This window comes from Coffea arabica, chromosome 1e, assembly GCF_036785885.1.
Source record: "Coffea arabica cultivar ET-39 chromosome 1e, Coffea Arabica ET-39 HiFi, whole genome shotgun sequence".
Classification (NCBI taxonomy): domain Eukaryota; kingdom Viridiplantae; phylum Streptophyta; class Magnoliopsida; order Gentianales; family Rubiaceae; genus Coffea; species Coffea arabica.
In genome coordinates, this window is record NC_092311.1 from 7393031 (window position 1) to 7465119 (window position 72089).

The window sequence follows — 72089 nt, forward strand, 5'->3', positions numbered from 1 at the left end:
GAATTTAGCTACAAGTTCATTTCTTTTATGAAATTACATGAAACAAGTCATTAAAACTACATAGGTGCACTTCTACTTTCGTGAGTGTACTCCCTAGGTTTATCACTTCCTTGAACTAGTGCTAAATTCCAATTTTCATTACAAACTTAACACATTTAAGATTATTAATGGTCAGTTAATCATGATTAGAAAAGCAAAAGTGATAAATAACTTGTTCAAAATAATATCATCAAATAACCAAGTAAATATCACTAACAAGATATAGAAAGTTCATCCATATTCTAGGCATAAACTTTAACTAAACATAATAGAAACACAAAGCCAAACTTACATTACAACTAAACATGAAATCCAATACAAGAGAGAAAGTAGTAGAAGAGATATCACCCTTGTCACATTAGATCAACCTCTCCATCTTTGCTCCTCAATCTTCATCCAAATCTAGCTACAAATACAAGAAGGATAAACTACACTAACTATACTAATCTACTCTAACTAATGAACTAAGAAAAACTAGTGAAGACTACATTTTTGGCGATTTTCTTTAGCCTTCCAAAAGTTGCGAAAATGTCCCCCAAGGCTGCTATTTATAGAGAAATTCAAGATCAAAATGAGTTGTTAAAGTTGATGTAAATTGCTCCTTGGAATCACCAAAAGATGCTTCTTGAATTCTCTATACTTGCTTTCTCAATTCTAGCTGGATTTCTTGTAGATAAATTGGTCAAAAAGCTTGTGTGAACAGAGCACAAGTTGCAGAGCCGCAATTGGGGATCCTAGGTCGGATCGCTCAAAATACCTCTCAGATCTCATTTTTCTTCATTTTTATCTTTACTGCACATTAGGATCCAAGGCCTGTAGCATGGGGATCCGAGCTCGGACCCTCCTCTCGGATGTAGCCTCTCATTACAGAAATTTATCCGAGGTCAGGTTTAGTACAGATCCAAACTTGGATTTACTTGCTTTATTTTTTGTCCAACTTTAACTGATATTTTCTTAATATAGAGGCTGAACTAACTCTTGTGTAAAACATGAAAGTTGTAGCTCTTTGAGTTAGATTTCCAATGCATCAAGAATCATCCAATTTGGATCTCTGTGGACTGAGAAATTACCAAAATACCCTTGACTGGTCAAGCCTCTGTTTCAGCTTTTGACAATGAAAATGCACTTCTATATTTTGACATTTTGTCAATGAAAACGACTGAACTGGACTTCGATGTCTTCATACCAAATGTAGATCTATCTCTTGGCTTCAAAATAGTTCAAGAATAACCTCAATCCGATGCTTGTAACTCAAGATATAATAGAAATACCAGAAGATGTCAAAGCTGTGAAACTTGATTCCTTTTATTCTTGATTGCATTTCCTCTTTTGCACTTCATATTCTCTTTTTTATCACTTCAAACCATCATCAATCATACAATTATCTTCGCAAATCACTCCAATTGATGATTGAATCCTTAAACTTATAAAACATAAAGTTTTCACCATAAAAATCTATAGAAATGCAATTTTGCCACTTAAACCACAAAATGCATATTTTCAGTAGAAATCTAGCTAATTAATTATAAAATCAAATAAAAAACACCAAAAATAACTAACAAAACATACTTAAAACATGTAAACTATGCACTTATCAAAGTTACCACAATTATAATTAGTAAGTTTAATTCAAATAATAGTAAGTTTTTGTTAAAACATGGTAACTTTTACAAATAAAATGGTAATTTGGTAAGTTTTACAAATTTACTACTTCATTGCACAAACTTACCAATATATTTGTGAAACTTACTTAAAACTAGGTTAGTAAATTCTTTACAATTATAGCAAGTTTTGGAAGACAAATAGAAAGTTTGTGCATTAAAAAGGTAACTTATATGGATGACTAAAACTTACTGCTTTATTGTCCAAACTTACCATTTTACTTGAAAAGCTTACATACAACTACATTAGTAAGTTTAATGACGTCACTAGTAAGTTTTTGTGCGATAAATGGTAAATTTGGCTAATAAAAAGGTAATTTTTGAAATTTATTTTTTTATTGCACAAACTTACTATTTTACTTGAAAAACTTACATACAACTAAACTAGTAAGTTTAATCAAAATAATAGTAAGTTTTGTTAGATAAATAGTCAGTTTTACTAATAAAAATGAAACTTTTGAAATTTGCTACTTTGTTGGACAAACTTACTAATTTATCTCAGAAACTTACCTATTGCTAAAGTGAGTAAGTTTGACAAAAAAATATAGTAAAATTCATTACATAAATGGTAAGATTTAATATTAAAAAGTAAATTTGTTAAATACTTAAAATTTACTATTTTACAAGACAATTTTATCGATTTAGTTGGAAAGTTTCATGTACAACTGGATGCATTATTTAATTCACCAAAAAAGGGACGCAAAAAGCTATAAACTATCACAAAAGGGAAAGAAAATTGGATGTCCAGCTCAACTGCTATTATTTTATATTAACTCACCTAATGATATCGGTACCACAACACTATCCATTATTTCATATAATTGGGATTAACAATTCTTGAGGAGTGTGGCCCAACATGATTGTGCACTTAAAAAAATTTAGTTGGTTTTTGGAGTAAGACAACCAGTTATTTTTGTGATTGTCATGCCTACAAATTAAGTGAATAATATGCTAAATCAATTAGTTAGTTGGGAAGCTTGATTAATTACTTAGTAAGCAATTCAAAATAATGAGATAGTTGGCAAGAGAAATCTTCTCTATGTATCTAGAAGGTTGGAAATTAAGAAGGTTATTGGTAAGTGTGACTAGAAATCTTGTCTATATATTTAGAATGATCATTTACAACTGTAAATTGACCTTGTACACTCCAATGTAATATATGAGTGAAAGAAAGAAACAATTGAAACTAGTTTTGTCTCAAATATTCTTCTCAATTCTTGACCTAATATTCAACAAAATTAGTATTAGAGCTAGGTTTCACAGCCTTAGTTCAAGCCCTAAAACCAGAAAAATTTGAGAGATTTCCAATTATACAAGATGGCCGATCATACTAGTAATGGTCTTCCAATTCCCATATTCTCCGGTGAGCACTATGATCATTGGTACGTGAAAATGAGAATAATTTCCAGATCACAAGAGTTGTGAGAATATGTACAGAGAACCAGAAAATGAAGAAGGTCTCACCAATCAAGAATTAAGGGTACTCAATGAGCATAGGAAGAAGGATGCAAAAGTTCTTTCACACATCCAACAAAGTGTGAGTCTAGATTTCTTTTCAAGAATTATGGGAGCCAATGATGTCAAGAAAGTATGAAAGATTCTACAAAAGGAGTTTTAAGAGAATCTCAAGTTAAAGAATGTTACTCATTAGACTCTTAGAAAAGATCTTGAAAATTTGAAGATGAGAGATGATGAAAGTATTCAAAATTACTACACAAAAATCACAACAATTTTAAATGAAATGAAAATTTTTGGTGAAGAAATTAGTGATAGCAGAATTGTTGAAAAGATTCTTGTTAGTTTGCCTCCAAAATTTGATCCAATGGTGTCCATAATTCAGGAGACGAAAGATATTTCCTCAATGAGTGTTTAAGAGTTGATGGGATCTTTGAAAACTCATGAGAAAAGGTTGGCTAGACATGTTAAAAAATCTATTGAACATGCTTTCCAATCAAAATTGAATTTCAAGCCCTAGACCAATGAACGAGAGCCATCTCGCAACTCACAAAGAAGCAGTAGATATGGCCATGGAAGAGGAAGATGTAGAAATTCAACACGAAGAGAAAGAAACAACCTTCAAGAGGCCTTAATGCTGAAAATGCACAGCCTTGCAACTATTGTGTAAGATCATTCATCTTGAGAAAGATTGTTCGCACAAAAACAAGTTAAAGTATACTATTGCAAGAGATTTGGCCATATTGAGAAAGATTGCAGATTTAATACGGATCACCAAGCAAATTTTCAGAAGACAAGCAAGAAAAAAGAAACTTATTCTATACATGTCACATGGCCACCGAAGTAAAGAACAATGTGTCGTATCTTGACATCGTCTGTAGCAATCATATGACAAGAGATAAATCCATTTTTGTTGACTTGGGTGAATTCATAAAGACTGATGTGAAGATGGGAAATGGAGTCATAACCCAAGCACAAGAATTGGGTACATTTGGTGTCCAAACCAAACAAGGTACGAAGTTCATTCATGATTTTTATTTATTCCTGATTTAGATAAAAAATTATTGAGTCTTGGATAGTTTGATTTACATAAATATGCATTTAACTTTGATGATTATGAGTGCTGCATCTATGACAAAATGGATGGTAGACAACTTGTGACGAAAATTCAAATGCTAGCCAACCGAAGTTTTCCAATCAAATTCAATTATAGTGAAAATCAAGCCTTAAAAGCATATGTCAATGGAGATTCATGATTATGGCCCAAGAGACTTGGCCATTTGAATTTTCATGGTCTCAAAGTGCTTCAATAAAAGAGATGGCATATGACTTACCAAGAATTGAGGAGAAACATGAAATTTGTGAAGGTTGTGAATTTGGCAAACAACACCGGCAACCATTTCCTAAAGAAGTTGCATAGTGAGCCAAAAAGATTTTGGAGCTGGTTCATACGGATATTTGTGGACCTATGAAGACAACTTCTCATGGAGGTAACAAATATTTCGTCCTTTTCATTGATGATTTTTCAAGAATGACTTGGGTCTATTTCATGAAAAAAAGAATCTGAGGTGTTTACAACTTTTAAGAAGTTCAAAAGCATTGTTGAAAATAGAGTGGCTGTTACATCAAGAAGTTGAGGAGTGATCGTGAATAGAAGTACACCTCAAATGCATTTCAAGAATTTTGAGAAGATAAAGACTTAAAAAGGCAGCTGACTGTTGGCTACACACCATAACAAAATGGAGTCTTGGAAAGAAAGAACCAAGCCGTGATGGTGATGGCAAAATCTATGTTACATGACAAAGGCTTGGTAAAAGAATATTTGCTCAATCGAAATCCTACAGAGGCTGAATGGAATCAAACACTAATTGAAACATGGAGTGGAAGGAAACCATTGGTGAAACACTCAGAAAGTCTTTGGAAGTATTTGCTATGCTCAAATTCCAAAAGAAAAGGGGTTCAAGATTGAGGAAGTAAGTGAAAGTATTTTTGCTGGTTATAACTCCAAGTCTAAAGGCTATAGATTGTTTAATTTGAAAACTAACAAAAGCATCATTAGTCAAGATGTTGTATCTGATGAAAATGCTGCTTGGAATTGGAATGAGAAAAAGATTCTGAAGCATGCTATTTATCATCATGAAGAAGATGCAAATTCAACAAATGACGAGAAAATGGTGATGATTCAAAACCAACAAGTAATCCACTATCATCTCCAAGTTAAAGTTCGAGTTCTCCGATCTCAACTCTAAAGAAAATGAGGAGTTTGAGCGATGTTTATGCAAGATGCAATTTTTGCATCCTTGAGCCGGAAAATTCTGAAGAAGCATATGCAGAAAAGGATTGGAGAAAGGCAATGAAAGATGACATTTATGCAATTGAGAAGAACAAGACTTGGAAACTAGTTGAAAAATCTCAAGACAAGGAGATCATTGGTGTCAAGTGGAATTACAAAGTCAAACTAAATTTGGATGGTTCAATCCAAAAAAAGAAGGTAAGACTTGTTGCTAAGGGTTATTCACAGCAGCACTAGTTGCAAGATTTGGCACAATTATAGTTCTTATTGCCATGGCAACCTGAAAAGGTTGGAATCTCTACCAACTTGATATTAAATCTACCTTTTTGAATGCAGAATTGAAGGAAGAAGTGTATGTTCAACAACCTCAAGACTTTATCAAAGAAGGACAAGAAGACAAAGTATATAAGTTGAAGAAAGTGTTGTATGGAGTGAAACAAGTTCCAAGGGTTTGGTATTGCCAAATTGATCCTTATTTCAAGGAGCGAGGATTCAAGAAGAGTAAAAGTGAGCCAACCTTGTATGTGAAAACCCAAGGTAATTCAATCATTCTCATTGTTGTTTTATATGTTGATGATTTGCTTTACACCAGTAGCAATGAAAAGATGATTGCTGATTTTAAAAAAGACGTAATGAAAAGATATGAAATAAATGATATGGGATTGTTACATCATTTTCTTGGCATGGAGATTTGTCAATATGATGATGGAGCCTTTATTTGTCAAAAGAAATATGTTGAAAATATTCCTGTGAAATTTTGCATGGCATGGCTGATTGTAAACCTATGGCCACATCACTTGTCGTAAGCGAAAAATTTGTCAAAGAAGATGGTGAAAAAAAAATGATTTCACTTTGTATAGAAGTTTGGTGGGAAATTTGCTTTATCTCACAGCTACAAGGCCAGATATCATGTTTGCTTCAAGTTTATTGTCAAGGTTTATGCACAATCCTAGTCAATTACATTTTGGAGCAGCCAAAAGTGTGTTAAGATACATCAAAAGCACACTAAACTACAGCATTAAATTTAGCAAATGCGATACTTTAAATTTGCATGGTTATTATGATAGTGATTGGGGTGGATGCCTTGATGATATGAAGAGCACCTTAGGCTATTTTTTTCGTTTGGTTCTGGAGTATTTTCTTGGGCATTAAAGAAGCAACAAAGTATGGCACAATTATCCACTGAAGCTGAATGTGTGTCCACAAGTTTGGCAACAGCACAAGTCATTTGGCATAGGAGAATTTTGAAGACATTGGTGAGAAGCAAAAGGAAGCTACGGTAATATTCTATGACAACAAATCAACAACTGACATTGCCAGAAATCCAATTTATCATAGCAGAACTTGCCATATTGCTATCAAGTACCATTTTATTCGATATGCAATTGAAGATGGTGAAATTGAGTTGAAATTTTGCAAGAGTGAAAACTAAGTTGCAGACATCTTTACCAAGGCACTTCCAAAAAACAAGTTCAACTATTTTCGAGAGGTGCTTGGAGTTCGAGAACAGCACATTAAGAAGGGAATATGTTAAATAATTTGCTGAATGAATTCATTAGTTGGGAAGCTTGATTAATTACTTAGTAAGCAATTCAAATTAATGAGATAGTAGGCAAGAGAAATCTTCTCTATGTATCTAAAAGGTTGGAAATTAAGAAGGTTGTTGGTCAATGCGGTTGGAAATCTTCTCTATGCATTTGGAATGATTATTTACAACTATAAATTGATGTTGTATGGCCCCAATGCAATATACGAGTGAAAGAAATGAAAGAAAGAAACAATTGAAACTAGTCTTGTTTCCAAATATTCTTATCAATTCTTGGCCTAATATCCAACAAATCACCATTTGTTAGAGTGTTATTTTGGTGGACACAGATTAATCCATGAATTGATTATAGCAAAAAAAAATCATGGACAAAAGAAATCTGTGGAACTTCTGATCGTCTATATCAAAAAGTGATCTTATTTCTTGGAGAGTAGGTTTTGCAGGAGCGATCAACTCTGCTTCCTTGTGTCTCACTAAAAATTGCATTGCCAACTAGGAAGGGGGTTTTGGGTGTTGGGCGGATCACAAGGGCTGGGGGACGTTAGTATTGCAAAATAATTGAAACTTTTGTGGGTTTGGTACTACTAAGGTTCCGTTTGATAAAATTGAATCTGAATTCTGAAATCTGAATACTGAAACAATTAATTTACTGAATTTTAAGCACTGAAAAGAAATATATGAATGTCTGAATTTTAATGCTGAACCTATTTATACTGTTTGATAAACATTTATACTTTATGCTTAATAAGTTAAATTTAACAATTTCGCCCTTATATCTTTTCATCCAAAAAAGAAATAGAACCTATGATTTAATTAGCTTAAAATTTTTAGGCATGAAAATGACAATATTTATTTTTAAATCAAATTAATATAAAAGATGAAATATATTATATGATGAGTATGGAGAAGATATGAAAGTCATTAGAAAGGTAGAAAAGATAAATAGAAAATCATTAGATAGAGAATATTAAGTTGTTTAATTAGATAAGAATTTTGAATATAATTAATAAACAAGGGTAGATTTGGTAGATAAGATAAGGTGGTTGAAGTAATTTTATTGATTCTTATCAGAATTAAGCATTCAGTTAGGATTCTTGTGCTGAAAAAAATACACACAAGTTCAGCACTACTTAACAAATTCAGCAAATGTATTTTCATTTATTGAACACTCAAAACATCTGAATGTCTGAAAAAAATTCAGATTCAGCACTTTTTTATGTTATCAAACAGACCCTAAGTCTTGTCATGTCTTCTCATATTCGTACAAATTTCAAGTGACGGAAGGAAAATGTACTCTGAATCCTCTATCTCATTTCCGGTTTCAGTCTCTGTCTGACCTTTATTTTCTTGCCATTCCTGAGTATATTACCCGGTATATCCATTATATACTAGAATAGAGTTGCAAGAGAAAATTAAACATGATAAAAAAAATCAAGATAGAGATTAAAACAAAAAATCGAACAATAGAAAAGTGGGGTGACAACCGAAACCAAAAATGAGATAGAGCATTCAAAACTAGGAAATGGCGCCTGCCCTATTACTAGTTCTACATGAGGACTATGTGCCACGAATTTCAGCCTATAGCAAGGGACTAGACAAGAGAACCTAACAGTACTGATAATTCACGATCATGGCTGGCTGAAATATCTTACCATTAAACACGTTGTCTTGTAATCTTACGAATAGTATGTATGTTTTGGTGCGATGCAATGGTTTGGCAAACCAAATTTAGACGCAAAATGTCAGAATTAAACTCTTTATGTTTTCAACCATAATGGAAATTGTTGCCAAATCTTTTAAAACAACTACATCGAGGACGAAGTGCAGCACTAATGAAGCTTCTGAAGGCAGCTAAGCCATCAGTCTACTTATCCTAAAAGGGCTAAGTATATCTTTTTTCCATCTCATTGTTGATGTCACATTTTTACATTTTCTATTGCTTCAAAAAAAGAGTCATTTCTCCAAAGTCAAAAAAGGTTTTAGTTGATTCTTAAATTTTCCATTCAAAAAAGTAACTTTTCGGAATTTAAGAAGCAAGGAGGGGGAAGGGAGATCTACTTTGAATTAATTGATCACAATTTTCTATTTATTTAAATTCCCAAATACCACTATTATTTCGTGATGGTAAAAACAAATGTCCCATATGAAATTACTACTTTGGACGACCTATACCTAAAAGCCAATGAAGTTAAACATTCTCTTTGAAATAGTCAGTGTTTTCTTTTTCTTTTTTTTTTAAAAAAAAAATCCCATATGCAGGGAAAGGATGCCACCTCTTAACTTTATTAGTGACAATCATTAGAAAAAAAAAAAAGAGGGACATAGACCTTACATCCAGTACATCAAAGAGACGAGAATAGAAATAAGAGCACTATTCTTTTGCAATAAATGAATGAAGAGTTGGTAAACCAGTAATAGCTAGTTGAATGACCAATACTAAGCCATTGTTGACCTTTGATGTCACAAAAATATCGTAAATAAGTAACACGTTATTTTTATTATCAGATAGACCACTATTTATCCTATGAATCTATGCTTAGTTGATCAGTAGTGGTATTAAGCACTTTAGTTCATCATTAATAGAAATAATTTAGAAGTTTGGACAATAACATGAGTATATGTTAAACAAAATTATTTTACAACTACAACAAATGCAAAAGAAAATAAGAAAATTGCATTGTATTAAACATGAAAAATAAAGGAAGAAATGAAAAGAAACTAACTTCGACAAAAGCATGAACTTTTTTACCTCTCTCTCTTTTTCAAGTGTAAGTGGATGGTGTCAAATTCGATATCTCTCACTTACACTTCCTCTCTTGTACCACCCAACTCATCCTAACCCCGATAAGAGTATGACCTTGTAATAATGTAAAGGGCCAAAAACCTTAGCGACCATCAAACTATTGCTTGCATCGACTTTTGAACATAAAATAATTTTTCATCACAAATTAGCCGCTAAACTAAATAATTAGTACACTCGTGGCCATTTCATTGATTATTGCTCTTAATCTACAAAATACTTAGAACATGTGTTCAAATGCTAGGGCATATTGGTCCACTATGGATATTTTTGTTAAAACACGGTTTGATTATTTTGTAGATTAAGAGCAATAATCGACGAAATGATCACAAATGTGTGGGCTATTTAGTTTAATCATTAATTTGTGATGAAAAATTATTTGATGGTTAAAAGTTTATGCAGGTAATAGTTTAATGGCTGTTGAGATTTTTTGCTCTAATTTGAAGATAATCAGAACTTGTGAATTTATGAGTAAAAAAATTGAAAAGTCATATTAAAGTTAGTATACAATATAAATTGTTTAATTTTAACAATAACTTAATGGATAAAAATAATGAAATCTAGCAAGAGATATTTTAGAATTTCTGAGCAAATTAAAATTAAACTGTAAATTTTAAAAATTGAGATGACACAAAACTCATATTGCATAATATGGGAATTTTTTAATCCAAAAAGAGAGCACGAGGGTTAACTAGAAAGAGTGAAAAAATAGTTGTACAGCTTGCATCCGATAATGTTAGATGATGTCGACCCATTTTTTGACTTAAAAGCCAGACAGTTCAACCAGATGATCCAGTCTGAGTTTTAGAACATTGCAAATTAGTTACCGGTTGAAAATGATTCCATTCTGTAGAGGCTATCTCTCTTTCTTTCGAACACTCTCTATTCCCATTTAAGAATTAGAGTCACCGTTGAAGTGGAAAAATTTTCGCCATGGTCATCACCAGAAATTAGTAATTGGCCAAAATCTGCGACATAGTTACGCTGTTTATGATCAAGATTTAGTTAATGGTGCACTCAAAGTATAAATATGTTTGAAAGTTTCAGTTTTATGTTGAATGTTGAACTATTAAAAGGTATTATAATGTATCATTGTCAGTGTGCTAGATATCAACTAGTATTATAACGTATCACTTCTATCTGTTTAATCAGTTTCGGAGATTAAAACACTTATATTAGGAGGTTTATGCATTTCGTTAGGCTGTAATGAACCTTAGTGCATTTTTTAATTACATCCCAGTGTGTGAGCCTTACTAAGCTGTTAACCGTAATTATATCATGTGGATCAATGTTTATATAGCAATTCTCAAAAATATAGAAATAATAAGCATCTCACTTATGGAACCTATTAATGAATAGGCAATATAGTTGAGAGACTATTGGCATGTGAAATGGACTAGTTTTAATTTTTTTGGGAAAATCGTCAATTTAGTCTCTTAACTTTGTCACTAATACCGATTTGATCCTTCAAAGTTTTTTTATATGCAATTGCTCCTTATAGAAAAATGCCTGTGCCAATAAAGGACCTATTAGGCAGCACCACCCAAAACATCTTTTTTTATCGCCTAGACGGGAGGCCATTTAGGGGCATTTTAGGAAGAAGATATTGGGGCCTTTTTACTGACGAGATACCAGAAAAACAGCACCATTAAATCTATGTTTTTATATTCGGACCGGGTATCGACTCGATCAAGCTCAGGGGTTAGGAGTCAATGGGTTCGATCGGGGTCAATCAGGGTTGAACCGGATGACGTCATAAATAAAAATTATTTAAAAATTAAAATATTATATGTAAAATACCTAAGAACGTGTTAATATTAATAAAGATATATTCATATATATTGATGTTTCAAATCTATTTAACAAAAAAATATAAAGAAATTAAAACAATCAAGTAGCAATTTATATTATTTAATGAACTTTAACAAGTTTAGAATTAAAATTATGAATTTAATTGAAAAATAACACCAAACTTTAAGACAACATTTATAAAGTATGAAATATTTAGGTATATTAATAATTTTTAATAACCCAGGAGTCAAAACATAATATTAAAAATACTTTGACTTTTAAAAAAAAACCCGATTCTCTGATTTTTTTCTGATCAAACCCGGTTTTTGACCTGATTTGATTGAATTTTAATTTTTCGATTTTTAAGATTAACTCGGATCGAACAGTTGGCCGATTCCCTATTCGATCGGTCGAACCGGCAGCTCTAGCCCGAGTTTAAAAACAGAGCATTAAATGGAGAAAATGCCTAGTGGGCCATAAGAGAGTTGACGTTATGCTGGTTGCTATTGAAGATTTAGGCAATGCAAAAACCTTTCGGGCGGTTGCAGAAGACGGCGCCATTCTAGACGAAGGACGTATGGGCCAAGGAACTTCCAACGAATATTAAATGGCGAGACCCAATTCTGAAAGTGATGAGGGGATCATACTTGGCTTTCAAGTTTTGAAGGATGGATTCTAATTTTGAAAAGGACTTGCCGAGCTATGAGATGTTGCCGATGATTGGGATGGTGGAGGGTCTTGGAGGGAGCTTCTCTTTGGTGTTGTTAGAGGAGGAGGAGGAATAGGGGGATACCATATTAAAGAGGGATTTAAGAATTGCAGAGATGCAGAGGGAGATGACGATGATAAACAAATACTTCTCCATTGTTTTTCCGCCACCAGTACCAGTTCAAGATTTAAGATTAGAATTGGGACAACTTTCTAGTGGTCTGTTTTATTAGTCTTGTCGTTGAGCGGAGGACAAGACAAATGGAAATAGACACCAACGGAAAATTGTAGCATCCAGTCCAATGGCTCTAATCAATTCTCTGGCCTAGAGAACATGATTATGCCTAGAGAACATGACAGTAACTGGACTGAGATTCCTAACAGCAATGACGTGACCAACATAACAATGCAACAAGCTCAAAACAGAATTTCGCCTACTAAAACTACCATACCTCAGTCCTCATGTTAAATTTTACGATGAGTTTGGCCCTCTCTTCTCTCTAAAGCCAACAATGGTAGAGACAAAGCGGCAGTTGTATTGCATACGTTTGTAGGCACGGCGGTGGGGCTTCTTCTTATCTTGCTTTGCGACCTTGGGAGTTTGACCTCTCACCTTAACGACACAAGCTAATGAACCGCAAACCTTACTCATGATTAGCTATTGAGTTTGAGCTGTTGAGAGATCTACTTGGAACTGCTGATACTGCAATAAGCAAAAAGAGCAAGGACCGTTTAATGGTGCTTTTTTATTATTATTATTATTATTGGTATCTCATCACTGCAAGGGCCCCAATATCTTCTTCCGAAAATGCCCTAAATTGCTGCTGGTCTGGATGAGAAAAAAGATGTTTGGGGTGGCGCTGCCTATTAGGTCCTTTATTAGCATAGACATGTTACTTTAAGGACCAATTCCATATGCAAAAACTTTGAAAGATCAAATCCGCGTTAGTGAAAAGGTTTAGGAACTAAATTAGCGATTTTCTCATTCTTTTTCTACAGATGAACAAAAACCATATGACTTCCTTTATGACTTCCTAGAAACATAGGCTAGGAATTTATTAGCACATGGTAACTTTACTTTTACACTTCGACATACATTTCACCAAAGCAAAAGAAAACTACTTTCTTGGTTCCCCACAAATCCACTAAAGATACAGCTTCACTAAAAACAATACAGACTATACTCTCCTTAAAAGTTATTCTTGTACCAGAAAACGCCCTTGCCGCCTTCATCTGGCTCAACATAAAGACACTCTTTTGCCTCCCTCCACATTGCTTTGTAGACGGGAGTGCCATCAAATTGGTAATACTCTCCCAGAATTGGCTTCATTGCTTCAGTTGCCTCCACTGCATTATAATGTGGCATTGCTGAAAAGAGATGATGAGCCACATGTGTGTTTGTGATGTTATGGAAGACCTTGTTCAAGACACCATAATCTCTATCAATGGTTGCCAGCGCGCCCCTCAGCCAATCCCACTCTGACGAATCATAGTGCGGCAATGAAGGGTGAGTGTGGTGCAGATACGTGATGAAAACAATGATGCCATTTAGAATGAGCCACGGTAGCCCGTAGATGCATATAAGCCAGGCTAGCCCTTTTGCCAATGCTACCCGATAAAGCAGGTGAGTTGTTACAATGACACCAACATCGGAAATGTAGATTTGAAGCCTCTCACGAGCATTATAGATTGGACTATAAGGATCATAATGGCACGCAAAACGATCATATTGTCTGCCTGAAGCATTGACGGCCAGGTACAAGGGCCAACCCAGCACAAGGGTGATCGCCAGAGTGATGACTCTGCCTGGAGGGTTGTTTAGGTACTTGTAGTACCACTCTATTTCGGACTTTGGCTTCGGCACAAAGACTTCGTCATGTTCGATTGATCCAATGTTGGAGTGGTGGCGGCGGTGGCTGTGTTTCCACGAGAAGTAGGGGACCATAAGTGCAGAATGGAAGATAAAACCAACGGTGTCATCCACCCATTGGTAGTCGCTGAATGCATGGTGACCGCATTCGTGGGCAATGACCCAAACTCCAAGGAAAACACAGCCCTGAAGAATCCAGTAAATAGGCCAGGCAAGGTAGTTGTATGGAGAAGGAAGGAGATGGAAATAAGTTGTAGCAATGTAGTAGAACAGAAAGACCAAGGTAAGGTCACGAACAAGATAGGAGAATGAGCGAAGGAGCGATCTCTTAAAGCCGTGAGGTGGGATGGCTTTCATGATATCACGGATATTGAACGGAGGCTTCGAGAATGGGACTCGTTTGATTGGGTTCTTCTTGCGTCCGGTCTTGGTTGTTGAAGCAAACAACCGGCCTCCGGCTCCCATTTTTGGTACAATGCTCTATCTGTTTGACTCAAGCAGATCACATGGACATTGTGGATGAATTTATAGCAGAAAAGCCTAAAGATTAAATATTTCTTAAGGATATTCTTTCTTAATTATAATGGAAGTAATTCTGTTATAGTAGTGCAAAAAAAAAGGACACTTTTGATGGTTTTGTACCTGCTAAGAGTCTTGTTATGTTTTCTCATATTTATACTAATCTCGAATGAAACAAGGATGAAGTGCTCCAAATCCTCTATCCCATTTCTGATTTAAATCTCCATCTTACTCTCTATTTTCTTGCCATGTGTGGTAACATACCAAAATAGAGTTGCAAGAAAATTTGAACATGACGGGAAAAAAAAAAGCCGGATAAAGATTGAAACAAGAAATTGAAAAAGGAAAAAGTAGGATGACAACGGAAACCAAATATGTGAAAGAGGATTGAAAACTAGAAAATGACACCTATCCCGTTAGTAGTTAACTAGTTATACATGAGCACTATAAGCCGCGGGACAAGTACACCAGGCTAATGTAACAACTTTTGGCATTTCAAGTGTAGAATGTCAAGGCAAATTTGGCTTTGACTTCAGCCTATAGCACGGGATTAGAGAAGAGAACCTGACAGTGATAATTTTCGATCATTACTGGCTGAAATATTTTACCGTAGAACAGGTTTTCATATATTCCTACCAATAGTACACACGTTTTCATGCCATGTAATGGTTTGTCAAGCCATATTTAAGTACACAAGTTAGAACGTATCTTGTAAATGATATTATGGTCGTAGATATACTTGTTTCAATTTGCAGAGTACCCACGACTTCAAATTGGTTTTGCTGGTGTTATAGTAACTATTTTTTTTCTGCACACTAACTCAGCAATACCATAAAAATTGATAACATATTCCAATATGTGCAGACGGCCCTAGATTAGACAACTGTCATATTTTTTGTTTGCATATTAAATCAAGACTCAAAATAAAGAAATTATCATATTATTTTTTAGTAGTGTTTTAATCAAGTTAGGGTTTTAATAATTCTATTTGGTTCAAGTTATGGTAGTTTTATTATTTAGGAATTAGTTTGAGGGCCTCGTTATGGTGTGTGATTAATATATTATTATTGATATTTATTCCTCTTCTCCCACACATACTTATATCTATGTAAATTGCCTCTCATATACATTGATTTTATAAAATATATCTCCTATATAATGTACATTTTTGTGAATTTTTGGGTTCTACGTCTGGTATCAAAGTCCTGGATTCAAGAAATTAATCCTGAGGTACCTATAGACATTGAAGCATTGACTCAATTACAAGGGTTAATTGTGGGTGTTTTCTGTTGTCAGAGTTAGAGCATGAAAATTACTGCAAAGAAATTAGTTGATCGAGTTAGACCACAAGGTTAGTTATGAAGTGCCTAGTTTGTGAGGATCGGACCACAAGATTGGTTAGATAATTGTCAGATTGATTGCAAATGTTACGACAGAGATCAGAGAAGAATTCTGTCAGTTCAATTGTGATTATGAAAATCACAAAATGAATTGTTAACAAGTTGACATCAAATTGGACAATGAAAACAATCTATCCAAAAGTGTGGATTATTTTCGCAAGTGAAAAATAAGTTGAACAACGAGATAAATCTGTCCAAATGCATTGAATATTGTAGCAACAAAAATTTTTAAAGCTGAAAAATTCTAATAGGTTGCATTTTTGTCATTAAATTTATGATTATTTTTTCCTTGATTTTAGCCAAATATTGAATTGATAGATTCTACTTATATTTAGCAATTGTATTGATTGTAAGGATCTGGAGCAAAAAGGAGTTAAAAACGTGAGCTCCGTTTGGATTAGCTGTTTTTTCACGGTGTTTTTGAAATATTTTATTATATCAATGTAGTTGAAAATTTTTTACTATAGATAAGGTTATTTTTGGTTATTTTTTTGCAATTTTGGTATTTTTTTTAAGGTTTTTTTTTTGTTTTTGGTGTTTTTGAACTTTTTTTTTGTGTTTTTGGTATTTTGAAGTTGTTTTTGGTATTTTTGAGATTGTTTTTGTTTGTGTATTATTGTAATATTGTAGTTTAAAAACTTGTTTCAAAAAATGATCAATCCAAACAGACCAGTGATTTTTAACTGGATTTTTTTACAATTCAGCATGGGCGCATCAAAATTGAATTCTGCATGTACGAAGGTTCAGGATTTGGCACGTGATTTCCAAGCTTTAAATTGAAATTGCAAGAATCAAATGTTCCATCGAATGGAAGTGTTCTACTCCTACTAGGATATTAGTCAATTTATCTATTAGAACTATTAGCAATTTTCTTTTTTATGGAATAGGAGATATTGACTTGTTGTCAATTTTGATTTCGCTTAGTATTAGTAGTTTAGTAGGAGTAGGAAACATAATAGCAGGAGGCATTATCGTTCCTTTAATCTTTTCTTTTCTCCGAGCGAGAGAATTAGTAGTAGTACTAGTTTAGGAAAAGAAAAGAGCGTAAGGATGAGGGACTCTTGACTTTCGTGATTTTTGAGACTTTGTTCCGGTCCCAAGAAACTAATAGTTTAGTTGGAAGCAAAGAACCGAACGAAGAGTTTTTCTCTGGGTCTCTTCTTTTGCTTTTCTATTATGGGATGTTCATGCAGCTTTTGTCAATGAAATTGCTTGGATTATTTCCAACGCTGATCAGCTAGTTTTTCATTTTAGTCAAGAAGTTATGGAGAATTTAGTTCATCTAAAATTATGAGATGGAATTGATTATATTTATTTCCTTTATTTTACTGATATTCGTATGTTCTCTGATTTAATTTTTTTTAAGGTTATTATTTTATTTAAATATCAGGGGCACCTGATATTTAATTTAATCTAATAATGTAAAACCAGTTAAAGCAGTTAAATCCGTAATTGTTTAATTACTTTAAATTAGTGGCGGCTGACATGATTGAATTTGTATCAGGAGAACATATGGGCTAATTTAAAATAACCCTCGTAGCGTGTTATTTGGTTAGAATAGGTTTTCTCTAATTTTTAAGACAACTGGGGAATTGAACTCTAAGATCGTGCTTAAGATTATTTCTTGATTAGAGCGACTAATGGTCGTATTTTGATCACCGATACAGTAAGGAAAAGTTGATTGTCATCGCATGTTTGGCAGTTATAAATTATTTATCAGTGAGTAAATGAAATTATCATTGCATCGATGATTAATTGAGTGAACCATCTCCGAAATTATTTCTTGGCTAGAGATTATTCATTATTGATTTAATTTTTCTAAATTGTCATTTAATTTTAATTTTATTTTATTTATATGAGTTGTTTAATTATCCTCAATTATATAAAAATCCCCTCCATACTCTAAACTCTAGAAGAAATGAATTCTCCTAGTCCCTGTGGATTTGACCCTACTTATCACTATATACAAAATGCATATTTTATTTGTGCAGATATTTATTATTGCACAAGTTAGATACTTATCAATTTTTGGCGTCGTTGCCGGGGATTGGAGCCTGATAAATTTGTTTCTTTTTTTTGAGTTCATCTTATTTTCATTTATATTTTTTTCTTATTTCTGTTTTGCTAGTTTATGGCTACTAATATTCAATATTTTGGTAATAAACTGAATTTTATTCCTATGAGGGGTAATGAGACTCGTGTTTTTTCTAATGATCAATATTTAGATTAACTAACCTCATGTACAAAATTTGGTTGTTGCAACTTGTGAAATTTGTTATGTCTCAGATCATCCAATCGACATATGCCCCTTATTTTAAAATGACTTGAGTGCCCCAATCAATATTTTTGAAATTTTTCACCCTAATCTCGAACATGGTATGACCCTTATTCAAATGCGTATACTCAAGAATGGTGGGATAGCTCCAACTTTAATTATGCTATAGAACCAATCGATTTTTAATATCAGTATCAACAGTAAGAGTCTCAAGAACCATCATCCATATCAGGTATGTCTCTTGAAGAAATGATGAAATTACTAACTGCTAATATATATTGATTTCAACAGGAGACACAAATGAAAATTAGAGGGACGGAGGATGGAATATGTCAACAACTATTATCCACATCAAGTATGTCTCTTAAAGAAATAATTGATCATTTTCAACTGGAGATACAAATAAGAATTAGAAGGATGGAAGATCAAAGGCATCTATTTGTAGCTACAATGAGCTAATTGATTTCTCCAATTTGTGAAGAATTTCCCTCACAGACTATTATCGATCTTGAGAAAGATGAGAGTGCAATTACCCTGACATGTGACGAGAAGCTGCAAGAGTTCCAGGGAGAAGGATCTTCAAATGCAGTTGAAAAGGAAGTTGAGAATGAAAAAATAAAACTCCAACCTCTAATCATTGAAGTGAATGAATCTAGTGAGCAAATCTCAAATATAGTGACACCTCCTCCATTCATTAGCCAACATTACCCTAACTCTTATTCTATAATTTCTGCTAGTGCAATTGATGTTATTATACCAGAAATTTTTGAGTCTTATGACAGGAATAAGTTAGGAGTTGTTATGGCCAAATATCTTGAATCGCTACGTACTCGTGATGGAGGAGCGAGTGAAGAATTAAGTCACTATTTAACTATTTGACGTCATCTACTAGTCAATGGAAGAAAGCAATTCGTGTGCTTAAGGATCCCTCTATTTACGAGAGTTATCAGAGTTATATAAAGAATGAAACACTAAAATGAGTTACACGATTTTATCCTCTATGAATAAATATGGTAATGTCTAACAAAAGACATTAAAGAAAGACGCTGCTTGGGAGGCAACTCAAGAATTTTTAATTTTAGTCATTTCATGTGTCTTGCTTAATTCTTAGGTGCAATTTAAGTGATTGTGTTTCTTTGTATCAGCAAGCAATTAACTGGAAGACGTGCTCAATTCAGAATTGACTGTTGAATATTCCTATGTCTAACACAATTTTTCAGGAGACTCTTCATGATTTTGGTGTGGCTACGCTTTCTAGTCACGTGCTAAGAAAAAAATTTCACTATACAATGTCAAAAAACTCCCAATCTTTATGACGTGCCCGCGTCTTCTGGTAACGTATTAGGAAGAAATTTTCCAAATTCATGATCAGAAGACTCTTCCACTTTTTGACGTGCTTGTTTCATGTTTCAGTGAGAAGGGTAAAAAAAAAATAGAGAGAGAGAGAGAGAGAGAGGATTTTTCTTTTTCCTTTTCCTTTCCTTTTCTTTTCCCATTTTTTTCTCTCTTTTTTTATCTTTTTCTTTTTCTTTCTTTCTCCCTTCTTTCTTTCCTTTCTTTTTCTTTCTTTCTTCTTTCTTTCTTTCTTTACTCTTCTTCGTCGCACAAGCTCTATATTTTCAAGATGATGCAGAATCTGGCAGCATTCTTTCATCACGTAGGATTCAACCCACCTTTTGCTCCTAATTCGTCGCCATTTGTTATCTCCTTCACGTTTAGGGAAGTTTCGTTGTCCCTTTTACTTCATATTTTGTTCTTTATTTCTTATATTGGGGACAATGTAAAATTTAGGTGTGGGGGAGTAGTATATTAGAAGAGTACAAATATAGGTATTTTTGTTTTAAATTTTTTGTTCAATTTTTTTCAAATTTTATCCAATTTTTATCTATTGTGCATATTTGTGGTTATCCCTAATAAAAGATAGTTAGATGTATCAAAATTTTCTATTACTAAGATTTTATACTCTAAGGTGTCAAGTATGATGTGGTAAGGTCTAAGGGTTTCTCTTTAGTGAATAGTTGAGATTTTGTGATATTTGCAATTTTTGGTTAACTTTTCTATGTATTGTAAATATTTGTCTAGCATTTTTCGTGTAGATTGATTTAATTATTAATCTTAGTTCTCTATGTTTAGGAAATGAAGTGGGCTTGTGTGGTCTTTAATTTTAATTTGGTACTTATTTATGAATAGTATTTGGTTATACTCCACTGGTTATTGTTGCCCAGTAACCGGGAATTTTCATCAAAAGTGTCGACTTTTGTATCAAAAAGTGGCGATAGTTATGAGTATGTGATTTTTAAACAATGAAAGTTAAGTAACCAGACTCCTTTATTTAGTAAATATTGGACTTCGCGTCAAAAGATTTAAATGGCTAAGGACTAAGCATTTCTCCTAGAAAAAAATTAAGAAAAAAAAAAGAAGTTTAAGTATGGGAAACATCTTTAAACAAAAAAAAAAGTGTATATGAATATGAAAGTGTATGAATAAGTTGCTGGCCCGCTGATCCATGGATTGTAATGTTGAGATTTTGATTAATAATCGAACCATTTGCTGACGGATGCTAGTTGAATATTTTATATTCTTAAATTAATTAGTTGGGAATTGGGAGAGTCCATAGTTTTAAAAGCTAACTGGAGAGGTATTTCTTAGAAATTAGCCATTAATGCTTGACATGTTTTTCATTTTAATTATACCTTGACAATAAATGATTTGAGTAATAGCCATTGTTTGAATTCAATGACTTAGTAGTGCGTTATTAGTCGTTTTCATGCTTGAGAATAAGCATGGTTTAAGTGTCGGGGAAATTGATAAGTTGCATTTTTATCATTAAATTTATGATTATTTTTCCCTTCATTTTATTTATATATTGTATTAATTGATAGATTCTACTTATATTTGGTAATTATGTTGATTGTAGGGATCCCAAACGAAAAGGACTCAAGAACGTGAATTTTAATTAGATTTTTGTGCAATTCGGCGTGGGCGCATCAAAATATAATTCTACATGTACGAAGGTTCGGGATTTGGCACGTGATTTCTATGTTTTGAATTGAAATTACAAGAATCAGATGACACCAAATGGAAGTCTTCTACTTCTACTAGGATATTACTCAATTTATCTATTAGAACTATTAGGACTTTTCCTTTTTATGGAATAGGAGATATTGACTTGTTGTCAATTTTGATTTCGCTTAGTATTAGTAGTTTAGTAGGAGTAGGAAACACAATAGCAGGAGGCATTATCGTTCCTTTAATCTTTTCTTTTCTCCGAGCGAGAGAATTAGTAGTAGTACTTGTTTAGGAAAAGAAAAGAAACGTAAGGATGAGGGACTCTTGACTTTCGTGATTTTTAAGACTTTGTTCCGGTCCCAAGAAACTAGTAGTTTAGTTGGAAGCAAAGAACCGAACGAAGAGTTTTTCTCTTCGTCTCTTCTTTTGCTTTTCTATTATCGGATGTTCATGCAGCTTTTGTCAATGAAATTCCTTGGATTATTTCCAACGATGATCAGCTAGTTTTTCATTTTAGTCAAGAAGCATTAGAGAATTTGGTTCATCTAAAATTGTGAGATCGAATTAATTATATTTTTTTCCTTTATTTTACTAGTATTTATATGTTCTCTAATTTAATTTTTTAGGGTTATTATTTTATTAGTATATCAAGGGCGCCCGATATTTAATTTAATATAAGAACTTAAAATCAGTTAGAGCAGTTAAATCCGTAATTGTTTAATTGTTTTAAATTATTGGTGACTGGTATGATTGAATTTGTGTCAAAGGAACATATGGACTAATTAAAATAACCCTCGTAGCATGTTAGTTGGTTAGAACAGGGCTTCTCTAATTTTTAAGGCAATTGAGGAATTGAACTCTAAGATCGTACCTAGGGTTATTTCTTAATTAGGGAAGTGATTAATGGTCGTACCTTGATCAGCGATACAGTAAGGAGAAATTGATTATTATCGAATGTTTGCCAGTTATAAATTGTTAATCAGTAAGTAAATGAAATTATCATTGCATCGATCATCAATGGAGTGAACAATTTTCGAAGTTATTTCTTGGCTAGACATTATTCATTATTGAATTAATTTAGCTAAATTGTCATTTAATTTTTATTTTATTCTATTTATCCGAGTTGTTTAATTATCCTCAATTATATAAAAATCCCCTCCATACTCCGAACTCTAAAAGAAATGAATTTTTCTAGTCCCTGTGGATTCGACCTTACTTACTATTGTATACAAAATCTATATTTTCTTTGAGCATGTATTTATTATTACACAGGCTCGACACCTGTCAAATTCAAAGTGATTCTGGCAGAATTTTGCAAGGGAAATTATTGGTCATAATGGTGATGAACTTGGTTCAAGAAAGAGCATGATTTAAGGGAGGCAGTGTTCACATATTAAATCAAGACCCAAAATTAGAAATTTTCATATTATTATTTAGTAGTGTTTTAGTCAGGTTAGGATTTTAGCAACTCTATTTTGTTCAAGTTATGGTAGTTTTATTATTTAGGAATTAGTTTGTTATGAGGAAATTTCTTGTGGTGTAAGACTTATTTATCAAGTCATCTAGTCTATAAATAGGGAATAATATTATTATATAGTTGAGAGGAGTGAAATTTGAGAGATTTGTTATAGTGTGTGATTAATATAATATTGTTGATATTTATTCCTTTTCTCCCATACATACTTGTATATGTGTAAATTGCCTCGCCAAATAGATTGATTTTATGAAATGTATCTCCTATATAATGTTTTGGTCAATTTTTGGGTTCTACATTGTTGGGTGAAAGAGTGAAATTCAAAGCAGAAAGAATTTGTTGATTGTTATCTGAAAAGTATAGATCCAAAATCCAAAAATATCAAAATTAAGTTCTTTATGTCTTGAATTATAATGGAAAGTGGTCAAACCTTTGAAAACATCTATATCATGAACGAAGTGCAGCACTAATTGACAGGTTGTAGAAACTTGTGCAATAAAAAAATTAAATCTAATTGCCAAATAAAGTAACCACAACCCAATTTCAAGTACTGGAATAGGGACTCTAGATGTGCAATGGGTTACTTGATTCACCCTATTCCCGAAGAGTTTCCTTGATCCGATATACCTATATGGGATGACTTTTCGCAAATAATTATTAATTTGTAAACAGAGCAAGTAAGGTCATATCCTCAGGGATTGGGGATATTTGTCTCTTTCGAAATCCAAAGTAACACGGGGGTGTTTTTATGTATACGATGACAATCAAAGAAATTCAAATAAAAATAAATATCTAACTAGAAATTAAATGACAATACGCTGAAATTGGATTAATAATAATTAAAGGTCTAGCCAAGAAATAACTTCAGCAATGGTTCACCTAATTGATCATCGATGCACAAGTAATTCAAATTATTTATTAATAAATAGGTTATAACTGCCAAACAAGCGATAACAGTCAACCCCTCCTTACTGTGTCGGTGATTAAGGTACGCCGTTTAATCACTGCTCTAATTGAGAAATAATTCTAGGTACGCCCATAAGATTTAATTCCACAATTGCCTTACATATTAGAGTAGCTCTATTCTAACCAAATAACGCACTACCAAAATTATTTCAGATTAACCCACGTATCCCCCTGATACAAACCTAAGCTGTCACTAATTCAAGGCAATTAAATAATTACAGGTTTAATGCCCTAATTGACAATAGATTATCAAGTTAACTAATTATCTGGATCCAAGATAATCAATTAATTAAATAATCATAAGTACTGCAATCAAGAAATATGCGAATACCAATAAATAAAAGAAAAAGATAAAATTAAATCGATCTCACAATTTTTAGGCGAACCAAAGCATCCGTTGCTCCTTGACTAGACAAAGGAGATTTAGTTCATCCCGGATGCTAAAAACCCACGCGAAATTGAATCAATAGTGGCGACCATTGTGCTCGCTCGCGGCAATTCAATCCGATTGAATGAAGAAGGAAAAGTAAGCTACAATGAAAAGTTCATTTGTTTCTGATTGTCACCAGTGAAAAGTCAAACAGAGGAGCTAAAGAGAATGATTCAATGTTCTTCTCATAGCCTCTGGCCTACAATAATTAAAGCTAAGCAAAAGCTCACAAAAGGAAAGTCAAAGAGCAAAAGCTCTCCAAAAGATAGTGCTCATTCTCTGCCCCTAATTTCTGTCTAAGTCCTACTACCCTCTTCCTGTGCGGTGGCTCCCCAGCGAGAATAGAAGACCTCAGCCGTCCTCGCCTTTACAGCAATTACCAAAAATGGGCATAAGCTTTCCTTTTCCAAAAATGTCCCCTGGGATAATCTCTGTTGCTTGGGCTTCTTTCTTGTCAAATTGGCACTTGTTATCATATTTTCGTTCTACTCCCTGAAATAAATGCAAAATATTAAAAGTGAGTAGAATTTAATAATTAATCCACAGCAAATCAGGTAATAAGGAAAATTAATAATAAAATAAATGATTAAATTGCATCCTATCAATTCCCCCCACACCTAAACTATGCTTGTCCCCAAATATAAGAACAGTAAACAAACAACAATATTTGACAATGGCAGTTGCTCTATCTACCATATTGCCAAGATACCAAGAGAAACCCATATATCAAGTATCAGTGATCAAAATTCGAGAAACATCACTCCGGTTAGCTTCTAAACCACAAACTCATTCAATTCCAACTTAACTAATTTAAGAAAAAGGAATGGAGCACAACATTTATCAGCAAATGGTCCAAATATTAACCAAAATCTCCACATTAAATCCATAAATTGGCAAACTGACTTTTATCACATACTAACACAACCTACACTTTTTTTTTCCACGTTTTCTATATTTTTTTTCTTTTTTTTTAGATAGCACAAAAAACTTAGTCTCTAACCATTGGAGCCTTTTGATGCGAATTCTAACATTTTCAGATGAAGGAGCCTATTACTCAGTTCCTATCGCTATACGACTACATACTCATAGAAATTACTACTTTTTGATGCGAGAATCGATACTTTTGGTGAAGATCCCCGGTTACTCAGTAGTAACAACTAGCGGAGTACAATCAACTCTTATTTATAGCCACATGGAACAATAACGCAAAATAACACTGCTAAAAATAAAAATAGGAGCAGCTAGCCTCATTATTGCCAAACATGAAGAATTAGAGCCAATATTGGACCAATTCACATGAAAATGCCAACAGTCATTCCCTTTACCTAGAAAAGTTAACAAAGAAATCAAGAGAGTCAAGCAGTCATCGATATTCACCAAAGAGACATTTTGAACTCAACCGCATTAACTCGATACACTTTTATTATTAAAACTCGGCAAGAGTAGATTTAGAGTCAACAATCCAACATCAAACTTTGACATTCACATGAGAGCTCATAACTACAAAGAAAGAAAATGGCTGAATGAAAAAAAACAAATAACAAACTAAAAATAAAGGAAAAACGACTAAAAACTAAAAATTAGAAAAATTGGCACCCCAACTAAACCCCCCCACACCTAAACGGTACATTACCCTCAATATAGCAAATAAACATCAAAAGTATGAGAGAGGGTAACAAAACTTCCCTGAAGTAGGGTCAAAGTGGTGGGCGATACCCAAATTGCGATGTATGACCCGCATGCTGCATGAATGCTGCTAAATTCTGTGCCATGTAATGCACGTTGTGATCAATATTGATCATTCGAGCCTCCAGATTCTGAACTTGAATCCGAAGTTGATTCCATTCAGCAGCTCCTGGGGGTGGTGGGGGCAGAGCGGAGGTAGACGAGCCTGCATCATCGCCAGCAGGGGCCGAATTGGTAAAAGAAGAGTGAGGTGAGGCGCTGGGCGGTCCCGAGGGAGTAAATCGGTAGGCACCATTGACATGCTCCAGAACTCCCATCCTCTCTAAGCGTTCAACATTCACAAATTCCATGTCGCAGGCCAAATGAAGGTCGTGATCCTGTAGAATGAGAACTCCTAGCTGGACTGCCAGGCGGGTGATGTAGGACTCGAGGATCAGGGGTATGTTCTTCTTTGCCAAAACGGTCTTGAACTGTGCAGTCAACCAACACCCCAAATTGACTTTGAAACCGGTTTTCATGCACCAGAGAAAGAAGAGCTTCGGTCGAGAGATTATACTGGAGCTATCCTTTCTACCCGAGTAACTGTATGCTAAGAGTCGTTGAACATACCGAACACTCGGGTCCTCGAGAAAAGAGCTCCTAGATCTAGACGGGTCATACCGCTGCCTGTCGACGAATATGTCCCACCACACATCATGGTAGGGGGAAAGAAATGGCTCTACATAATCACAGGCACTCTCGGCATATTCCCTAGTCACCGCATACTCCCGAGTGATAAAACCGAATGCCAAATTAAACTGGGTAATAGAGAAATTGAATTCCTTACCCATGAGACGGAAACGAATGACATTGGGAGTCTCAACAGTATACCTCGTAGGTAATTCAAACTCAAAGATGGAATAAAACTCCCTAGTCAACTCAACAAAGGCGGGTTGGAAAACAGCGAGATAGGGGCGCCATCCAATGGCGGTGTACATGCGCTCAACCTCCTCCTGGATACCCAAAAAAAGCCATAGTCAACTCGTCCGAGCACTTGAACGGAATGATACGCCGCTCACAGGCTTTAGCATAGCGCCGCTCACAGGCCACGTGGGCACCCCTACCCCTGCCTAACCGGGTTCGGACACCGGAAACGGAAGGTTGGTTGATAAGGGTATTGACTGGAATGGAGGGTTGGGGTGGTAGCTGAGACTAAGAGGTTCTAGACCTAGAAGAGGATTTGGGTCGCACCATAGCTCCTAACTGTCAACTCAATCAACCAGAGATAGAAGCGCCAACAATAGTCTCAGTAAATGCAATTAGCAAAAGAAACTCAGCAAAAGCAAAGCAACAGTCTCCAAGTAGCAACCCAATCAATAGCCAATAGAAGAATTCCAGCAAGCGCCCCCAGTCCACTGGGGTCAATAACCAACACAAGAAACAAAGAAGTCCGAAAACGGGGCGACGACTTGCACAATGGATTAGACCAAAATCACATACAATGTCCCTCCGAATCAGCAATTTAAGTCGTCAGCTAGAATGTCCCCAACAATGCAATTAAATATGACAAACCTCACAAAGTAAATCAAGCGGCACAGGGTTCCTAAGTCAACAGGCAACAACAGCTCCCAAATTTAACAATAAAAAACAAACAAGGTTCAACCAGAATCCCAACAGATAGTCCCAATTGGACAGTTAATCGCACAATTTCAACCAACCCAAAAGAAGCATCAAATTTAAGTGAAAATACTCCAACCAGTACCACTGGAGGAAATCACACAATTGAGGAAATAACCTCTAATAGTCAACAACACCAACTATTGAGCAATCTAGGCAGCACCAATCAATATTAAGAAATTGAGGGACAACTTCCAAATACCTCCACTGTAGAGGGTAGCCAAACGAAATGGGACAGTAGCGGGTGTCAGTTAGGCCGGAGTCGCATGAGGGGTTGCGGTGGTGTCAATGAAGACAGCGGTGGTCAAAGGTGGAGTAGGAGCGAGCGACGCACAGCGAAGTGGTGGCACGCGAGCGCAAATCAGTGGCTAGCGTCGGCGTCGCTTGAAGGGTCGGACGATGGTGGGCTTAGTCGCGCGGTGAGATGGGGAGCTGAGAGGGCTCTTGGTGGCGTGCGATGAGGTTGGGGAACGGAGGGGGTTGGCGGCGTTGGTCGCTCGGCCGTGGCAGTCGCGAGAGCTGGTGAGAGAGGCGCGGCGCTGACGGCAGAGGAGATGGGTGACGCGCCGAGTGGGTCGAGCAGAGAGAGACCGGTACAGAGACTGCGATGGTGAGAGAGCTGGTGGCCTGCGGCTTGTGGCTTTGTGGCCGAGAGGGACGGCGGCAGTCCTCTGCTTGGGCGCGAGATGCGGCGTGTGGAGGCGCAAGGAGGGAGAAGAGGTGGCGCCCGCAGATCGGAGCTCTGGCGTGCGGCTATGCTGGTGCGGGCAAGCTAGCGGCACGCTGGCTGGAGTGGAAACTTTCGGAGATGGAGGGAGATAGCGGCGTTGTGAGGTCTTCGGGTGACACAGAGGAGAATAGGGGAAAAGAAAGAAAGAAGAAAGCGAGGAAAAGAGAGAAAAGAAAGAAAGAGAAGGAAAGAAAGAAAAAAAAAAGAGAAAAAAAAAATAGTTTGTTTTTTCAAATTTTTTGTGTGTTTGGGTTTTTTATTTATTAAATAAAAATTTGTACCTTGGAAATCTAAGCTACGGTGAATAAAAAATTTAAAAAAAATTTTAAATTAATTTTTATTTTATTTTATTTTTAAATTTTTTTTTTTGCAAATTTTATTTCCAAAATTCAAAATTAGAGATTAACAGAAAATCAATAACCGTTCTTGAGTTTTTTGAATACTTACCTTTCCCGCAAACGTGACGTGCGCACGTGACGAAGGCACGGAATGAGGAGCTCTCCATACGATATGACGCGGGCGCGTCATAAAGGCAACAACCTTTCTGACCGTGAACTCTCCATATAACTTGACACGGGCGCGTCATATTAGAAAGACACCTATGAATCACCAAAAACGAAAATTGAAACCTGAAATCAATCAAACTGAAGGAAAATATATTTAAACTATCACACAAAACCAAACAAACAATTAAAAGAAATTGGGTTGCCTCCCAATGAGCGCCTCTCTTTAATATCTTTTGGCTGGACATAGCAAGGTGCCATTAATTGGGACACGGCGGTGCATCTAGACTTATCGTCTCCACTTCTTCGCTTGGAAAACCTTCGTAATAATGTTTGAGATGATGTCCATTCACCACGAACTTATTGTCTGTTTTAGCACTCTGAATTTCAACTGCACCATAGGGAAAGACGTCAGTAACAATAAAAGGTCCAATCCAACGGGAACGTAGCTTACTTGGGAAGAGTTTAAGCCCGAATTGGTACAGGAGGACCTTCTGACCAACTTCAAAGGTTTTTCTAGAAATTTGTTAATCATGAAATGCCCGGCTTCTCTCGTAAATTAGTGCATTCTCATAGCTTTCGTTCCGAATCTCCTCCAATTCTTGCAAATCCAATTTCCGTTGGGCACTGGCCTCTTCGAGGTTCATGTTACACTGTTTGATCACCCAAAAAGCCTTGTGCTCGAACTCCATTGGAAGGTGACATGACTTCCCAAATACCAATCTGTACGGTGACATCCCTATAGGGGTCTTGTACGCCGTTCGATAGGCCCAAAACGCATCTTCCAACCTTTGACTCCAGTCCTTCCTATCGGGTTACACCATTTTCTCCAAAATAGACTTAATTTTTTGATTCGATACCTCCGCTTGACCATTGGTCTGAGAGTGGTACGACGTTGAGACCCTGTGGAGTACATCGTACTTGCGACACAACGCGGCTATGGTTTTGTTGCAGAAATACATCCCCCTGTCACTAACAATAGCCCTTGGCATCCCAAAACGCACAAAAAATATTAGACCTGATAAAATCTGCAACCACTTTCGATGAAGTAGGAAAAGGCCCCATAAAATCTATACCCCACACATCAAAAATTTCGACAAAAATCAACGGGACTTGGGGCGTATGATCTCTACGGGTTATATTACCTACCCTTTGACAACAATCACAAGACTTACAAAACACATACGCATCTTTAAACAAAGAAAGGCAATAAAATCCACTTTTTAATACCTTATGAGCAGTTCTCTTGGGTCCAAAACGATCTCCACAGGCAAAAGTATGACAAAAACTCAAAATTGACTGAAAAATTCAGTTTCACTTACACATCGTCTCATCACTTGGTCAGCACATCTCTTCCACAAGTACGGGTCATTCCAGGTGAAATACTTGGCATCGCTCTTCAATTTGTCCCTCTTCGATTTTGGCCAACCTGCAGGAAAATTACCAGTTACCAAGTAGTTAACTACATCAGCATACCAAGGCAATTGAGAATTTAGAGAAAATAAATGCTCTTCAGGGAATGCATCCTTTAATGGTTCGTTCTCCTCTCCAACTGGTATGTGACTCAAATGGTCGGATACTAGATTCTCTGAGTCTCTTTTATCCCTTATCTCCAGGTTAAATTCCTATAGGAGCAATATCCACCCGATGAGTCTCGATTTTGCATCTTTCTTGGTCATTAGGTGCCTTAATGCTGCATGATCAGAAAATACAATTAGTTTAGCACCTAACAAATATGACCTAAATTTTTTAAAGCAAAAATAACAGCAAAAAGCTCCTTCTCAGTAGTAAAGTAGTTTAATTGAGCTCCGTTCAAGACTCGGGATACATAGTAGATGACATGAACTGCCTTTCCCACTCTTTGCTCCAATACAACCCCTACAGCATGGTCACTGGTATCGCACATGATCTCAAATAGCAAATTCCAGTCAGGGGGTTGGATGATCGGGGGTGAGATTAACAGCTTCTTTAACATGTCAAAAACTCTCTCACACTTCTTATCGAACTCGAAAGTCACATCTTTTGTAAGAGTTGGAACAACGGGCCTCCAATTTTCGAAAAGTCCTTGATGAACCTTCAGTAAAATCCTGCATGTCCAAGAAAAAAGCGCACTTCCCGCACACTCACGGGGTAAGGTAAAGCAGATATAATATCTATTTTCATCTTGTCAACTTCAATACCTTTAGAATACACAACATGACCTAAGACTATCCCATGTTCAACCATAAAATGGCATTTTTTTTCAATTAAGCATAAGATTAGTCTCTATACACTTCAACAGAATCAGTTTCAAGTTATCTAGACAGGTATCGAAACTATTACTGTATACACTGAAATCGTCCATAAAAACTCAATGATTTTCTCAACATATTCAGAAAAAATGCTTATCATACATCTTTGGAACGTTGTAGGTGCATTGCACAACTCGAAAGGCATCCGTCTGTAAACAAAGGTCCAAAACGGGCACGTGAAGGTCATCTTCTCTTGATCCTCTGGTGCAATTGCTATCTGAAAGTACCCTAAAAATCCATCTAAAAAATAATAGTAAGCCCTACAACCTAGACGTTCAACCATTTGGTCAATAAAAGGAAGAGAAAAATGGTCCTTTTTTGTGACGGCGTTCAGCCTATGGTAGTCAATACACTGCCTCCATCTGGTGGGTTTGCGCACTGGCACGACCTCACCCGTTTGATTGGCCTCTACCATCACTCCCGCCTTTTTTGGGACTACCTGGATTGGGCTCACCCAAGGTGATACGTTCCTCGATCAACACTTTTCGAGACACGTAGCACGTTTGCCCAAGAATCTAGCGAGGATGTCCAACGCTTGGAATTGCGGGATCTAGAACCAAACGGACGACACGACTTGATTCAAGACGGTAGGACGACGACTCCAATGAAGGTGATTACTCCACGGGATAGGTCGGTAGAACGATCTAGGACAAGACACAAGATTGCTCAAAAACCCTTGCCAAAGCAAGTAAAGTGCTCGAACTCTCTTCTTAGAAGAAGGGACGAATTAAACTAATTTATTGATAAAACGACTACCCTAAAACCTTACAAAGCAAGCCTATTTATAGGCTAAAGTGACTAAAAAAACCTAAGGAAACAATGGCAAAGAGTTCGGCCATCTTGGTGTCCAAGATGGGCCGGCCCGATGAGCTATGAAGACAAATTAATCCAATCTATCAAATACTAAGGCTAAGGCCCTATAGGGCCGGTCCTCTTGAAGGCCCACTTGAGTCTTCGTGGGCTTGGATCATGGTGCAAATGGCTTGATTGTCTCTCTCTAAACTCTCAATATCTTTGTGAACTCCATGTTGGTCTTGGACGACTCGAACCAGGGCTTGGAGTGATTCTTTGAAGAGCTTGGCCCGTGCACGTGTGACTGGGCCCAATGGAACTCGGACGGGGTCATTGCATGGGCCGAGACTCGTGCACACATCAGTCCCCTCCTCTTGAGAAGGATTTGCCCTCAAATCTGGATCCTCCTCATCAAGAAATGGGTTTAGGTCCGCGACGTTGAAGGTCGCACTAACATTGTACTCCCCAAGTAGCTCCAACTTGTATGCGTTGTCATTGACTCTTTGGAGTACCCGAAATGGTCCGTCACCTCTTGGGGACAATTTGATTTGGCGTTGCTTGGGAAATCGCTCTTTCCTCAAGTGTAGCCAAACCCAATCTCCAGGCTCAAAAATCATCTTGCGACGGTGCTTGTTGGCTTGCTAGATGTATTGCTGCGTACGCTTCTCAATGTTTGCTCGCACGGCCTCATGTAACCTGCGCACAGAATCAGCTTTCTTTTTTCCATCTAAGCTTGTGTGCTCAGAGGAAGGTAAAGGCACCAAATCAAGGGGGGTTACGGGGTTGAAGCCATAAACAATCTCAAAGGGGGAGTATTGTGTGGCACTATGCACAGTTCGATTGTAGGCGAATTCAACATGAGGGAGGCACTCTTCCCAAGTCTTAAGATTCTTTTTAATCAAGACCCGAAGTAGAGTGTCAAGTGTGCGATTGACAACTCCAGTTTGTCCATCGCTTTGTGGATGACTAGTGGTGGAGAATAATAACCTAGTGCCCAGTTTGGACCACAAAGTCTTCCAAAAGTAACTCAAGAATTTCACATCTCTATCACTGACAATAGTTTTAGGCAGGCCATGCAGAGGGACAATTTCTTTGAAGAACAGGCATCGTCAGTTTTGTGGCAAGGAATAAAATGAGCCATCTTAGAGAATCTATCAACCACAACAAAGATGGAGTCATTACCCCTTGTTGATCTAGGCAATCCTAATACAAAGTCCATAGACAAATCAACCCAAGGATGGTGAGGGATAGGTAATGGGGTATACAAGCCATATGGACTTGTCTTAGACTTTGCCTTGTGACAAGTAGCGCATCTACCAACCATGCGTTCAACATCTCTACGCATATGAGGCCAGTAAAAGTGCTCTTGCAACATGGCCAGAGTCTTGGTGATGCCAAAGTGGCCCATGAGACCACCACTATGTGCCTCTCGAATCAAAAGATCATGAATGGACGAATTAGGTACACACAGTTTATCTACATGGAATAGAAATCCATCATGCAAGAAGTATTTTCCATGCGGCTTCTTAACACAAGCAACATAGATATCACCAAAGTCATGATCATTTGTGTACAGTTCCTTAACCATTTCGAACCCTAGTAACTTGGCATCCAGGAGGGCAAGCAACGAATGTCTACGTGATAATGCATCAGCCACTACATTCGTTTTGCCAGTCTTATACTTAATGACATACGAAAAGGTGTCAATGAAGCTTACCCATTTGGCATGTCGCTTGCTTAACTTGGGTTGTCCCTTGAGGTACTTCAATGACTCGTGATCAGTATGTATCACGAACTCCCGAGGGCGAAGATAGTGTTGCCAAGTCTCCAAGGCCCTCACTAATGCGTACAACTCCTTGTCGTACGTGGGGTAGTTTAATGCAGCTCCTCCCAGTTTCTCACTAAAAAAGGCACAAAGCCTCGTGTCTTGCATGAGGACTGCTCCAATACCTACACCAGAAGCATCGCATTCAATTTCAAAAGTCTTGTGAAAATTTGGTAATGCTAACACAGGTGTACGTGTGAGTGTGTTCTTGAGGGCGAGAAATGCTTGTTCTTGTGGTTCTCCCCAGTGGAACTTGTCATTCTTCTTTGTCACGGCGGTCAACGGGGCGGCAATGGTGCTAAAATCTTTGACAAAGCGCCGGTAAAAGCCAGCCAATCCAAGAAAGCTGCGCACGTCAGGGACGGATGTGGGAGTTGGCCATTGCTCGATGGCCTCAATCTTGGATTTGTCCACCTTGATGCCCTGCGAACTTACCACATAAGTTAAAAACACAAGCTCGTTAGTACAAAAGGTGCACTTCTTGAGGTTGGCGTAAAGACGCGCCTGTCGAAGTGTCTCAAGAACTAATCTCACACGCTCTAGGTACTCATGCTCACTACGACTATAGATCAGGATGTCATCAAAGTAAACAATGACAAACTTGCCAATAAAGTGTCTCAACACATGGTTCATTAGTCGCATGAAGGTGCTAGGAGCATTAGTCAAGCCAAAAGGCATGACTAGCAACTCATAGAGACCATGTTTGGTTTTGAAGGCTGTTTTTCACTCATCACCTTCTTTCATCCTAATTTGATGATAGCTACTCCTTAAGTCAATTTTGGTGAAAATAATGGCACCATCGAGTTCATCCAGCATATCATCAAGTCTAGGAATGGGATGACGATATTTGACAGTGATAGCATTCACAACCCCACAGTCAGTGCACATGCGCCAAGTACCGTCCTTTTTGGGAACAAGTATCACAGGCACAGCGCAAGGACTTAGACTTTCCTTTACCCAACCCTTACCTAAGAGGCCATCAACTTGCCTTTGAAGCTCCTTGGTCTCCTCAGGGCCCATGCGGTAAGCAGGTTTGTTGGGCAATGGTGCTCCAGGAATGAGGTCGATTTGGTGTTCAATTCCCCGAATGGGTGGTAAGCCATTAGGGACCTCGTCAGGGAAAACATCCTCAAATTCTTGCAAAAGAGCAACTATGCTCGCAGGCAACGCCTTGTCGAGCTCAGCAACATCCAAGAGCACATGCTTGCAAATCATGAGAAGTATAGGCTGATTAGAGTTCACCACTTTTCTAACATCTTTAGCCTTAATAATCATGTTGTGCTTCCTAGTGGTAGGTGCGGTAGGTGATTTGTCATGTATACCCCTAGGTGTGCTCCCTTGACCCTTGGTTGATGGCTCACTCGTAGACGTGGAGCCTTTACCAGGGTCGACCGCCTTTAGTTTCCTCCTTTGACGGTCTTGTTCACACTCCCTTTGCAATAGTAGTTGGTCCTCATAAACTTGTGCAGGTGTGAGAGGTGTAAGGACCTTACGTTTGCCATCATGCAAAAGTGTGTACTTATTTGCTCTTCCATCGAATGTGACGTGTTTGTCAAATTGCCAGGGCCTTCCCAAAATGATATGCGTAGCATGCATTGGTACTACGTCGCACACGATTTCATCAGTGTAAGTACCAATTGAAAAGGGAATGCGTACCTGTTTGAAGACTCGTACCTCACCATCCTCACTTAGCCATTGGAGACGGTAAGGATTTGGATGCCTGGTAGTGGGGAGTCCTAGACTCTCAACCATGAGCAAACTGGCCACGTTCGTGCAACTCCCACCGTCGATGATGAGACTACACACCTTGTCGCCTATCTTACAGCGGGTGTAGAAAAGGTTTTCGCGTTGTAGCTGTTCGTCCTCCTTAACGCGGGCGGTTAGCACTCGCCGTGCCACCAAGAAACCTACTTCTCCTCGTGTAGGCGAGCAAGCCTCCCTAGCTGACTCTTCTTCCAGGCAGTCGTCTTCGACCAGTTCGGGCATCTCCTCACATTCGTCATCATCAGACACGATTTCGCCATTGTGAGTGATGAGCATGACCCGTTGGTTTGGGCACTGAGATTGAATATGTCCAAACCCTTGGCACTTGAAGCACTTGATGTCCCTACTCCTAGTCTTAGGAGTCTCATGCGCTGCCTTTGAAATGGACCTGGATGCATCGGAAATCTTGTTAGGGGTAGAATAGGAATGGCGGTTAGAGGTGTTACCTTGGATTCGGTTAGAAGAGGTTGGTGCTGCCGCATTTCCAACTTCGTGGGTCGCCCTTCGTGGTTGGTTGCCCCTCCATGAAGTGGTGTTAGAAGTTTGGAACGTACGTACTCCGCATCTTAGTTTCTTCCCCCGCTCGGCCTTAATAGCGAGTTCTAGAAGGTCGTGCTTGTCCAAGTAATGTTGGAGCTCCAAGGCTTCTTGAAGGTCAGGATTGAGACCTCTAAGAAACCGAGCCATCGTGGCCTCCTTGTCTTCTTGAATGTTGGCCCTCATCATGGCCATCTCAATTTCTTTGTAGTAGTCCTCCACACTCATGTTGCCTTGCGTGAGAGTTTGAAGCTTAGAGTGGAGATCGCGATTGTAATAGTTAGGAACAAATCGCTTGCGCAGCAGTACCTTGAGTTCGCGCCAAGTCCGGACACGTGGCTCTCCCATCTTCCTCCTATTGGTCCTTACTTGGTCCCACCAGACTAGTGCGTAGTCGGTAAACTCCACGGTGGCAACATTAACCTTTTGTTCCTCACTGTAGTCGTAGCAGTCGAAGACCATCTCGATACGGCCTTCCCACTCCAAGTAAGCTTCAGGGTCACTTTTGCCTTTGAATGCGGGGACTTGAATCTTAAGCCCCTTGAGTTCGTTCTTGGGCGTGTCCCTTATAGACCTCTCGGGTCGCCCCTCATCCTCACTAGCGGAGTAGTCTTCGCCATTTGCCTCTTTGGTGCTGTGGTTACTCCGATAGTGGGATCTAGAACGAGAGCCTCGTGTAAGACTCCTGGACAACTCGTCAAAACGAGTGTGTAACGTCTCCATTTGTTGTTCACTGATTCGCCTTAGCTCATTCTTCATTGCGGCAAACAACAAAGAGTGATCGGTGGTTGCTTGTTGCTCCATGTCTCGCTTGATGCCCCTGCAAAGGTTAGTAACAAGCAAAGAAAGTGCAAATATAATCCTCACTTTACTCCCTGAGTGTATCTTTCTCTCTCGTGTATAGTGCTCAAGTCGCTCTATAAAACTTGCCAAGTACCTTACCTGTTGGTTTAGGTAGTTGAGAAATGTTGCTCGAGTCCAACAATTTGTCACCAACTTTTTCCCACAAGAGTAAACAAGAGTGAAGGATGCAAGTGGATGAAATTTTGTGAAGGAAATGACGGTTTTGGAAGGCTTGGGGACGGTGGACAGATTTGGAATTAATGTCAAGAAAGGAAACTCCAAGAATCCTAAGATGCAGGAGTGGTTTCCTAAAGTGGATGAGAGAATATAAGAGAATATCCTAAAATGGAGGAGAAAATATAGAGAAGTGTCCAAGAGTTATCCAAGTTTGTTTGCTTAGTCTCCTAAACCAAAATGGAAAACAAGTTAGAGTTGGAAACTCCCCTGAAGATCTTTCTTAAGCAACTTCCTAATCCTTCTCCACAACAGATTCGGTTCCTCCTCTCTCTTACCTGCAAACTTCCAGAAATTCACCTCTTAAACCCAACCCAAGGTCGGTTAGTCTTGCCCTAAAATCCCCCTCTCACAGCCGCACACTTCACAACTACACAAGCCGGATTTGGTAGCTCGGGTTTCAACCGAATTGGCCTTCAAAAATTTCCAGATTTCTGCCTTCTCAAATCCTTCCCTAAGTTGGCTAACCTTCCTATAAAACTCCCTCTCTCACAGCCACAACTGGCCCAAGCAATTCGGCCCTCTTTCCTACAAGACAGGTTTGGTTCTTGTTGCTCAAGCAATTCGGCTCCAATGGACTCCCAAGGTAAAGCAAGTATTGTTACTCAAGAATCTCCCAAGAAATTCACTCCTAAACCAAGGAAACCTCGTATGGATGCAAGATCTTACAAAAAACTCTTTATACGAAGGGAAGTGCAAGTCTTCAAACCCCAAGATAATCAAGACCCTCAAGAAACCCAAAAGGTGACACAAGTGATCAAGATCCAAGGTGATCAAGATTTCCAAGAAGAGGTTGGTCAAAACTTTTGAATTCTTTTCTTTTCTCTTGCTGTAATTTTCTGGTTTGGGTTGGAACAAGAAGTAACAAGACAGGTTTGACAATAATGATACGGCTTCCTTCTTTGTTTCTTGTTGTCCGAATTATTTTTTTTTCGCTTTTCTCTTGCGTTTCTGTTTTTTTTTTTTTTTTTTTTTTTACTTAAAGACAACACAAGTTCTTGTCCGAATGAGTAAAAATCCCAGAAATAAGGTCAGCCCTCAACACGCAAGAACGCACCACCCAACTTCCTCAAACTAAAAAGGTTTCTCCAAGACTTTCAAGAATTTCAAGATAGCGGTCAAGAACTTTAAGAACCTTAGAAACCTTGTAGATTTTCTTCAAGATTCGCCAACCCAACAAGTTTTTGTATCCCAAATCAGTTTAGGCCAGCTAAGCATACAACTTGGATAACAATAACTACTTGGACAGATTTGACAACAAAGAAAAACCCTAGCCGCGAAATTGAGGAAACCCTAGCCGTTTTTTTTTTTTGGCAGATTCGGCTATGACCCAAGGCTGGCAGAATTAATGCAATTAAAAGCACAAAACCTAGTCAAATTAGGCTAGCAACAATAACGACCACTTTGGATAGAATTGGACATCAAATCATGACAACACAACCGCGGCAGAATTGAAGGAACAAACGACTCAAACAACAAGTGTCGAACAGATTTGGTGAACACAATACCGACCAGAATTGATGCAACCAAACGCAACTACACGACCAGAATTTTTGACAACAAAAGAAAGAAAACGGCACAACACAGCAACAAAGCTAACGAACAGAATTTTTTTTTTTTTTGTTAATACGGCACAAACGGACAGATTTGGACTCGACTTCAACAACAAACAATGACTAGAAAATTTTTTTTTGAGACAAGTGCAGCGGAAATAAGGAAAACTAAGACAAAACTACGGATATAACGGAAGATACCTCCACCAAAGCTCTGAAACCAACTGATACGTTCCTGTTTCGAGACACGTAGCACGTTTGCCCAAGAATCTAGCGAGAATGTCCAACGCTTGGAATTGCGGGATCTAGAACCAAATGGACAACACGACTTGATTCAAGACGGTAGGACGACGACTCCAATGAAGGTGATTACTCCATGGGATAGGTCGGTAGAACGATTTAGGACAAGATACAAGATTGCTCAAAAACCCTTGCCAAAGCAAGTAAAGTGCTCGAACTCTCTTCTTAGAAGAAGGAACGAATTAAACTAATTTATTGATAAAACGACTACCCTAAAACCTTACAAAGCAAGCCTATTTATAGGCTAAAATGACTAAGAAAACCTAAGGAAACAATGGCAAAGAGTTCGGCCATCTTGGTGTCCAAGATGGGCCGGCCCGATGAGCTATGAAGACAAATTAATTCAATCTATCAAATACTAAGGCTAAGGCCCTATAGGGCCGGTCCTCTTGAAGGCCCACTTGAGTCTTCGTGGGCTTGGATCATGGTGCAAATGGCTTGATTGTCTCTCTCTAAGCCCTCAATATCTTTGTGAACTCCATGTTGGTCTTGGACGACTCGAACCAGGGCTTGGAGTGATTCTTTGAAGAGCTTGGCCCGTGCACGTGTGACTGGGCCCAATGGAACTCGGACGGGGTCATTGCGTGGGCCGAGACTCGTGCACACATCACAAGGGCTATCCGATATCCTAAATATGATCCCCACATCCAGTAATTTCAATATTTCTTTCTTCACCACTTCCATTATGAGGGGGTTGAGCCTCCTTTGAACTTGCCGTACGGGTTTGGCATTCTCTTCCAACTTAATCTGGTGCATACAGATAAAGGGACTGATTCCCTTAATGTTGGCGATGGTCCACCCTATCGACTCTTTATGTTCTCTCAAAACCCGGATTAACTTCTCCTCCTAGGTATCTGATAGTGCAGCTGAGATAATCACCGGGAGTGTTTTGTTGTCGGCCAAATACGCATATTTCAAGTGCTTCAGCAAGGGCTCCAACTCTAACACAGGTGCCTGTACCACAGATGGTAGTACCCTCTGGTGAGGTTCGAGGATGAAAATGGGTGAAATTTCATACATTTTCGTGGTGGTAGGCAGCGAGTGTAACTCGCCTACTGTACATTTTAGATCCTCACTCCATTCCACCTCAGGCGTTGTCTCCAACTCGAAGTGCTTGGTCAGAGCAACCTCCAACTCATCCCTGCCAACAGTTTCAAATACTTCCTACACCATAGGGTCATTAGCACTCACAGAGAAAATAGAGCTAAAATTAGAGTTTGAGGGATATTTCATAGTGTCAAAAATATTGAAATGAACAATCTCCCCATCAAACTCCATGGACAAGGTACCCTTATTAACATCAATTTTGGTCTGTGCTGTTCTCAAGAAGGGTCTACCTAATAGCAGAAGTGAGGGGTTAGAGGAATGATCATCATCCATGTCAAGTACATAAAAGTCAGTTGGGAATAACAAATCATTAATTTTGACCAACACATCTTCAACCAACCCATCAGAATATGCATTAATTCGGTCTACTAATTGAATAATTACCTTAGTTTCTTTTAATGGACCTAAGTTCAGAGAAGCATAAATAGATTTTGGCGTCACATTAATTGACGCCTCTAAGTCCAACATGGCCTTTCTAATCAAAATATTTCCTATTCTACAGGGGATAGTAAATATACCTGGGTCCCTATACTTCGGTGAGAGCTTCTTTTGCAGGACCGCGGACACGTTCTCTCCCACAATGACCTTTTCATCTCCCCTCAACCGCCTTCGGTTGACACACAAGTCCCTTAGAAACTTGGCATACTTCAGCACTTGTTTGATTGCGTCTAAGAGGGGGATATTAATCTCTACCTTGCGGAACACCTTTAAGATCTCCTTTTCCTTATCTTGTTTTCTTGGTTTTTCTAACCTGCTAGAAAAGGGAAGCGGATTAGTTTCAACTGTAATGACTGGATCTGGGAGTACCTTTGGAATTGTGCCATTGTTGCCCTCCTTCTCCAACTCATTCTCAATTTTTTCCTCATCCTTGTCCTTTGAAATCATGAGTTCTGGTCCCTGAATTTCCTTCCCGCTCCTCAAAGTCATCGCACTTACGTTCTTCGAGTTCACTTCAGGTTGAGACGGCAATTTGCCTGGACTTGGGATTCTAGACGGTTAATTGCTATCACCATTTGACTCATCTGAGTCTGCATGGCTTGCACCTGCCCCTATTGATTCCTCATGTTTTGCAGGTCAGAATCCGTCTTTTGTTGATTAGCAATCAATTGCTTCATCAACTCCTCTATAGACGGACTTGAGTTTGAAGAGGGTGGTGGCGAACGAGGTTGATACTGCTGGTGATGCCCCTACAGTCTATTAGGTGCAAAATTGGGCTACCTATTTCCCTCATAACTCAAATTTGGGTGATCTTTCCAACCGGGATTATACATATTCGAGTACATGTCATAGGGTCCTCTTGGCGCGGGCGCGTGACCAGCTATATTCACTTGCTCTGCACTTTCTTCCTGAATCATTGGGCTTAGGTCTGTAGAATGATCCATATCAGTGCAAATCCCACACACCTTGACCTATGATGCATTTTCTACAGCCAATTGCCTAACAAACGAGGTTAACTCCGTGAACTGCTACTGGATAGAAGATGTATCCACCTTATTTACCTTGCGTAATGGGATATCCTCCCTCGTACCGAGCTGTTGTGAATTCTCGGCCATTCCCTCAATTAGCTCCCACGTTGCCCGAGGGGTCTTGTTCACCAGTGTCCCTCCACTCGCAGCATCAATGATATTCCTGTCTCTGAAGAGTAGCCCCTCATAAAAATATTGTATGAGCAACTGCTCACTTATTTGGTGTTGGGGGCACTTGATGCATAACTTCTTGAATCGCTCCCAGTAATCATAAAGCAACTCCCCTGGGTGCTGCTTGATATAAATCTTCTTTCTTAGACTTGCAGCTCGAGACGTGAGAAAATACTTGTCGAAGAACTTTTTCTTCAGTTGATCCCACGTGGTGATACTACCTGGTGGTAGGTAGTACAGCCAGTCCTTTGCAGAGTCCTTCAAGGAAAAGGGGAATGCTATCATTTTTATTTGCTCTTCTGTAATGCCCGGGGTTTCATACTGTTGCATACGACATCAAACTCCTGCAAATATTTATAGGGCTCCTCACCTGGTAACCCATGAAAAGATGGCAAAAAATGAATTAGTCCAAATTTTAACTCAAATGGCTTGGTATAATTTAAATTTGGGAAAGTAATGCATAAAGGCTGCTGAGTTAAATCGGGAGCAGCCAACTCTCTTAATGTTCGTACATTAGCCATAGCGACTTCCTCTTGATCAGAGTCACTCGAAGTGTCACCAAACGAATCTGTTGGGTCAACTTCTGACTCGGGTCTCTGAGATGCAGCACTGGAGTGCTCCTCTCGGAGCTGTATGATCTCTTTTCGTGTTCTCAGCGCGGTCTTCTCTACCTCAGGGTCAAAAATTAATTCACTTATACGAGAAGAACAAGGCATACACTAGAAGAATACCAGAAAATTAGAGCAAAAATGAACTTAAAAAGAAACAAATAATAACGCCAGTCCCCGGCAACGGCGCCAAAAATTGACAGGTTGTCGAAACCTGTGTAATAATAAAATTAAACCTAATTGCCAAATAAAGTAACCACAACCCGATTCCAAGTACTGGAGCAGGGACTCTAGGTATGCAATAGGTTACTTGATTCACCCTATTCCCGAAGAGTTTGCTTGATCCAATATACCTGAATGAGATGGCTTTTCGCAAATAATTATTAATTTGTAAACAGGGCAAGTAGAGTCGTATCCTTAGGGACTAGGAATATCTATCTCTTTCGAAATTCAAAATAACACGGGGGGTATTTTTGTGTATATGATGACAATCAAAGAATTCAAATAAAAATAAATAGCTAACTAGAAATTAAATGACAATTCGTTGAAATTAGATTAATAATAATTAAAGGTCTAGCCAAGAAATAATTTTAGCAATGGTTCACCTAATTGATCATTGATGCACAAGCAATTCTAATTATTTATTAATAAATAGGTTATAACTGCCAAACAAGCGATGACAATCAACCCCTCCTTACTGTGTCGGTGATTAAGGTACGTCCGTTAATCACTGCTCTAATTGAGAAATAATCCTTGGTACGCCCATAAGATTTAATTTCTCAATTGCCTTACATATTAGAGGATCTCTATTCTAATCAAATAACGCACTACCAGGATTATTTCAGGTTAACTCACGTATCCCCCTGACACAAATCTAATCATGCCAGTTGTCACTAATTCAAGGCAATTAAACAATTACAGATTTAATACCCTAATTGACAATAGATTATCAAGTTAACTAATTATCTGGATCCAAGATAATCAATTAATTAAATAATCATAAGTACTGCAATCAAGGAATATGCGAATACCAATAAATAAAAGAAAAAGATAAAATTAAATCGATCTCAAAATTTTTAAGCGAATCAAAGCATCCGTTGCTCCTTGACTAGACAAAGGAGATTTAGTTCATCCCGGATGCTAAAAACCCACGCGAAATTGAATCAACAGTGGCGACCATTGTGCTCGCTCGCGGCAATTCAATCCGATTGAATGAAGAAGGAAAAGTAAGCTACAATGAAAAGTTCATTTGTTTCTGATTGTCACTAGCGAAAAGTCAAACAGAGGAACTAAAGAGAATGATTCAATGTTTTTCTCATAGCCTCTGGCCTACAATAATTAAAGCTAAGCAAAAGCTCACAAAAGGAAAGTCAAAGAGCAAAAGCTCTCCAAAAGATAGTGCTCATTCTCTGCCCCTAATTTCTGTCTAAGTCCTACTACCCTCTTCCTGTGCGGCGGCTCCCCAGCGAGAATAGAAGACCTCAGCCGTCCTCGCCTTTGCAGCAATTACCAAAAATGGGCATAAGCTTTCCTTTTCCAAAAATGCCCCCGAGATCATCTCTGTTGCTTGGGCTCATTTCTTGTCAAATTGGCATTTATTATCATATTTTCGTTCTACTCCCTGAAATAAATGCAAAATACCAAAAATGAGTAGAAATTAATAATTAATCCACATCAGATCAGATAATAGGGCAAATTAATAATAAAAGGGTAAAAAATAAAAAAGCCCCCTGTGGTAAGTCTAATACACAGAAAAACCCCCTATGGTTTCAAAATATACAACACGATACCTCATGCTTTGAACTATATTGTAAAGGTGACGGAATCCGTTAAATTTAACGGAAATGACTTATTGGAACCTAAAAAAAAATTTTATACTTAATTTTTATCAAATATACCTATTCTACCCCTTAACCCTCAATTCTCTCTATTTAGAGAATAAAACAAATGATTTTTTTGAGCTGTCTTTTGCTTAATTATATCAGGGTATTTTGGTCATTTTGTCCATTTCCGTTAATTTTAACGGATTCCGTCACCTTTACAATTTAGTTCAAAGCATGAGGGGTCGTGTTGTATATTTTGAAATCATGGAGGACTTTTCTGTGTATTAGGTTTATCACAGGGGGATTTTTTGTTTTTTACCCATAATAAAATAAATGATTAAATTGCACCCTATCAATAATGAAGCTTCTCAAGGGAGCTAAATCTTTAGGCTTGTCATCCTAGATGTGCTAAGTACATTTACTTTGCCGGTGTCATTGTAAATGTCTTTTTTTTATTTTTTTATTTTTTCAAAATAAATAAGAGTCATTTTTTTTCAAAGTTAACAAATGATTTTAGTTGCTTTCAAATTTGCCTTGTGAAAAAGTAACCTTTCATGCATGTTTATCCGCTTAATGAGTAAATTAGTTTGAATTAATTGGTCACGTTTGTCAAACGTATGATTATATATCTCCTTAGAAGTTAGAATCCATTAGTAAGACGCTATTCTTTTAGGAACTGGGAACAAAAGAGTACAATACAAATATCCCATATACAATTGTAACACTAAATGGCCAATTTTAAAAGATATGTTTTTTAATAAAATATCATAATTTCATTAAAATCTGTACTAATGACAGAAATTACATCATCAAACATATATAGATATCAAAGAATAGATTTGAAAAAATGATACTTCATACCTGAAAAATAATAAAAATTATATTATAAAACTCCAAATTCAAAAAATGAGATAAAATAATTGTAACTCCACTGACATCTATGCATGTTTTCAATCGTCAGATTTGACAATTAACTATTTCAAGTCCAGATATTATGATGAGATTTGTCGAATATATCCAAGAGAATTTCGGATATGATAACTCTCACTAGGAATCCCTAGGAGAGAATAAAACTCTCATTAAAAAATTTAGAAGAGAAAAAAACTCTCACTAGATAACCCTACGGAGAGAATAAACTCTCACTAGAAAATCTTGGAAGAGTTTTTATTTGCACAAATATAAAGATAAACTATAGACAGAACTTCTCCCATAGGGAAAGATTAGCAAAATCTGATCTCTCTCCCATGAGAGGGTTGAAAGGAGTTTTAATTAGAGAGTTTTTTCTAAAGAGAAGGAGGAGAGAAGGGTTTATCAAAGTAATTTTGTATTTTATGAGGGATAATTATCACTTTAATTGCCTAAAAAAATTTTCATTTCATCTCGTACCAATTAATTGTCGGCCAATAACGTTCATTTTCACAGAACTGTTATGAAACAACTAAAATGTGGATGTCCCTTTGTATTCTCAAGAGGGTTAATTCATGATTTATGACTATATTATGTATAGAAGTTACAATCCATAAATCTATTCATGTAGTGGAGAAACCGTTTCATAGGTTTCTTCATATTCTTATAGTAGTGGGTATTTAATAGAATTGATGTACTTTTAATCTTGTAATACCTATATATAGAGGTACATTGACACCCTTTGGGATGACCTTTTGTATTAGTTGGAATCATAAGAATATCACTCTCCATTTCTCTATATCTTTCTCTAATATCTCCATTTATACTATAGTAGTTTATTAATTTTACAACACGTTATCAGCACGAGTTTTTACTTTTGAGCAAAAGGTGAAAACGGAGCCTCTACCGTGAACAAAAGTGAAACACAAGATTTTGCCAAAATTCTGCCCGTATTTCTTCAAGTAACTTCTGAGGCAAATCTCTGACTTTCAATTTCTTATGGCTAACATTTGAATGATCGAAAAATACAAGTGCCTATTGCTGAGCAACCATTAAATACAAATATATACTGTTTGACATCTTTGAGGTAATATTTCTCTTTTTAATTCTACTTATTTATCTTTAGAATTATTTGTTATAAATACTTATATTCTGATGCATTGAATTTTGGAGATGCTATTATAGAAAATCAATTATATTTGAGGATCTACTTGTCATTTATATTTAAAGAAAAAGATTCGATCACCTGAAGATGGTTATTCTTTAACGAAAATATTTGACCACTAGAAGATGGTCATTATTTCAAAAGTTTGGTATGATAAATTTACCTATGGCTACAAGAACATAATTATGCAATTTTCAGAATTACTTCTCAGTTGAAATTGTGTCGAGAAAATTTTACTCATAAGATATATTAAAAATGATATTCTCCACAATTAATTTCTCGAATATGCTCCTGTAGTAGCAATATTAAGAGAAATTTTGAGAAGTATTTTGTACTTATTGCATGCTAATTCTAGTCCATTCCCAGAAGTGAATACGACTAAATTTCAATTTATTAGTTATGATTGTTGTCATGACTATGATTTTGGTAAATATATATTTTACCATGACAAGAGAAAAAGTTACCACTTAAAGTGGAATAATAATGATAAGGACAAGAAAATAAAAATTCTGAAGATAAATGTCCCGAAGTACATTTGACGAATCAAAATTATAATAGCATCTTCACACGACCAATTTCTTTAAACACCCTGAAGGTGTATGATGCTTGATTTAATTTATGATAGTAATTGATTTTTCTTCCTGAAGAAGAAATTGATGTTAAATATTTGGGATCAAAGGATTATGGTGATGATATTTGTCCCATAAGAATTATGGTGACAATAATATATGTCTCATTAATAAGTGCTACTATATACACTATATTCCAATAAGAGAGACAAACACAATCAGTTGTAGTGTTTAAGTGATTGAAAGCTCCAGAAGAGCCACTACTATATTTCTCCCTGTAGGAGAAATGTTTATCATAAATAAAACACTACTTTTTACCATGTCTCGAAAAATTTGAATACCCATTGAAATGGATATCAAATTGAGACACTAAATGAGACAATAATAGAGATAATGTTTAGAAATCAAGTGAAATAAAGGTTAATTATATCATAATAACCATTCGAGAGAGAAATGGTTATCGATATAGTTGTCTTCATTCTCATTTGATTTATAACTATCACTTGCAGTAAACCAAAAGTTTACTGATCCCAATGGATATATGATTTAACAAAAGTGAAAATATTTAAGAGTCGACAAGTATTTATACATATCCCCTTTATATTATATATAGGTCTAAAAGAAATTTAAATTTATATTGGGTATGAATCACCTTTTACGATTAAATATCGTAAAATATTGATGGGTGATCTATTGAATGATTTATTTATTCTGATGAACTACGATTCCTGAAATTAGGGGGAGGAAAAGATCAACCGAAAGGAAATCATTTAAAAAAATTGGATTTCCTCGATCCTCATACAAAATAACGTGAACTGGAAGATCAAGAAATTATTCATTTGCAGAAAACTGCAAACTAGTTGTCAGATATATTATCGACTCCAGAAGAGTCATTACTATTCCTGCAGGAAATACCTTGATTAAAATTGATGTCCCTGAAGGACATGCACAAGTGCTACAAATAAATTTAAGGCCGACCTACCTAAATAAGGTATAAATTGATTTCAAATATCTCTGGAGATTAAATGTCATGACAAAATTCAATCTCTTGAAGAGATTCCTCCTGGAGAGCCAACTCCTGAAGAGAACGAATCATAGAAAATTTAATTGGAGCCAAATAAAATGTAGCACTTGATATTATAAAAGTTGATGAGGATTATGAATCTAAATCGATTGATGAATGTCGGTATAGAAATGATTGGCCAAAATGAAAAGATGCGACCCAATCTGAATTGGATTAACTGGTTAAAAGAAAAGTTTTTGGACTTATAGTCCAAACACCTGAAGGTGTAAAGCCAGTAGGATATAAATGGGTATTTGTGAGAAAAGAAATGAGAAAAATAAAATTATGAGGTATAAAGCAACGCTTGTAACCCAAGGATTTTCACAAAGGTCTGGATTTGATTATGATGAAACGTATTCACCTGTAGTGGATGCTATCACATTTAGATATCTTATGAGTTTTGCAGTACATGAAAAATTATATATACGTCTAATAGACGTCGTTACTGCATATTTATATGGAAATCTTGAAAATGATATTTATATGAGAATCCCCGAAGGATTCAACATGCCTGAAGCATGCAAATCAAATCCTAAAGATATTTATTCTATTAAATTACAAAGGTCTTTGTATGGTCTCAAACAATCTGGACGTATGTGGTATAACCGCTTCAACGAATGTCTAACTAAAGAAGATTATACCAATGATCTAATATGTCCATGTGTTTTTATCAAGAAAAATGGATCAAATTTTGTGATAATTGCTGTATATGTTGATGATCTAAATTTGATTGGAACTCCTGAAGAGATTCAAAATAATGTTGAATATTTGAAGAAGGATTTTGAGATCAAGAATTTTGGAAAAACAAAATTCTATCTTGGTTTACAAATTGAGCATTTGAAAAGTGAAATTTTTGTCCACCAAACTGCTTATACCGGGAAGGTATTAAAGCGATTTTATATGGATAAGGCACATACATTAAGTACTCCAATTGTTGTCAGATCATTAGATCCTAATAAGGATCCTTTTAGACCGCGAGAGGAAGATGAAGAGATACTTGGTCCTGAAGTACCATATCTCAGTGTAATTGGTGAAGCATATTGGAATGCGACGATTAAAAGATCTCAAATGATATTTGCATCAGGAGGAGAAATTAATACACAGGAATAGTGTAGTCTTTTTCCTTCACTAGGGTTTTTGTCCCGATGGGTTTTTCCCTAGTAAGGTTTTAACGAGGCATATTTTTTGTGTAATGGACATTCAAGGGGGAGTGTTATGAAACAACTAAAATGTGGATATCCCTTTGTATTCCCAAGATGATTAATTCATGATTTATGGCTATATTATGTATAGAAGTTACAATCCATAAATCTATTCATGTAGTGGAGAAACCATTTCATAGGTTTCTTCATATTCTTGTAGTAGTGGATATTTAATAGAATTGATGTACTTTTAATCTTGTAATACCTATATATAGAGGTACATTGACATCCTTTGGGATGACCTTTTGTATTAGTTGGAATCATAAGAATATCACTCTCCATTTCTCTATATCTTTCTCTAATATCTCCATTTATACTATAGTAGTTTATTAGTTTTACAATAAGAACCTATTTATTTACTAATTTTTACCATTATGAGAACAAGGTTAGCACAGTGGGCAAATCACAAATCTAGTCACTGATGTTTGACTCTATACTTTTTTGTCCCTCAATTTTAAAATAATACATTTTGGTCCCTTAAATTTGAGGTTTTTTGACTTTATAGTCCCTCAATTCTAGCGATGGCAATGGGGGTGGACACCCACGAGAGGAGTAATGGGACAGGGGATAGGGCGGGGACAAGGACGGGGGAATTTTTCTCTCCCTGTTTCAAATAACCCCCGCCCCCCGCCCCGTCCCCCGTTTCAATTTATTAATATAAATAAATATAATATATTATATAATCTAATAATAATAAATTTAGAATATTTGGCAACTAAATATAACTTTTACTCCATTTCTATCCAAAATCCTAGTTGATTTTTGGCACAAACATGTTACATGTTCTATACGTATTTCCAAATGTTATCTATACAATCCAATTGAGTTTCTTAATTTTCTTGGTATTTTATTTCGTCACTTTTCTTTTTTCATTTTTTCAGCTTCGTATTTTATTTTTTTCTTTGAATTTAACTTTGATCTATTGAATAAAAGTTTCTAGAAAAAAAAATTCAAATTATCACCCGCGGGCACCCGCGGAGGAAGTGGGGCGGGGGCAAGGGGAGTTTTTTGGCAATAGGACGAGAGAGGGTGGAGGATCCCCCGCCCCAAATCTGCTTCATTGCCATCCCTACTCAATTCTAAAATAGTAATGAGTTTGTCACTCAATAACCAAAACATTCCAATATATCATATATTGAGTAATTGCTCATCATATATCATATGGCCCTCATGAATAGACTTTACAAATGATTTCTTTTGTCTATTATAGTTGTATATTTTTGAGCCTACAAATAACCACAATTCAACAACAATTTCTTGAGCAAAGAAGCTTAAAGATTATATATTTCTGGAGCTAGAGGCAGGTAGTGTCGAGACTGTGATGCGGTTATAATTTATTGCATATCATACATGATTTGACATGTACTAATGTTACTTTGTTATACACATGGATTTTGTTCATGTAAACCAATGCAATATTAAATCCATACCAACCAATTCAATATATGAATACAGCCACATTCTTCAGCGTATACCTACTTTTAAAATGAAATACAATCACCATATCAATTGTACTAAAAGTCAGTTATACCTGTACCAAACCCGTATTTCTCAATTTTTTTTTTGTGTTGAAAATGGAATTAGTTTTGTTAAAGTAAATAATCAGTTCAAAGTCCATCTGATCATAAGCAAGTCGCTCAACCATTTCTGTTCTAATTCGGGTAAATTATCAGACAGATTAGTGGAGATCTGGTCACGGCATACTAGTTACAGCAGATTGCTTCGGATGACTAGAAAAATTGCTTTACGAGCTCAGAATGGAGGTTGGGCAGGTGCAATGCTGCAATGTATGGCCGGCGAATCCAAGAAAAAAGACAAATCCAGTAAATAGCATGAACACCAATCAAGTTTTGTCACACAGCATCAGGGACTGGCGAGTAAAGCCACTTTTGTCCATAAATCCTCTCCTGGTGTACCAAATGGGGTAACAAATGCCATTTGAGCTGAGGCGACTGTTAGCAAACTCCAAACATTTCTTTCTCAAGTCGAAGCATGTACGTAATTAAAGGCAGATAGGTCTTATCAAACTTCCCAAATCAAGAGAGGGAGTTAAAGACAAACTATACTTCATGAATCCAAGGGTGTTTCACCTGTGAAAAAACCATTTTTACTGTCATATGGAATTACTACTAGAGTTAGGTACGCAACATTGAAAAATCCGTGCAGCCTGTCTGCAATTAGCAATTAACCACGATGATTACAAATATATAACTCAGTCAAATTTAATCCATAACAACTCAGTTAGCTTGAATGAATTGAATGCAAAGATTTAAGTATATAAGCGTTGACCACTTATATATGTACTAAGTAAATATAGTGCTGCTTTACTATGCAAACTACTTGAGCATAACATCTGCTTGCGCAAAAAGACCTGATCCCTTCAAGTAAGAAAAATCAACTACAAATTAAGATGGACAGGATTTAGTCTTTTCATCACACAGCCAATGAATTAACTTGCAAAGAATTTCCTGGTGAATCAACAATTGCAGTTTCTGGCATGACAGGATAGCAGGGAATGGCGCCCAGTTACTAACAGGATCCGAATTCAATCGGATTATTGTTAAGTCAAAGTATTAACTATACAAATTTAAATTGTCTAAATCCGGTTACCCACAGGTTGAGACACTAACCTAATAAAATTAGCTGTTTCGTGATTACAAATGAAATTGTTTTCCCACTTGCGCTGCTTAGGTAGATTAAAAAGGTTAATAAAAATAAACGCATGTAAATTTGGATTAAAGATTTTAGTTATAAGCTTTGAAGGCTCATAAGTTTTATGCCTTATTGTGTAAGCAATAGAATTTGTTTCTCTCAAAAACTTAAAGTAACGAAACTTGTTTCATGGTTTCAAAAATTATTCTGTATTATGGATTAGAAAATTTTGAAAACTCTGAAATAAAAGTTTGAAAACTCTATGTTCTTGATTTTTATTATTTATTACAATATGGCTTCTTGTTTTTGTTGAAAACTCAACCCCTTGGATTTTTGGACTCTGTTTTATGCATTCAAGACTTTATTATGTGTTTTGTCTTTCAAAACTCTTAAACAATTATATTGAATATGTCACATGAATAAATAGGTTCAAGTATGTGCATAACGGGTTTGGGGATCTTTGAGTTCATTTTAGGTTAACAAGTTAATTAATCTTGTAAAAAAAATAATTCATGTTACAGTGGTCATTCTCATGCAAAATGCTCCTTTGATTAAGATGGTCGTCTCATATTAATCTATTAATAACACTTAGACCATGACACAACACGATATGAAAGTCTTAACTGGTGGGTAAGTTCCATTTGCAGGGTTGGGTACATGCTGAATTCAGAGTTGAATTGTGTGTCTGTCAACGTTGAAAGAGATGCAAGAAAGCCAGGTTTCCGTTGTTTACTTTTGTGATGCTGTAGCAGCAATTTTGACACTTGTGTTTGTTAAAGTTGTGTTAGAAAATCTAGGAAATAAGAAGGAATAAAATCCGAATTCGGACACGAGTTAGAAATTGAATTAGCTTCATTAATAGAAATTGCGAAATCTGCAGGAAAACAAGCACAGTTGGACTTTATGATAATTTTCACTTTGCACCCAGATTTTTAACTGGGACAACTTTAATTTAAGAGACTTAACATCTTAAAATTTTAGCTATCTCACTTTGGTTCACTGATCGAAGTGAGTTTAGAGTCCAAGCAAGGGGATGGGGGCAGTTGCCTGCACAAAATTTTCTGAATACTATATTGGTATTATAATCCCTTAGGCACCACATTGAAGGAAAAGGAAGGAGACGATTTTAGCAGAAAAGAAAAGAAATGAGAGTCGAGGAAAGCGGATTCCATCCAATCTTGTTTGGATTAAATACGAAAGGAAAAGGAAAGAAATGTAAAAAATGTTGTTTGGATAATGGAAGAAAAAGAAAAGGAAACTATCATATGTTAGTTACGTTTTTATTCATAATAATTTAAAATCTTAACTTAAAAATATAGGTTTTTAAGGAAATTTTAAAACTTTCATTTATCTTAGTTTGCTTTCCTCTGTTTTCATCCATTTTTGGATGGAAAGCAGATTGATGAAAAAATAACTAGACTGTTTCCCTCCTTTTTCGTCCCTATGCTTTCTTTTCTCTTCTCAAAAACCAATCCAAACATGACAGGTGCCGAACCTGTACAATAATAAATACCTACTCGAGAAAAATACAGATTTTGTATATAGCGGTGAGTAGGGTCGAATCCACAGGGACTGGGGATAATTTGTTTCTTCTAAAGTCCAAAGTATGGGGGGTTTTGGATTAAATGCTAACTAAATAAATTAACTGCAGAAAATAATTAATTAAAAGAAATGATTGGGGAAACTCTAGCCAAGGGTACACATCAGAAATGGTTCATGCACTGATCATTGATGCAGAAATAATTCCAACATTTAGCAATAGATTAGTTATAGTTGTCATGCACGCGATAAACAACCAACCCTTCCTTAATTTCTCGATAGCTAAGGTACGACCGTTAGCTATTTCTCTAATCCAAAAATAACCCTAGGTACGACCGTAGGATTCAATTTCTAGATTGCATTAAGAATTAGAAAGGCCCAAACCTAACTAACAAACACGCTAAGAGGGTTTGTTTAAGTTAGATCGTATGTTTCCCTGACATAAACCCAATTACGCCAGTTGCTACTGGGATAGAGGTAACGAACAATTACGGATTCAATTACCCCTATTTAGCAAAATAGCCTATATGAATAATTAATTATTGCGCACTAATCAATCATACACAAGAGCTATAACAATTGAAAGCAGGAATCATATAAATACCAATAAATGAGAAAGCGATTAAAATAAATTCGATCTCACAGTAATTGCAGAACCAAATCTTCAATTGTCCCTTGACTTGAATTAAGAGGTTAGTTCTCCATTAATGGAGAACAACCATGCGAAAAAACTATCTGAACCTTACAAAATTGCTCCTGGCCAAATCGGCCAAGGAAGAAAAGTAAAAGTCGGCCACGGAGGAAAAGTCCCTGACCTCCGTACCTTCCCTCCAGCTTTCCAAGTCAAAACCAATTTAAAGACAAGCCTTCACTAAGTCTCCTAATCCTCTACGTTTTTGGGCCACTCAATGGGATGAAGGAAATTCCTTTTCTTTTAGGCTAGGCCCACTAGAGAGAATAAACAAATCCCCATCCGGATTCCTCTCCTTCAAAATTGGTACCCCAGTACCAATTTTCCTAAACAAAGGAGTCCTATTATAGATAGCTTTCTTTAGCTCTTGAAATGGCCCCACTGCCTTTCAGCATTGAAGTCCGCTGCTTCATACAGCTTTGGAAACTTCACGTGTGCAAATTATCCCGAGAATCCGTCCTTGAAAGCTGGAATTAGGCGTGGGCACGCCAACCTATCAGGGAGTCTGCTGGAATGACGATTTTCAGTACTTTTTCTTCACCACTTCCTGCAATTAATCCCAAATACCAAATATAAGTAGAATATATCAATTAAGATAATATTTGGCTAAAATCAAAGGGAAAAATAATTATAAATTTAGCACAAATTATGACTTATCAATTTCCCCCACACCTAAACCATGCTTGTCCTCAAGCATGAGAACATAAACCAAGTAATCAAATTCAAACAATGGCTATTGCTCAAATCTTCTATTGCCACGATATAATTAAAACTTATGTCAAGTATTAGTGGCAATTTTCAAGAAATATCTCTCCAACTAGCTTTCAAGATCAAGGATTCTTTCAATTTATGACTAACTAATTTAAGAATATAAAATATTCAACCAGCATCCATAAGCAAATGGTTCAACTATTAAGCAAAATCTCAACATTAAAATTCAGGGATCAGCGGGTTAACAATTCATTCAAACACTTCCATATTTTTCACTATTAGCACATTTTTTTTTTCTAGAATATCCCCACACATGAATGATGAATTTTTTTTTTTTTTAGGGGGAACGCTTAGTTTTTAGCCATTCAAGCATTTCGACGCGAACTCCGACATTGGCCATATGAAGGAGTCCGGTTACTCAGCCATCATCGCTTAAAAACCACATACTCATAGCTATCGTCGCTTTTTGACGCGAAAGTCGACATTTGTGGTGAAGACTCCCGGTTACTAGGCAACGATACTAGCGGAGTATAGCCTAATACTATTCATAAATAAGCACCAAAAATAAAATTAAATACCACACAAACCCGCTTCATTTCTTAAACATGGAGAACTAAGATTAATAGCTGAACCAATTTGCACAAAAAATGCTAGACAAATATTTACAATACTTAGAAAAGTTAACCAAAAAGTGCAAAAGTCACAAAATCTCAAATATTCACCAAAGAGATACCCTTAAAATCAACCATGTCATACTCAACACCTTAAAGTGTAAAATCTTAGTAATAGAAAAATTTGAGACATTTAACCATCGTTTATTAGGAATAATCACAAATAAGCACAAAGATAGGCAAAAATTGGACAAAATTCGACAAAGTCAAACAAAAAATTCCAACAAAAATGCCTACACTTGCACTTTTTCAATAAAAAGCCAATATACTACCCCCCCACACCTAAATCTTGCATTGCCCTCAATGTAAGCAAAGAAAGAGCAAAACAGAGATATTGGGGCAACGACACTTCCCTTAAAACGGAGGAGGGCAGAACTGAACTACGGCTGGAGAGGGAAAGGCGGGCGGAAACCCACGTGATGGAGTTACTGTGCTAAATTCTGGGCCATCCCACCCATTTGACGCTCCATCCGATCCATTCGAGTGTCCATTTGCTCTTGCCCTTATTTTTGGGTTTAGTCATTGGAAATCAGAGGGCAAGGTGGAGGCAAGGAAATGGGATTCCAAAGAGGTCAACAAACAGCCAACAAAGCAAATGATAACTAAATACAGCTTCCAATCACAGACAAGTGCAGAAACGGCCGATGAACACACCCCAAGAATTAATTAAACCTGTCAGCAGCAAAATCTTTTTTCCAAATACTACCAATTCAACCCAAAAATCAATTAATTAGATAAACATAGCAAAATTCCCCCAAAAACTAATTAAACAGACAACTAGAGTAAAAACTTTCCCCAAATATCACTGGTTGGGCACAACGTTAACCAAATAATCAACAATCAATCCACAGATATGCCACAGCACCCAAACAAGCACAAATTTTCTGTCCTCAGCTAGCAAATCAAAAATCTGGCCTCAGCTAAGAAATTAAAATCTGGCATTAGCTAATAAAAGCTAGTAATCTGGCCTCAGCTACTTAGAGACAGAAAAATAAAGAAAGAATTCACCGGAGAGGTTTTGGCAACAACAACAGGTACAGTGGAAGAGGCAGAAGCGACGCGTGTGGGGCTCACGCCGGTGGCTAACGCGCACAAGGGCGCTCGGCTGCTGCTGCTGGTACTTGCTAAGCTCGGCTGGTGAAGTCCTTGAGAAGGGGCAAAGGAGGTCGCGCGCCTGCTGGGCTCGGTTGGAGGCACGGCGGCGAGGGTCGCTCGTGTGGGTAGCCGCTGGTGGATGGCGGCTAGTCAGCAGTTGCCGCGGGCTGGAGGTGGCGATGGAGCTGCTGGAGTGGAGCTTGAGCTGCGCGAGGTGGAGGTGCACGTGAGCTGGGGCTAGGCGGCGGCGGCGCTGCTTCGGCGGCGCGCACTGGTGGTTGTCGCGAAGCTTGGAGGCTCGGTGAGCTGTGGATGGCCTGGAGGCGCGACTTGGCCGCGGGTATGACGCGCGCGCGAGGTGGCCTGGCTGGTGGAGGTTGATGGCAGAGGCACGCGGAGGCGACGGAGGCCTGGTTGCCGATGGAGGCAGCGGCGTCCGTGAGGCTGATCGTACGGCACAGGGGGAGCAGCGGCGGGCGGAGGCGACTGTCACGCGAGGGAGCGCGGCGACTGTGTCGCGCCCGTGGGTCTTCGACGGCGGTGGCTGTCGCGGCTACTCAGGCTGCTCGCTGGCGGAGTGACAAGGGAGAAGGGAGAGCGCGAGTGCGAAAGGAAAGAAGGAAAGGGGGAAAAACAGGGGAAGCGGCGGAGAAGAAGAAGAAAAGGAAAGGAAAGAAAGAAAAGAAAGAAAGAAAAGAGAGAAAAAGAAGAAAAGAGAAAAGGGAAATGTTTTTTTTTTCTTTTTTTTTTTTTTTTGGGTAAACAAAGAACCCCAGTCTTAGGCCTGGGCACGCCTAACTGCCCCTAGTATTTTGAGCATCCGTCAAAAATTTTTGATCCTTTAGCGTGACCACCTAGCGTGGGCACGCCTAACTGCTATAGAGTCCGCAGATCCTGAACGAAAATTTCTTTCCCTCAGGCGTGACCACCTGGCGTGGGCACGTCTAACTGCTATAGAGTCCGCAGATCCTGAACGAAAATTTCTTTCCCTCAGGCGTGACCACCTGGCGTGGGCACGTCTAACTGCCACTTTCCTGCCACCAAGCAACAAATCACTAAATGCAACTGACACTTAACAAAAATTCCAAAAACATAAGAAAATTAAAACAAAAGCCTTGGGTTGCCTCCCAAGCAGCGCCTTTCTTTAATGTCTTTGGCTAGACATTGTCATGTTTATTCATGGAGGATAAAATCGCGTAGCTCGCTTCAGTGCTTCATCTTCTATGTAATCCTGATAGCCCTCGTAAATAGAGTAATTCTTGAACACACGAGCTACGGGCTTCCATGGACTAGTAAATGGCACCAAACAACCAAGTAATGACCTTAAATCTTCATTCACTCCTCCATCACAAGCACTTGCTGGTTTGAGATATTTTGCCATCGTGACTCTTAAATTGTTCCTGTCATGAAACTCAAAATTTTCTGGTATAGTAAAATCAATCTCACTAACAGGAATTAAAGAATAAGAGTCAGGAAAATATTGATTAAGGAATGGAGGAGATGTCACCGCATTTGGAGATTGTTCACTGGATTCATTCACTTGAACCATTTGATGTTGGGGTCTCAATTCTTGTGCTTCAACTTTCTTTTCATCTGCATCTTTAGATTCTTCTTCTTGAGACCCTTGCAGTACCATGTCATTTATCAGAATAATTGCACTCTCATCTTCCTCATGGTCGATAATAGTCGGTGAGGGCAATTCTTCATAAACTGGAGAAATCAATTTGCTCATTTTAGATGCCCATTCACGCCTTCCTTCTTTCATCTCTTCACTCATCTTCTGTGTCTCCTGTTGAAGTTGATGTACCTCCTGTTGAATTTGATATGTCTCCTGTTGAATTAGATATGTGTTAGTAGCTAGTGATTCAACTATTTCTTCAAGAGACATACCTGACATGGATGACGGTTCTTGAAACTCTAGCTGTTGAAAATCTTTTGGCCTTTGTTCATAATTAAAATTGGAATCATCCCACCATCCTTGATCATACCCGTTTGAAATAGGGTCATACCATGTTTGATATTGAGGCGAAAAATTTCCAAAAGTATCTATTGGAGCACTTAGACCATCTTGAAATGCATGGCATATGTCGATTGAATGATCTGAGGCAAAATAAGTACCACAATTTGCAGCAGCCCATTGATCATTAGAAAAAACACAAGCTTCATAACCCTTTCTAGAAATAAAATCCAGTCTATCACCAAAATACGGAATGTTAGCAGCCATAAACTATATATATATATATAAAAATAATAATAATAATAATAAAAATGAACTCAAAAGAAACAAATTAATCAGGCACCAGTCCCCGGCAACGGCGCCAAAAATTGACAGGTGCCGAACCTGTACAATAATAAATACCTACTCGAGAAAAATACAGATTTTGTATATAGCGGTGAGTAGGGTCGAATCCACAGGGACTGGGGATAATTTGTTTCTTCTAAAGTCCAAAGTATGGGGGGTTTTGGATTAAATGCTAACTAAATAAATTAACTGCAGAAAATAATTAATTAAAAGAAATGATTGGGGAAACTCTAGCCAAGGGTACACATCAGAAATGGTTCATGCACTGATCATTGATGCAGAAATAATTCCAACATTTAGCAATAGATTAGTTATAGTTGTCATGCACGCGATAAACAACCAACCCTTCCTTAATTTCTCGATAGCTAAGGTACGACCGTTAGCTATTTCTCTAATCCAAAAATAACCCTAGGTACGACCGTAGGATTCAATTTCTAGATTGCATTAAGAATTAGAAAGGCCCAAACCTAACTAACAAACACGCTAAGAGGGTTTGTTTAAGTTAGATCGTATGTTTCCCTGACATAAACCCAATTACGCCAGTTGCTACTGGGATAGAGGTAACGAACAATTACGGATTCAATTACCCCTATTTAGCAAAATAGCCTATATGAATAATTAATTATTGCGCACTAATCAATCATACACAAGAGCTATAACAATTGAAAGCAGGAATCATATAAATACCAATAAATGAGAAAGCGATTAAAATAAATTCGATCTCACAGTAATTGCAGAACCAAATCTTCAATTGTCCCTTGACTTGAATTAAGAGGTTAGTTCTCCATTAATGGAGAACAACCATGCAAAAAAACTATCTGAACCTTACAAAATTGCTCCTGGCCAAATCGGCCAAAGAAGAAAAGTAAAAGTCGGCCACGGAGGAAAAGTCCCTGACCTCCGTACCTTCCCTCCAGCTTTCCAAGTCAAAACCAATTTAAAGACAAGCCTTCACTAAGTCTCCTAATCCTCTACGTTTTTGGGCCACTCAATGGGATGAAGGAAATTCCTTTTCTTTTAGGCTAGGCCCACTAGAGAGAATAAACAAATCCCCATCCGGATTCCTCTCCTTCAAAATTGGTACCCCAGTACCAATTTTCCTAAACAAAGGAGTCCTATTATAGATAGCTTTCTTTAGCTCTTGAAATGGCCCCACTGCCTTTCAGCATTGAAGTCCGCTGCTTCATACAGCTTTGGAAACTTCACGTGTGCAAATTATCCCGAGAATCCGTCCTTGAAAGCTGGAATTAGGCCTGGGCACGCCAACCTATCAGGGAGTCTGCTGGAATGACGATTTTCAGTACTTTTTCTTCACCACTTCCTGCAATTAATCCCAAATACCAAATATAAGTAGAATATATCAATTAAGATAATATTTGGCTAAAATCAAAGGGAAAAATAATTATAAATTTAGCACAAATTATGACTTATCAAAACATCAAAATCCTTATCTCTGTATTTCTTTCCTTTGCCTCCTATTTCCACAATAGAAGTAGTGCCTTCACTAAAATTGTATTACGTTGCCCTCCAACGTATTTAACTTATTTATTTCTTGTCCCTTTTAATTACATTTAAACAACTCTCCCATATTAAATCAACTATTACCTCGTTGTATTAAACACTTACCTTTATTAGCATGTACAATGAATATCACTGTATAATTACAACTAAGGAGACACTATACAAATGGAAACAAAAGATAACCAATAGCAAATCTCAAGCATGCCAGATTGAGTTGAATAAAAAAAAAAAAAGGAGTACCAAATAAACACCAAAACTCACGAATTTTTTATCTGCCTTCCTAAGTGTTGATGCTTCCCTAAACTCCATTTGTGTATTTTCTAGTATTGGCGCTTCCCCAAATTTCATTGTTCCAAGATAACTTTTTTTTTTTTAACTATATATTAACTCTTAGTTATTAAGCATGTAAATAGCTATTTTTGTTGTAACAGTGGCAGAGCCAAGATTTGACAATAGGGATCAAATTCGGAGATAAAGAGCAAAATATTTGATGTTCTAAAACATAAAATTTTTTAATTCTTTGTACTTAAAAATGTTAATTAAGAAGTAAAAGCTTTAACCTTTAATAATAATGAGTGATGGATGCAAACTCATTAATGGCACAAAAGGGAAAAGAATACAAAGATTATACACTATGGTACAATGCTACACATGGAAGTACAAAATTTATGCCTATGGTAGAATAGCGTATGATCAAAGAAGAAATTAATCCTCTCTGGATAAATTAATAATATGAAAAAACCATAGAAAACATTCAATGATGGACCGAAAGAGGTGAAATAACTGTAATATCTTTGAGGAAAATGTCAGGCGAAGGCGGGCAAGAATGTTTAATAAAATTTTTGTGGGGGCTAAATGAGGAGCAAAAATAGAATTTTATAAACTGTTATAGGTAAAAGTAGAATTTCTGAGAAGTTAGGGGACCAGCCTGTTGGTCACCCTTTTGTAAATTTATTATTGTAAAGGTTATTGTCCATATTAACGTAGAAGAAAGCTAAACCAGACAAGATATAGTAATCACTTAGCTATTAGTTTGTGGGCACGGGATAATAGGTGTCCAGTGGGGACTCGTTAGGAGTGTTCAATTTTTGTAAAAGTGTAGTTAATTTTAAAAAATTTCTAAATATAGGGATATAATAAATATGAATGTGTGCATTTACATGATAAGTTAGGTGCATTTTAAGTATACTAACCCGTGCTCGCTATACATTTATTAGAAAAAAAAATTGTAGTTTATGAAGTAGTTGGTCAAAATAAATGTGTATACTTTTAAGTGATTCATGACTGCATTGTTTGTTTTTAATGATTGGTAAGTACAATTGCTAGTTAATTGCAATGCCCAATTTGGGGGCGGAATACTTAACTGCCCGAAGAACTGAAGCAATTTGTAGAATGCCATTACTCCAGTTCATTAGTTGAAGTTTCTTAGAAGCTAATTAGTTCGATCAGTATTTAATTTCATAAGAACTCAATTACTCAGCAAAATATAATTCTTTTTTGAAACTCTTAACAGAAATCAAGAAAATCATAAAATTGCCATCCTTGGGCTGGGTACCTCCACATTCGAACGTATTTCGTTCTAACTTCTATAAGTCTCTGGCAAATATAGATTCAATTACCACAATGAAATTTCTGTAATCAGATGGAGTAACATCCTTCCAAGAGGGAACGTGTTAGAGTTTAAAATGTAGCAAGGGAAGCTAGAAAGCTTATTAAGCCTACTTCATTAGTCCCACATGGAAGCAACAAGAAGGAAAAGGTGGTGCCCCGAGGCTATAATAAACAATGTCAAGCCAACACAAAACATAATTACCTGAACTTGGTCAATGGGCTCTTTTGATCTTAGAATGCTCAGGACTATAAATTCTGTTTTGATCTTAGAGTAATGGAGCTAGGAGATTGGGATATTCTCTTTTGTCCACTCACTTTTGATTTTCACCAATTAAAAATTTCCATGTTTCATCAGGAAGAAGTTGGTACTTTGCATGGTGCATTAAATGAGGCCAAGTTGGTTCTAGATAGGAAAAAGGATCTCAAAGGATTTCTTCAAGCAAAAAAGGAGATGTTGTCACATTTCACTCTAGATTGGAGGATCAACTAAATTAGGACAAGAAATACCAGAACAAATTGTTGTAGCGTTGAATCAACAATATTCAGAAGTATTTCAGGAACCTACTCAGCTACCTCCTAATAGGACTTTAGATCATCAAATGCCATTGAAACCAAGAGCACACCCATTCAAAATGAAACCATATCGATATCCCCGCTCTCAGAAGGCAGAAATTGAAAAACAGATTGCTGACATGCTGAAATTTGGAATCATCAAATAGAGCAATAGTCCGTATGCTTCTCCAGTATTATTGGTCAAGAAGAAAGACAAGATATGGCGCTTTTGTGTGAACTATAGGCATTTAAATGATTTGACAATCAAGGATAGGTATCCAATACCCATTATTGATGAACTACTGGATGAACTGTATGGTGCTAAAATCTTTTCCAAGATTGATCTGAGATCAAGATATTATCAAATCAGGGTTAAAATGGAGGATACATACAAGACTACCTTTCAAACTCATAAAGGCCATTATGAATTTATGGTAATGCCATTTGGATTGACAAATGCCCTTGCAACATTTCAAGCATTTATGAATCAGGTGTTCAAACTATTCCTGAGGAAGTTCGTTTTGGTTTTTTTTTTTTTTTTTTTGATGATATTCTGATCTACAGTCCAACTTTAGAACTTCATGCGAAACATTTAAATCAAGTGTTGGAAGCACTTAAGAGCAATCAGTTGCATGCCAAAGTTTCTAAGTGTTCTTTTGCTCAGAACAAGGTAGAATATTCAGGCCATGTAGTATCCGAGATAGGAGTTAGTATGGACATAAGCAAAGTGGAATGCATTCTTTCATGGCCAGTTCCCAGATCTGTCAAGGAGCTCAGAAGTTTTTTGGGGCTTACAAGATATTAAATCCCTGTTATTGGTGCACAGACTCTCAGAATGGTTTTGATCAACTTAAATAGGCCATCAGCAGTGCATCAGCAGTTCTGGGTCCGGCTTGGTTATTTGTCAAGTTTCTTCAGATGAACATACTTCCCAAATTGCTTTGTCAATTTTTTGGGAAGATATTTGGGCCAATGGGTACCCAAGTATTTCCTAACATTTTCCATCAATTAATGGGTACAATTGGAATATGTCCCATTTTAAACCCAATATCAAATTACAATACCTATTCCGCCCAAAGTTCCTTTGGGCATGAGTAACTCATTGGGACTTGAGACAAATTGCCACCTCTACATCAGTGCTAAGGTTGCCAAATTTGGATATCCTTTTTATAGTAGAAATAGATGCTAGTGGCCAGGGTATGGATGCAATACTATTACAATAACACCATCCTATAGGATTTTTTAGTAAGACATTCTCTTCTAAAAACATGGGATTGTCTGTTTATGAGAAAGAACTTTTGGCATTAGTCTTTGTAGTAACCAAATGGAGGCATTATCTGGTTGGAAATCACTTTATTATCAGAAAAAATCACAAGTAACTTAAATTCCTGTTGGAACAAAGATTGACAATTACTGCTCAGTACAAATCGTTGACAAAATTGCTATGACTAGACTATGAAACCCAACATAAGAAAGGATCAAAAAATACAGTGGCTGATGTCCAATCCAGAAGAACTGTTGAAGGACTTCAATCTATACCCCAACGGATAATGGCATTAACTAGTGTTCAACCTGTTTGGATGGAGGAATTGCAAAATAGGTATCTTGAAGACAAACAATTCCAGAAACTGATAAGCTAACAACTTCTGGATCCTTCACCACAAACCTCTAAATTTCAGTTGAATCAGGGATTTACTTGAGTACAAAGACAATTTATTTATGGGAAATGGCAATGGAAAAAGGCAGAAGTTAATCAAAACCTTACATGAATCATCCACTGGGGAACATTCTGGACAAAGGGCCTGTCTACAAAGAATCAGGAATATGTTCTACTGTCTAGGAATTAAAAAAGAGATTGTCCAGTTCATACAACAATGTGAAGTATGTCAGCGGAATAAAAGTGAACATCTACCCTATCCAAGTTTGTTGCAACCTCTCCCTATTCCAACTCAAGAAAGGGCACATGTCACAATAGGTTTCATAGAAAAATTACCCTGCTCCAGGGGGTTTGATACAATCCTAGTGGCCTTAGACAGTTGACCAAATTTGGTCAGTTCATACCTCTTACTCATCCAGTTTCAGCTACACAGGTGGCACAGGCATTTCTAGACAACATCTACAAACTCTATGGCATGCTAGAATCCATTGTTACTGATGGAGACAAAGTGTTCATCACTAAATTCTGGCAGGAGTTATTTAGATTGGTCAGAACTAAATTGCATTAGAGCTCTTCTAATCACCCAGAAAATGCTGTGCAGAGTGAACGTTTAAATTAGTGTTTGGAAGCCTATTTGACGTGCATGACAAGTGAGCTGCCAACTCAGTGGAGTCAGTGGCTTAGCTTAGCAGAATTATGGTACAACACATCTTACCATACCAGTTTGGGAGTTTCCTCTTTTGAAGTTCTATATGGATATAACCCCTATCCCTGCCTATGGGGCCTTATCATGACACCATTATCTTAGCAGCAAACAACTTACTACAAGAAAAGATTCATATGCTGCAAAGGATCAAGGAACACCTGCAGCAAGCTTAGAATAGAATAAAGACATTTGCGGACAAACACAAGACCGAAAAGCAATTTGAGATAGGTGATTGGGTGTTCCTGAAGTTGCAACCATATAGACAGCAACCAGTTGCTATCAGAAAGAATCTAAAATTGGCTGCTAAATTCTATGGACCCTTTCAAATCATGGAGAAGATCAGTGGAGTGGCATATAGGCTTAAACTACTAGCAGAAGCTAAAATCCATCCAGTCTTCCATGTCTCCTTACTTAAGGAAAAGATAGGACCTCATCAAAACACTACTTCAACACTGCCAGACTTTGATTGCCATGATCAGTGCCTTCTACAACCAACTGAAGTTTTGAAGAGACGAGTAATTTTGAGGAATATGTTCCTGTTATACAGTATCTAACAAATGGCATCAGTTAGGAGAAGAGGAAACTTCAAGGGAAGATCAATCCTTCATTACAAGCCAATTTCCAGAGTTCCAGCCTTAAGGACAAGGTTATCCTCAATCAGAGGAGGTATTGTCAGGATTATGGGTATCAATGAAAAAAAGCAAAAGTATTAAGGGTCGCAATCGTAAATATTAGAAGTAGTTAAAGGTATTTAGAAGTCGTTGCAACTGAAGATGCAGAATTTGGTACTGGAGTTAGAAACTAGCAAAGTCTCAACAATTGTGTATAAATTCTAAAATGTACTGGGATTGAAACAAGAAATGATAATTGAATTTTTCCCTCCTCTCTCGTTCTCTCTCTGGAATCTTCCTTTTTTTTTCCTTTTCTCATTTACTTTCTAATTTCATTCTCTCTCTTTCTTCTTTTCTTCTTCCTGTTCATCTAATTCTACTAATCCTTGAAGATCCTGACAAATTGCACGTAGGAGGGGTGCCTTCCTATGGTCTCCCTCCCCCCAAGTGGAAGAGCCGACATTATAATTAGTGATAGTGGTAGCCGGTGTTCGCGTCGCCCCTGCCCATCTCTAGTGAAGGTTTTTGAATATTTTTACCATGTAAGTGATTATGGTTCTTTACCTGCCCATCTCTAGTTCTTAATCTTTCTCTCTTTTGAAGTGATTATGGTTTCTTCTTAAATAAATTTTATATACATTTATAGTATATATACTATCATTGATATATTCATGACACATGTGCAAAATGGGTTTCAAATTTAAATTATACATAGTTGTCATTTATCCAAAACTGTACATTGTCAGTGCAGAAAAGATTAATCTTTTCTTTAAACAAGGAGATTTTGTATAACAATTTAGAAAGACTACGTTTACACAGAAGATCAATTCATGGTCAATCTCCACCTTTATTATGTTTAGACAAGAAAAGTCTGTACCAATTCATATTGTGTGCATCAAATTTGATAGAGAATGCGGTGACGTAGAGAGAGAGAGAGTTTTCTTTTTGTGATAAAATAGGAAAGTTAGAGACATATCTAACGTTTAAGAAAAAACAAACTAGGAAATTAAATTTAGTTCAGTTTGTCTTTATAAGAATTATCATGTTGATGGAATACGAATAGCAATACCAGCTTTTTATGTGATTAATGCACTTTCTTTCTTGGCCATATACATAAAAAGGATAGCCTACGTGTTATTTTGAACTGTTAAGAATCTAACTCGAGGATATGATTTAATCTTGTTGCTAAATAGGTAACTACCATAAGAAGTCAAGAAATTTTTAAAATGCCAATCTTTGCTAGTTGTTGAGTTCTTGGAAGTTGGAAGCTAATAAATTTTTTCCCCTACGTTCATAAAAATTGATTTACTCAACAAAATATAAAGTTCCTCTGGAAAAACTCAGATGGTGTCAACTCAATCATACTATACGACTATACTTGGGTACCTTCACACTCATTGTATAACTTCTTATCTATGTGGCTCTTGAATGGTAATTCTAGATGTAGATACCATATTCAGATGGGCAAGCAATACCGTCAGAACAATTAATTATCTTCCTGCCAGAGTATATTTTACTTAAATGTCAAAATTACTCTCAATCAATCAACTTTAGATATGTTCATTAATTACTCCTTTTTGCTCTCTAATTAAGTAATTTCTGTTAGATTTCTCACTCTTCTTCCTATTATTTTCATTTCTCTCTTTTTCACCCACACACTAATGTATCTATTATTTTATAATTAAATATGTAGTTTTTGCCAAAATCTTTTCTTATATCTTTTTGGTTCTATGCGATCTTGCTTTTTGATTCGATTCTAAAAATTTTATTTATTCTTTTTTTTTTTTGCAAATAGAACTTCATTTAACTCCAACAAATTTCAGTTTAAAATAATAATTATTATTAAGATGTCATTGTAACTCAATACTTTAGCATAAAATTTTTTTTGACATGCAACATGCATTTTTCTTTTGAATTTTGCTCGTTTATCATGCCTCTGAGCAACTAATAGCATTAAAACTTTGCCATCTTTTTCTCTTTTATACTTGTCATATAAATCTTGAATTTTTATCTTTTATCAGGTATAAGACTTGATTTCTATCAACTATTCATAGTATCTAATAATTAGATGAAAATAAGTTTAAATTATATTACATTATATATCTTATGAATATTGAAGAGAAAAACTATTTTTTGGGACTATTTTCATTTTAAACTATTAATTATTTTGACTTAAACTACATTGTGCTTGAAAAAAGAACCATTTGAGTGAAATTTTAAAAATTAAAAAATTATAAGGGCATATAGAAGTAATATACAAGAAATTATTAAAACCAAGACCAATTTAGTAAATCATGAAAATAATTGATGAATTAGTGTGTGTGTGTGTGTGTGAGAGAGAGAGAGAGAGAGAGAGAGAGGTGTGAGTAAGTGAGTAGGAAAAAACTTTAATTAGAGAAAGAAGAAGAGAAGTAATTAGCGCTTAATGAATCTAATATATATATATATATATATATGGAGTTGATTGATTAAAGATAATAGTGGCATTTGAAAAAAAATTTTCTCTGACAGGAACATTGTTGCTCTAAAAATAACCCCAGCCTACCCAAATGACAAGGAAACATGTTACGGTTTTAAATGTAGCAAGCGGAAGATTGGTTAAAACCCACCCTGGTGCACTCCCACATTGACCAACAAGGAGACAAAGAATGGTGCTGCAAGCCTATAAGAGCTTGGAACGATCATCTTGCTGGGATACCTTTATCGTAGGAACCTGCCCATGGTAGGAAGGCCGGCAGAGAGCGACACGTGTTGGGGTTGCATACAGTCCAAACGGAGACGTTAAATTGTTGCAGAGCGCGTGGAGAGGAAATATACGAGAACCGTCTGCGGATGCAACCAAAAAGCACACTGACTTCCGTACGATCTCATAGGTTGGGCCAGGAAGTGTTATTGCAGGTTAAAACCAGAGGCATTTATGTATTTGCAGATGTACCCATTACCAATGGAAAAATGCTGCAAATGCCTTGGACAAAAAATGTGCGTAAAGAAGGTACCGAAATTTTAAGAAATAATAAATAATTATCGCACACGCGTGGGGGATAATAATTTGGAAGAAGAAAAAGTGGAGGTGAATGAAAGGATTCAAGCCTTCATTATATTTATATACATATATAAATTGAGTACCAAGTGTTGAGCTTATGCATGTGTGAAAATGGAGTAGTAACTGTCGTTATGGTAAAAAAATAGTTTTAGACATGATATAATAGGTTATAATAATTTAGCAATCATTTGATTACTTGTTGAACTTATCCACTTGAATAAGATTATGCGTAAAAATAAGGAAGTAAGTTTGTCATCTAAAATAGTAAGTTACCGTAATAAACTAGTAACTTTTGCAACCCAAAAGGTGAATTGAAAGTATTATGAAACATACTTTTTAAAGAGATAAATTACAATTTTTATCATCAATATACTTTTGAGGGAGTAAGTTTATTCAAAGTAATAGTATGTTTTTATACATAAATAATCATTTTTGCTTATAACATAGTAAATTTGATTAATGACAAAAACATGCTAATTTATGGCAAAAATATTCTATTATGCTTAAAAAACTTATGCCAAGCCCATATTTTATTGTTATTTGAAATAACACTAAAATGTTTTATTTAAAACTGAGTACCTTACTTAGTAAGTACTATTAATATACTTGTATAAATACTTGATCGTATGTGAATAAATTAGCATTTTTGAAATTTCTACATAATTAAATTTTTTCTGTTGCAATTTAAAAAAAAAAGTAAGCAAAAATTTTTTTGCGCAGAGCACAAAAATCCACAAGTCAAAATAGTTGGTCTGAAAGGGAAAGATACAGTTGAATATCATTGTTTAAAGTACTAAATAAATAGATGTAAGATGCTGGTTAAAAGCTGGTACTTTGACATATAATAAAGGAAAGTCATAAAAAACAGGCCATTTATGGAAAAAAATTTCATTAATAAAAATACCAACTCTTCACGGCTTTTTTATCAGTCCTCCAAAGTATGAGCAAAGTGCAAATAATTGAAATAGTAATTTTTTCGATTTATATAGAATTAATTTGTTTTTTGCATTTTAAAACAGATAATGAAAATTTTTTATCAGAAAGCACATAAGTCAAAAGGATTGGTCAAAAGGGAAAGGAATGGCAGATATGTACAGTACTTGTATTTCACGTTCGAAGGACTATAGTGCTATTTTTGAAAAATACCCCAAAAAATATGTAATCCAAACGGAACCGATTCTTCATTATTTAAAATACCAAATCTGTGATTGTGTTTTAACTGTTATCCATTGGTATTCATTTTTTCATCAAATACCACCTCTTTAACACCCATTTTCCCTTAAAAAATTTATTTATTGGATAAAATAAAAATAAACCGGTTTTGCAATAAAACACTAGCTCTTTATAGCTTTCCTCCATTATAAGAACAGAGTACCCATTTTTCCATAAAAGAATTTATTTATCAGATAAAATAAAAATAAACCCGTTTTTCAATAAAACACTAGCCCTTTATGGCTTTCCTCCATTATAAGAACAGAGTACCCATTTTTCCATAGAAAAATTTATTTATCGGATAAAATAAAAATAAACCCGTGTTCCAATAAAATTCTAGTTCTTTATGGCTTTCCTCCATTATAAGAATAGAGTACCCATTTCCCATAAAAAAATTTATTTATCGAATAAAATAAAAATAAACCCATTTTCCAATAAAACACTAGTTCTTTTGGCTTTCCTCCATTATAAGAACAGAGTACCCATTTTTTCATAAAAGAATTTATTTATCGGATAAAATAAAAATATTTCAATAAAACAGTAGCTCTTTATGAGTTTTCTCCATTATAAGAACAAAGTACCCATTTTCTCATAAATAAATTTATTTATCGGAGAAAATAAAAATAAACACATTTTTCAATAAAACACTAGCTCTTTATGATTTTCCTCCATTATAAGAATAGAGTACCCATTTTTCCAAAAAAAAATTTATTTATCGGATAAAATAAAAATAAATCCGCTTTCCAATAAAACACTAGATTTTTATGGCTTTCCTCCATTATAAGAACAGAGTACCCATTTTTCATAAACAAATTTATTTATTGGATAAAATAAAAATAAATCCATTTTTTTCAATAAAGCACCAACTACTTATGGCTTTCCTACATGAATTATCTATTTTCATAAGTTAATTTATTAGTTGGATAAAATCAGAATAAAATAAGGTTGAACAGCAAATTACCCTTTAGGATAAAATTGAAATACAGGAAAGTAACGTATAGCAAGTTTTAACTCCATTTCCAATACAAAAATATGCTAGAAATTCTTTTTGCAAACGCAAGACACCTAATTCATAAAGTCTCAAGAAACCTTTACAACCGTTATGCAAAAGCAACTTATTCATTCTAAATTTTTAGCATCAATTTGATTATCTGTTGGACGTATCCACCTGAATAGGATAATATGTATTTTTTGGGACACAAGACATAATAAGAATTAAACTTGTATTAATGTAGACCTAACAAAATGAGAGAAATAACGTAACAATTAATACAATAATAAGAATAACAGAGTTGGTATAACAAAATTAGTATAGTCTAGAATTTTATTTTTTTCTGCAGATAGTTCACGAATATGAGATTCAACCACTAAAAAAAATACATCTATATCAATCTATATGTATTGTAGAGGGAATTTTGGATAAGGAGCTTTCCAAATTGTCAAAACTCTAAATACTATTTTATTTAGAATTTTACATTTCTAAAATTAAGAAATGTTTATCTCACAACTAATCCTATAACTGCTCGTACAAATCCTATAATCATGCTCATGTTTTTCCCACATTTCCCTCACGTTTTCCCCACTAACCCATAAAATTAAAACTCCTAAATTTTAACTAATAGATAGTAACCACCCATGTAAAATGATATCTGAAAATTCCAATTAATGTCTCACATTTACGGCTGACTTTACTGATAGTAATAACTAACAGTTATTATTGACATTCACATCTCACACTTACCACATTACTCATAGTAATAACTAACTGTTAATTTAAGAAATTCGCAACTACGAAAGTCACATATTCAAAATTTAGGAGCATGTTTAAATTATAATTTTCACAATTCAATGTATTTTATTGTCATAATATAGTTTACTCTCATAATCATTCACCAAACCGATGCTCACTAATCCAACTGATGCTCACGTTTTTCAATAAAACGGGTTTGATTTTTATTTTATCCGATAAACAAATTTGTCAAACGCATCCAAAATGGGTACTCTTTTGTTATAATGGAGGAAAGCCATAAAGAGCTGGCGTTTTGTTAGAAAACACCATTTTTTTTAATTGTATCCAATATATAAATTTGTTTTTCGCCTCCAAAATGGGTACTATTTTGTTGTAGTGGAGGAAAGCTGTAAAGAGTTGGCGTTTTATTCGAAAATGGGTTCGATTTTTATTTTATCCCATAAACAAATTTGTTTTTTGCCTTTTTTGTTATAATGGAGGAAAGCCATAAAGACCTGAAATTTTTGCCCAAAAAAGGTTTCATTTCTATTTTATCCGATCAACAAATTTGTTTTTTGCCTACAAATGGGTACTCTTTTGTTATAATGGAGGATAGCCATAAAGAGCTAGTGTTTTATTGGAAAACGGGTTTATTTTTATTTTATCTGATAAATAAATTTGTTTATGGAAAAATGGGTACTCTGTTCTTATAATGGAGGAAAGCTATAAAGAGCTAGTGTTTTATTGGAAAATGGA

General features: G+C 36.3%; 3 protein-coding genes, 1 long non-coding RNA gene and 1 other non-coding gene across 5 annotated transcripts; 1 reads left to right on the plus strand and 4 right to left on the minus strand.

Annotated features, from left to right (window-relative positions):
• Positions 1–12455: 12455 nt before the first annotated feature.
• LOC113732742 (small ribosomal subunit protein eS30z/eS30y/eS30x-like) lies at positions 12456–13192 on the minus strand. The gene has a single exon (XM_072052967.1). It carries the CDS (start codon positions 12943–12945, stop codon positions 12766–12768), a length of 180 nt encoding a protein of 59 aa, XP_071909068.1. The 5' UTR covers positions 12946–13192; the 3' UTR covers positions 12456–12765.
• A 120-nt stretch (positions 13193–13312) lies between these two features.
• Positions 13313–14876, minus strand: LOC113743440 (delta(12)-acyl-lipid-desaturase-like). Its single transcript, XM_027271791.2, has one exon. It carries the CDS (start codon positions 14626–14628, stop codon positions 13483–13485), a length of 1146 nt encoding a protein of 381 aa, XP_027127592.1. The 5' UTR covers positions 14629–14876; the 3' UTR covers positions 13313–13482.
• A 9457-nt stretch (positions 14877–24333) lies between these two features.
• LOC140008488 (uncharacterized) lies at positions 24334–28507 on the minus strand. The gene is made up of 2 exons (XR_011815854.1): positions 27781–28507; positions 24334–24728 (listed from the first exon to the last, which is right to left on the minus strand). It is a non-coding gene; the product is annotated as an uncharacterized lncRNA (long non-coding RNA).
• A 564-nt stretch (positions 28508–29071) lies between these two features.
• LOC113737272 (uncharacterized) lies at positions 29072–40984 on the minus strand. Its single transcript, XM_027264527.2, has 6 exons — positions 40208–40984; positions 39969–40114; positions 36595–36840; positions 30577–30898; positions 30241–30436; positions 29072–29202 (listed from the first exon to the last, which is right to left on the minus strand). Exons 1-6 carry the CDS (start codon positions 40982–40984, stop codon positions 29072–29074), a joined length of 1818 nt encoding a protein of 605 aa, XP_027120328.2.
• Positions 40985–41740: 756 nt separating this feature from the next.
• On the plus strand, positions 41741–41844 carry LOC113743966 (small nucleolar RNA R71). Its single transcript, XR_003461247.1, has one exon. It is a non-coding gene; the product is annotated as a small nucleolar RNA R71 (small nucleolar RNA).
• Positions 41845–72089: the final 30245 nt, after the last annotated feature.

What these genes read in the sequence shown, in the direction of transcription:
- LOC113743440 (XM_027271791.2), bottom strand. Translation starts at nt 14,628, where the DNA reads ATGGGAGCCGGAGGCCGGTTGTTTGCTTCAACAACCAAGACCGGACGC.
- LOC113732742 (XM_072052967.1), bottom strand. Translation starts at nt 12,945, where the DNA reads ATGAGTAAGGTTTGCGGTTCATTAGCTTGTGTCGTTAAGGTGAGAGGT.
- LOC113737272 (XM_027264527.2), bottom strand. Translation starts at nt 40,984, where the DNA reads ATGACTTTGAGGAGCGGGAAGGAAATTCAGGGACCAGAACTCATGATT. An exon ending in CTGCCTACCACCACGAAAAT is followed by an intron (nt 36,841 to 39,968) that starts GTATGAAATTTC and finishes TAACCTTTGCAG; the next exon opens with GGGCATCAAGCGAGACATGG. An exon ending in AACTGGTAATTTTCCTGCAG is followed by an intron (nt 29,203 to 30,240) that starts GTTGGCCAAAAT and finishes CCTATGGTGCAG; the next exon opens with TTGAAATTCAGAGTGCTAAA.